A 72089-nucleotide genomic window follows, 5' to 3' on the forward strand; every position below is an offset into this window, starting at 1 on the left:
AAACTTTAATGGAAAGTACAGCTACATGAACTTTTAATGTCATTTTAAGATGCTGTTTAAGATGCATCTAATGATGTGCTACTATATACCACTCTATTTCCAAGAGAGAAGATGCCTAATCCTGAAGATAGGAACAGTAAAAACAAAAGCAAATACAACAACAACAAAAAAAATCCTTTTGATAGCGTTTCGTTCAGAGCTCTGAGGAAGTGTTCTCACTTGACTGCTTAGAAAATTTTGCTACAGTAGCTATCAATTTGTCTTCGTTGAAATATGCACACATGAATGTCATTCATTCCTTAAGCTGCGGAAAGAGTAGAGAAAAACTATTGACGGTTTAGTCTAGAAACAATTCTATTATAGCTATTGTTCACATTTTGTATATTCAACAATATTTAATGTTGATTATACTGATTAAAATTTAACATTGGCTGTGTTTATCTCTTACAATTATTTTGAAGCACTAAAACTGAGTTTTTATTTCATCTTCATATGGTAAATAATGCCTTTAAAGGTGCACTTTTGTAAAAAAAAAAAATAAAAAAAATAAAAAAATGAGGAGGAGGGACATCATGGCTGATATATTCCTATTCATAATCTCCTATTCAAAAGGATGGTACAGTTTCGGTTGAGATGGGATTCAAATTTCCACCGGTTTTTGATGATGATGATGATGATTTTTTTTTTTTTTTTTTGGGGGGGGGGAGATAATGAGAAACGTCTTATGACATGATGAAAGACCATTTTCTTAGAGGAATTCAAAGTTTATTTGATGAAAATTGGTTTTGAAATGGCTGAGATATCCAAACCAACGAAATCCTATGATAAAAGGTGGGTCTCACCTTTTATTAGGATCACTTTGTTTTACTTTGTATTTTGATATCTCAGCCATTTCAAAACTAATTTTCATCAAATAAACTTTGAATTCCTCTTAGAATATGCTCATTAACATCTCATGAAGTGGTTTCTAAAGTATCTCGCAAAAAAATTTTAAAGCCGAATCATCACCTTAACCCATACTATACTATCTCTGTAAGACATCATGTCCTTTGGAAACTTTGCTACAGCAGACAGCAATTATCAATTTGTCTCCGTTGATCATACGTAAATAAGTAACTATGATTATCACTCCATCCTGGGGAAGGAGAAGATAAAACTTACACAATAAATTTACAAAAATTTGCCAATTTGCGAGAGATAAGGCAATTTAAATCTTCTAGAAAACGTGATGCAAATGTAATGATCAGTTAAAAGTTTAGCTGAAAAAAAAAAATCTGTAACCGAAATAAGCAATATAGATAAGCAAGAAATGGCTCACATTAGAGAGAATTTTTCACTCTTCTCTTTAAAACATTAACGATAAATTAGACAAATTCTCACAACAAAACGATTCAGCGTCAAACGCAGAAATGCGGTAGCCGTGTGGTTAACAGCATGACTGGGACTTGATTGGTCAAAAGACCAAAGCCATTTTCGTATACTGTACGTCCCAGTTCGACACTGAAAAAGGTCCATGAGTAACACAGCCCACGTGTTATGCAGCCCATGAATTCGACAATAGGCAAATATTAGGTCCCATGAATCAGACACTGTAATAGGCAAATGTATAAGGCCTATGAATCCTACACGAGGCAAACAAGGCCCACGAGTTCGAAACTGTATAGGTAAACAAAGCCTAAGAGTTGAACCCATTAACCATTAATGATGTAAAGTCGAACTCGTGGGCCATTTTATCCTAGTGTCGAACTCCTGGGCCCCCCCCCCTTTTTTTTTTTTGCTTAGTGTTGAACTCGTTAGATTTTGATAGCCACCTTATTAAAAAAATATCCACAGATTTTCTACAAATACAAGATGATAATGATGATGATGATGATGATGATGATGATAATGATGATGGTGATGATGATGATGATGATGATGATGACGACGACGATAATGATAATGCATATGGCATGATCACGACGTCGGGTGAGAACACTTCCTCAGAGCCATGCACGAAGTGCTATCAAAAGCACGTTTTGTTTTTGTTTTTGTTTTACCGTTCTTTGTTTTCAGGATTAGGCATCTTTCTTCTTTTAAAGAGATTGTTAGTAGCACATCATTAGATGCATCTTAAACAGCGTCTTAAAATGACGTTAAAAGTAGCTGTACTCTCCATAAAGGTTTATACGAGCGACATACAAAGTCAATAACAATTTGATGACATGATGTTATTTCCGTCAGAGTAACAGGAATAAGAAGACGTAATGTGTCACATTTGTGAGACATAAAACAGTAAAAGAGTAATTAGTTATACTCACGCGTGCTGCTGGAGGTATAATTTCTGTCAGAGTGCTACTGTTTCCTCTTTCTTCATGTTTTACGTTCACATTGAGGAAATTATGGGAACTCTTCAATCTACTCCAACTAAATCCAGTCCAAAAGCCACGATGATTTATTGTCTTATCAATACTCGAGATATGCGTTTCGTCGGCTTCTATATTCTCAGAGATTCTTCCCAGATGCATTCCAGATGCACCTGTTACTATAAACAAGTACGCAACCCTGTCTAGATTCTTACATGGCCCCAATACGAACATCCTACACGCGTACATCACCACCTTACATCCCCCCCCCCCCCCCACACAACATACTACAGTGCACTCCCGTTATAACGAACACGGTTAACGGAATTCTGAAGTAAACATTCAGGCCGCACCATTATCCGCTCTGTGTATTTCTATCGTTTATTTGTTCGGTTGTAACGAAATTTCGATATTACGAAAGAAAACTGCCGGGCCTGAGGACTTCGTTATAACGGGAGTCCACTGTATTGCAAATATGTACTTTTACTGAGAGGAAAACCTGAGCTAAATTGCCCATGAGGCAGTCGGCCGAGTCAAGTCATACTTCTGCTGATGGTTTTCTGCTTCTTTGTTGATTCAAATGTACTGGTTCTTTTGATCTATACAACCGTAAGTTGTCAAACTGCATGTGATTATACATGTGATTATCTTTTTTTCTTGTGCTTGTTTGTAATTTCGTTAAAGCATCATAATTCTAGCTGGTTTTGATTTCAGAACCAGAATGGATGCAAACAATAAACAATAAAACAAACACTTATAATATACATCACAGTCATACTGGAGTCTTACTTTCTGTCTTTATCCCTTGCTCTATCAATCTATCTATCTATCTATCTATCTATCTATCTATCTATCTATCTATCTATCTATCATCTAAGTGTCTATCTTTTACCTGTGTAACTGCATGATTATGTATCAAGATCACGCCGATGGGGGACTACGAGGGCTGAATTTTAAAGTGAAAGTTGTTTGTTAAAACGCAACGTATTATGGGGTTGAAACGTTTCTTGTACGGTGAATAGAAATCTGGATGGAAAATGAATTTCGATTATTGTTTTCGACCAGTAGGATGAAGATTCATAATTATTTTAGACGGCTATGAGCTGTCTAGATTGACGCTCACTATAGCCCAATCCCACCTTAGTATACATAGAAATTGTGATGGCATGGCAGGGAATGAAGAAATGTAGGAATTTCGAGGATGGACCCAGAAGACCCCAGTGATATTTAACAACAAAAATATTTGTACAAAATAATGGGAATGGTATCTGTCATGTGTATGATATGGGTATTTATGATGTACACCACATCTTAAAAAGATGTCTTATTAAAAAGAAATAGATATTGCAGGAGATAGTGCATTTAATCATTGATGTTTTTCAAATGACTTGGGAAGTGACCACAGGCAGCGTGAGAATTTAGTACATTGATTATTATTCACTTACGATATACAGTTGAGGATTTTGGGGAACCTACCATTAAGTCAACGATGGTTTATGGGTATTTTGTTACAGATTTACAAGAATTGTGTACTGGAAGTGAAAGATGACACTGGGAATTTTGATTTTACTGATAAAGAAATCAGAATTATACTAGACTAAGAAACATAACGTTAACTTACAGAGGGAATATCTGTTCAAGGTCTTGGACGGGGTTAAATAAACTAGGGAACGTCTTTTAAAGTTTGGTATTGCAAATGATACCCTTTGTTCCTAATGTCAATTGGAAATGGAAACTTATTCACATTCATTTTTGTCCCCACCGAACGAGTTAGAGCAGGGGACTATGAAACGGGCTCCGTACGTGTGTGCGTCCGTGCAAAATGTTCAATTTGCTACTTCTCTGTCAATTATGAGCCAATTTTGATTCTGTTTGCCTTATATGATAGCACTACATGGGAGCTTTGAAACTTCTACACAGAATTTCAGTTGTGACCTTTGACCTTGACCTTTGACCTATATTGTACATTTGCTACAAAATGCTACTCCTTCGCCATTTCTAACCCGATTTCGATTCCGTTTGCTTTATGTGATGGCACTAGTTGAGGGCTTCAAAACTTCTACACAGAATTTTGACCTTTTACTTCTTTGACCTTTGACCTTGATTTTTTACCTGTATTGTACATTTTGCTACAAAATGCTACTCCTTCGCCATTTCTAACCCGATTTCGAATCCGTTTGCTTTATGTGATGGCACTAGGTGAGGGCTTCAAAACTTCTACACAGAATTTTGACCTTTGACTTCTTTGACCTTTGACCTTGATTTTTGACCTATATTGTACATTGGCTACAAAATGCTCCTCCTTCGCCATTTCTAACCCGATTTCGATTTCATTTGCTTTATGTGATGACACTAGGTGAGGGCTTCAAAACTTCTACACAGAATGTTGACCTTTGACTTCTTTGACCTTTGACCTTGATTTTTGACCTGTATTATACATTTTGCTACAAAATGCTACTCCTTCGCCATTTCTAACCCGATTTCGATTCCGTTTGCTTTATGTGATGGCACTAGGTGAGGGCTTCAAAACTTCTACACAGAATTTTGACCTTTGAATTCTTTGACCTTTGACCTTGATTTTTGACCTATATTGTACATTTTGCTACAAAATGCTACTTCCGGTGGGGACAAATATTACGCACCGCGTAATTTCTACTTTTCCTTGTTTACATTGTGTCATAGTTAAGGCGATGTGGCAAATTCTCATTGAGCGTTATGTTTTAGTTGACTTCGAGGATATGGACGGAAAGGACATTCGCTTTCTTTTCGTTTGTACATTTTGTACAATTAATTTTAAGCAGACAATGATGAATTTGATCAAATTGATCACGGTGGATTTTTGCATTAAGAAATCTATGTAAAATGTTGCATTGCTTTTGTATACATGGAATGACTTTGTAAAAAAAAAAAAGTTTCTCTGCATGTAAAAAGAAAAGGTGACTTAGCAACACAAGTTACAATACGATAGCTGCTTTGTTTTGTTTATATTTGTTTCATTGTGTTTATGATCCTGATATCGAATGAAATTCAAGTAAAGTGAAGAACATAATAAAAACAAGTGTTTGTATGTGTGTATGGGTGTGAGTGTGCATAAACACACACACACACACACACATGTGCGTGTATGACGAAAGCGTGAGGTCATCTACGATCCCTTCTATACGCAGCCGATTCATCATCGTTGATCGCGTCGCTCTTCTCCTGGCTCCCTGGCTCCAATCTCACTCTCTCTGAAAACAAAGCCCCGCACTCCGCCTTTTCCACGCCGCTGCTGACATGGAGGGGATGCGCATAATTACAATATGATTTGGATTTTATGGGAATTAAGTCAAAGTGCTATACCCGTGCATTAGTGTATGTTGCACGCATGAGCTCTCCACAAACAGGTAGCCGTTTTGGGCGCGATTATTGCATTGTCATTTGGTGTCTACCGCAAACTAATTCACTTAAAAGCTTTTCCGTTGGACTTTTTTTTTTCTCTCTTTCCCTCCACCGCCACCCCACTCTGCCTCTCTCCTTCCTCAAGCTCGTCTATATTTTTTTTTCGCCTCGTACACCTTCTCCTCATCTTCCTGGCTATAACATTAGAGTATTACCAACACTGGTTGAGAGAACGCTTCATGCTCAGTTGGCGGCAAACTACGTGATGCGAATCGAACAACGCTAGATGCCCCCCCCCCCCCCTCCATTTCATATGACCTCTTTTGGTATGACGATTTGTCGCATCGTATACGCAGAGCAAAATGTGACAAAATACAGCTTTTGACCATACAAAGGCTACACCTAACTGCACCGTCGTTTTCCTTCCCAATTACCCCCCCCCCCCCAAAAAAAAAATGCACTTCATTATCGAAAGAGGATTTATAAAAAAGAAATAAATGTTTTAGGACATCGCATCAAGTAATGTAAATTATCACTGAATATTATAGCGGAAGAGTATGTCATTGAATGACTTATTTCCCTGCGTGGAGATAAATAGCAAAATAAACTATGCTATGGTAGCTGTTTGAACAATGGGCTGTTTCTTTTTATCATTTGTCATCATTTTGAAGTTTCTTTTTCCCTTATTTGGAATAACCGAGTAATAATTCTAGTATGATCAGTGATTATCATTACCCACACACAACCGTTCTCGTGCATTCTTACAGTTCATCATTGTGTCTTCCGATGTAGGCCCTACTCTTAAAGGAGATCTCCGGATGATTTTCAGACTTTTACATATGAACAACTATGAATTGATTACACTGCAAGTTTCGGAATTTGCAATGATTGGGGTGATGAATCGGAGTGTTTTCAAAATATATAACAAATCACAATGAACAAAGATGATGACATGGCAGCCTCACAACAAGAATGCAGGAATTGGGGCTCAAAGAAGCAGAACAAAAAAAAAAAAAAAAAAGAAGGCATCCATAAATTCTACCCAGGTGAACTTGTTAAGGAAACTGCAAAACATAGGTGGTGTAGAAATGATACGAACCTGTTACACTAACGTTGGGACAACGGCGCACCGTTGCTGTTGTTTTTCTGTTCTTCTTTTAACGAGAGTGATTTAACGCCGGATCTTGCTAAGCACCTATTAGCTTGTTCAAATTTACCCACCTGTATACCTTTAGATGGCACCGCTCTTTAAATACTGACACCTCCTACTTTCCCCTATCCCTTTGAACGTAACGGTGTTCTAATACGAGTCCACTTCTTCTTCCTGAAAAACCCGCCCATCGAGTTACACCTACAAGAATAGGCGAAGCCTCCGTACCCACCCATTTAGGGCTTATTAGAGGGCTGTAAATACTCACGTATCGTCCTCAACAGACAGCCTATTACCATTTTAATTAGGGGACCACAGTGTTTGTTCTCCCAGCTCACTCTGTGGCCAAATGAGGACCCGTTTGGGTCTGGTCTTCCATTATCATCCCGCACGTATTCTCTTCCTCAATCGGCTTTGCCGACAATGCCTGATCCGGCTAGAGCTGGCGCACGGGAATCCAGTCCGACGGGTTGCCGGGTGGTGCACGCTGGTGAGGGCAGACTGTACGGGCTTAATAAATTTCCTCGCGAACAATATTTGCCGTAATCGGGCCGCGGGGCGCTCTATTCATCGCCCTATTGTGAAAGCTATTGTTAGTTTGCCCCTGGTTTTACGACGGTGATTCGCGAGTAATTAACAGTGTTTGTATCAGTGTCAAAGAGTCGCAATTTACCTTTTACCTGTCATAACGCCGCACTAATCGGACATCTTCTTTGATGGCACAGAAGGTCAGAGTAATACCAACCCCACCCCTTTGAACTGATTTAATTATGACACGAGTAATTGGGAATGAATAGCCTTCGACTATTACCGATTGTTACACGGCTTTCTGGGCGCTAATATCGCAACGTCGTTAATTTCATACCTATCATCACGACGGCTCGCCGTCTCGTAGTTCACACCTTGTTCAGCGGCGAGATTAAACGAGTTTGTCCGAGACCCATACCTTTGTTGGCGCCCGCTCGTTGAGTTATTCTCGCACCCTAATGCCCGTCTATCGATTCCCGAGAGATATTAATCATTCTTAAGATACAGGAGTTGAGAGGAGCAGAAAGCGGTCGCTAACTACCTTCCAAACGGTATTGTTCATCTCGAGAACACTCATTCGAGGGACAATTTATTCCCATACACTTTAAATTAGGCCTCATAATTCGCGAAGAATTAGCGTCCGCGTACAGACTGCCAGAAATCTGGTGGACGCACAAACTGTTTCGACGGGTCACTCTTATACGGATTAGAGCCAACGTTCAAAGCTCATTATTATTCCTGAAAGTAATATTTTCTACATGGTTATAGAGAAACCCATGCTTCAATCCCTTCACATTATGAAAATTAATGTATAACGAAATTGTAATTAAAACATTTTTGAGAAGCGTTCATGCATGATCTCTGTCATACCAGACACTTGATATAGTTATCACTGATTATGGTGAAATTTGCTTTGGTGCTGTTCAAATAGTTGTTTTTGCAGTTGATAAATGCCAATGATTAAGAAACAAGCTAAAAGGTACTCCTCTCTCTCTCTCTCCCTCTCTCTTATGTCTGTCTCTATCTCTGTAGCTAGCTATACACACACACACGATACATGTAGACCTACAGATGCATGCATGCATGGTAATGCGTGGCTGAAGATGTGTCTTTAAGCTATCGTGGCTATCGGGAAATATTTATTAATGTATGTATGTATATATATATATATATATATATATATAGTATGATCTGTGTGTGTGTGTGTGTGTGCGTGCGTGTGTATGTAACGATCGCGAGAGAAAGAGAAGCTGTAAACATAGTTGTGTCTCTGTGTACACATGAACTGATTGTAAAGGGACGGTAAATATAGTTCAAACATATAAACATATAAGACAGAAATATCTGACTATCGAAGAGAGAGAGAGACAGAGAGGGAGAAATACAATGTATCTATAATATATATGCTTATATCATGCTCTGTTACTTCAACGTCGAAGTGCGATTATATAGCCAAGAGACACACTATGTTGATATGGTACATACGTCACAGTGCAGGAATACGAACAAGACCGCTTAGGGTGAAACAAACAAAATATTGCATGATATAGAGGACAAATATTGGGATGGAATCATCCTCCCCCATTAGAAAGAAAAGGGTAAAAAAAAAGCATAACACGAAATAGACGCGCAACAAAGCTTTAAAGATAATGAACCACGCGGCATCAGCACACATCCACTTCCGCTCGAGTGTCGGTCGGCTGTCGTGGGCATCTGAGAAGCTCAGCTCCCGCTGATCACCTGTGAGCGCTGAACATTTCGATTTCTCGCTATAATAATCCCGGAGTATACATTTCAACATTACAAGTAGCATCCTTCAGCGTGAGGCGAGATCTTTCTAATTGTTTTCGGGTTTTTTTTTTCTCTCTCTCTCTTTCTCTGTCTCTCACTGCTTCTTGTTGTTATTTCCTCCCTAATGCTCTCGTTGTCCCATCACAATGAGTTGTCACCAGTCGCCACGCGCCGGGAGGTTGGTCCGTGCGACAGCATCGCCGCAACGGCGCGCCAATTTTCGCGGAATATTACAACGAATGAACTATACTCGTGTCGCATAGCAGATGACGTGTATAGTCTGATAGCCGTACAAAATTGGGACTCCCCTCAGATCATAATGACCGTGTAAACATTGTTCAAGCAATCACGCATGTTTCTTTTGGAATTATTGAACGTAAAGAAGGATTATGCGTGCGACGAAAATCTATCGGGCTTCATTATAATAACAATCGAGTACAGGATGACTGCAACAAATGTCCTGTTAAGATCTTACCCCGCATCGCTTAGAATCCTGCTGTGTCTACCCACACCAGCGAAATTAGATTGAAACATTAATAGACGAATTCTCGAGATGCCAACGAAACTAGACTGGCTTCATTTCTTTCAGTCATACAAAAAATACCATATAAAAGAACAAACGTAATATAGTGTTGGCACTATATTTCCATTTTTTTTAATCTATCACCTTAGGTTGAAAAAAAAAATCTTTTCACTGAACATGCTGAAGACCATTACTTTGCCAAAATTCATCGTAAAAACTTTTTGTTTCTTTTCCTGCAGTGAATATTCGCCTGTACTAGATACGCAAACACTGATAGTGTTCATCAAAATGTAAGCTGACGAATAGCCTGTTTGCCTATCTTACTCTTTAATGTCAGCTTCCTCTGTCTCTGCACCCCCCGAAAAAAAAAATCAAAATTAAAGGGCCTTGTGAATTCATCAATTTTAATTGATTAAAACTACCAAGAAGTAAATACAAGAGATGAATTCTCTATGTCTGACTGTGCAACACTTTTGTAGGAATAATGAAACTGGTCTGAAAGCCTTAACGGAATAGATGCATGTGCTTGATAGCATAAGGAGGAACATTAACTGTGGTGACTTTGTTTTGTTTGGTGTTTTTTTTTTTCAAAGATGTGGCAGACTTTGCCCTCAAAGTACTTCTGGATTTCACAAGATTGTTTCACAAGTTATGAAGTAAATTAGAACAGATTAAACTTGTCTTGTTTATTTGTGTGTGTTTAGGCGTGACTGTCGTGACCAATTAGATATATCTAGGACAAAATTTTGCAACTCGAGGTACTGACTTACTTGCTATATTACTATCACCTTTTTAATCTTTTATTTATCTGCCTATTAATTCCTTCATCAATTTAGCTATTGTACGCAGTGATCAGCTTGAGTTTGTCAGCAGAGTTGTGTTTAGATTAATCTTATGCCATTGAGAAAGTAATAAAGAGATTATAACAAGAAAGAAATCTTGTGACCAGTTCTAAGGTCTCTCCGAATGTCTAGGCGATGGACATGAACCAGAGACCTCGAGATTGAGATTATGATTTTAAACTAGACCACAACAGTTTTCGAGGACATAACCAGCTCGAAATAGACTAGATGACGGAAAGACGAAACTATTTTGAAGCAGCTGAACGAAAATGGAGTATGGGCCACAATGAATAAGAATGACTGCTAAACTGATTGATGAAAAGGTAAAAAAGGTATGATGACGTTTGGATAGGAGAAGAAAGGTAAGTAACCGTATGTAACGGATGAGTTTGGCAAGAGAGGAATTGGTATGGTATGATAGTGGCAATGTTCCAGGTAGTAGGAGAGGTCATGGTTTATTGAAAATTCATTTGCAGCCCTGCAGATGGCTAGATTGCAGAATTTTGTTCATTAGTATTGGCTAATAACATCATAATGTCATAAAATCATCATCATAACATCATCATAATAATCATAATTCAGCAGGAGGAGGAGGAGAGAAAGGAAGAAGGGAGGGTGACGGGAAGAGAAGGAACAGCAGAAGAATCTAATCATGATCAGTGAGATGACTTGATGATGCTGGTGGAAGAGGAGGAGTGGAGGAGGAGGAGGAGAAAAAGGAGACGGATCTGTGATGAAGTTGATGACGACGGAGCGATAATTTGGCGCCCCTGATGGTATCTACGTGGTGGGAGCTACAGTGTAGATCCATGGGATATGGGAGGAAAATAGAATATATCAAGGATAAGGTTAATCTCCTTGCAGGCAGGAGCGATTTCTGTCGGTGACGCTAGAGTCGATGATAACACTAGGAGAGGAAGGGATGAATGAAGAAAGGAGATGTGGTTAAGGAAGGAATTGTTCCTTCAAGAACAAAGGACTTAATGGAGATGATGGAGGGAATGATACTGATAGCAATGATGATAATAATGGTGGTGGTGAAAGGTGGTGATGATGACGGTGATGATGTAAAAGCAGGAGAAAAATGAGAAGAAACACACAGTTATTGTAATGATTGAGTGAGAATTGCAAAGTAGCTAAGAGCTGTTAGTGTTGTTGGAGTTGATATTACTGTTATAGGTAGATAGAATGATGAGAAGGAAGAAGAGAAGGAAGAAAAAGAAGAAGACAGAAGGATTAGCATGATGATAGATACGGAGGAGAGAAAGAGAAAAAAAAGAGAGATGGGTATATAGTGGTAATGATTTTGTAATATTGCTGGTTGTTTGTTGATAGTGTCGCCAGTGGTGGTGATGGTGATGTTACAGGTGATGGTAGAATGATGGTAAAGATAATCCAGGGGAACGGCGAATACGAGGAAAATCAGGAAGACAATAAGAATTAGAAGGAAATCATAGAAACATAGAAGAACATAGAACATAGAGATCATAGAAACATAGAAGAAGGATGAATGGCATGGCTTCACATTCAACATTCTTGCTGAGTAAGAATTCTGAACAGAAATTTAAGCAAACATACGCACAAATAAGCAAACAACCAAAACATTGTTCATGCACACCGTCCTATCGTGTTATTGAAGCACTTTTTAGCCTCTATCATCTGAAATATTTCCTCGTTGCCTGTTACAGCTCACGTCTATTAAATTACAATACAAATTCGTTGATATTTGTCCATCTAAAGTGTGCTTTTCTAAGAGGGAAACCTTTAATGTGCGTTTTAATCTCGCCGTGAGCTGCAATGTCATTAGCGTTCGTGTTAACACAAGGTCCACTATCGTTGACAAATGCCGTCATCGCTGCATCATCCAAGGTTAGATTCCTTACATTTAATCTTTTCGTTTTCTTTTTTTGGAATGGCTACCAATCAATGACTACAAATCTTACCACAACTATATCCAGAGACAATTCCCTCTCTAATACAAAAAGAGAAAAATGCGGCTATATTATGTCCTTTATGCTTTGGTGAATAGGGCCAAGGACTGTATCTCAGATATTTTCAAACAGTCAAGCGGCCGACTATAAAACAGCTCGACAAATTCGCCCCTCAAGCCCGCACGTACAAATGACCGTCTGTCCCTCGCACACGCATGCGCACAAAACGCAACATTCTCGCACATATCCTCCCAGCCAATTAGAAATCAGATACCTGTTAATCAGTGTGATTCAGGCCGAGCTTCCCATTCACGGCCCGTCGCTGCAGTGAGAATGAATTGAAAAAGGGCGGAGTGTCAGCGAATCTGTTCACTCCAGAATTTCTTCAGCACCTCGCTCCAGCACAATAGGTCAGCGCATATACAATTGTCGTTGGTCTTTTTCTTTCCCCTGTCTCATTGTTACAAATCGGTTCTCTGTGACAGACGTTCATCTCGATTCATAACAATTCAGCGAGGTCCCGTTTGAGGCATTGATTTCTTATTTTATCGGTACACATCCCGTCGATTTTATCCAGTGTCCGTTCAGACTGCATGCAATATTTTCTCAGAGGTTTTCTCATAGAAAATGACCTTTTGAATGTATGACTTCTGGTGACATGCATCACCGAAGTATTCGTAAACACATTTCTACATGTGAACTGCTCGGCAAGTCCTTACGTCCATTCTCTTCTACGTTGTAAAGCGACAGCATACCAGCTGAATATCTACAGATTAAAATGCAGACACAATCTTAATGCAGTCGACCCCACTATATTCTTTGTGACGACATAGCCTCCGTCTTATATTATCATTAAACACTCAATTCTGTCCCGCTTTAGACAGACTTAGAACCTTGACATTTCAGTGTCATCGTACCTATAGGGAGGGGGCACTGTAACGAAGGGAACGAGTTTCTGGACCAAGAGCAAGAGCAAAAGGTCGTATGAGGAGGAGGAACTTTTCCGAAGAATTATCATCAAGAGGTCTATCATCTAGATTACATGAACTCTTTCTACTTGTGACTGAATTTTGGCAGTAGCCGTCAAGACATGGCTGTTCTTCCTCTGCCCAGGTAAGTTTGTTTATTTTTCCTATGATATTTGCTTTTTTCTTCTTTCTTTCTTTATAGCGATCTTTCGGTTTTTCTTGTTGTTGTTGTTGTGGGTTTTTTTTTTCTAGGCAATGGTATGTCGTCGAATATTTGATCATTGCAAGAAAAATGTGTGTGTATATGTATGTGGATGGAAGCACAGTAGTTGTCAGTAATTCGAGACAGAAAATCAACTTCGTTTTATTTACTCTACTATTTTGAAATGATATAATCAAATTGCAAGAACCTGAATTGACTGTAATGAGACATTATTTTGGTAGGAATGATTTTCCAAGCTGAAGTTCTTGACTCCTTCGAACTTATTTTACTGTTTCTAGTATTTTCATTGAATACGATCAATAACTTTGAAAGTGTATTGAGAGATAATCAAAGAACTGTGGGCCATCATGATATTATGACACTCATATAAAAAGAAAACAAACAAACAAACAACATTTCTGCATCAGTTAGTGTAATAAAGATAGATTTCGTTGTGTTAACACATTCCCGAAAGAAGGTGATTTCAGAGTGACTGAGTTGACGTTTCACACTGAATGTTATTAGGATTTGCCATCGATACAGTGAACTAGGAACGCGCCTCCAAAAGTATGAAATACTTTCTGAACAATACATTCTACTCAAGAATTTTTTTATTTCCAAAATTAGTCAGGAAATGTGGGAAAATGATCCTCATTACTGTGTTGCGGCATTTGATCAAATAGCATATCGAAAATCAAAATGATAACCTAAGCAAATCTTTGTAACTGTTATCCAATTGATCTGTTTGAGCTCATACGTCTTGTAGTTTAGCTGTTTATCCTCTTCTAAACCAAACTTTGATGACTCACATAAAAGTGTTTTCGTTGAAATCCTTGAAATTCATGTCCTAAACATTATACTGAAATTGTTTATGCTATCATAATACTAAAAGTTTACTGACGGGGAATCATTTTTGACACAGGTATAGATAGATGTATCATAATCTAGGCCTATTTATAGATATCTTTTTTATGAACCCTTTATCAAAATCGATATAAAGGGAGTAGCACTCCAATAGTGGTTTATGTCTGTCACTGAAAAGGCATACGTTAGAAGATGGAGACTGGAGCGATTGAAATTGACATAAATGTCTTACAAGGCACACTGAAGGTACCATCCATTCAACAGTTTGCTATCTATACGTGAGAGAAACATTGAGGACATGCAGCTCCCTGTCGACAGTATAGTATATTCACAACCCGTATATGAAGTGATATTTATGGTGATGTTGCACAGAAACTACGGATTGGCTGAAATATTGTTATAAGCTAAGGAAACAAGGTGTGAAAGGGTGCTACATATACCTACGTATACAGTATGTGAGCTTCCACCAAGTATCTCCAATACACTAAGATCTAGCAAGAGAACACGGTACAGAGCCCATCATTGGTTCTTGTGACTGAGAGTGTACAGCCTGAAACGTATGAAGGACTGAAAGATCTACAGTGATATTACCACTTCACGTGGTAAAGACTGTGCAGCATTGCTCGCAACTATGCTCCTCCAGATAATGCTCCGCCGGACTTACCCGTTACTCGGACGCCTCTGTCCGTAGTGCCCATGCGTCCTCCACATCCGTTCGGGCAAGACCATTGTGGTGCGCCTTGGTTGCGCTTTTGTCTCATAATCTTTACAGGAATGTGGCATATAACATGAGCATTATATATATGTATATCTATATATATATTTTTTTTTTTTTGGGGGGGGGGCCTTTCCATGTTCCCTCCCATTTAAGATTGACACCTTCAACGCAATGTACTGACACCATGTTTTATAGAAAACGAATAGCTATATTTCTGTTTGAGTCGACTCTTTAAACTATATATCGTCACCATCACTGAAATTATCATAATAATGGTAATGATATCCTGTAGCATCTAATTAATTTCCTGAATAGCGAACTTTCCTTTAATGTAAGAAAATTCCGTCTGAAAAGCTGAAGCATTTGATGTTGTTGGGTTTTTTTTTCTCTCTCTCTCTCAATGATACCTAGAAAGTGTATGATTTCAACCAATGCAATGGCAGTGCATAGCTACTCAGCAGTGCATAGCTACTAGTGCATAGCTACATTCTTATACAGAATGCCGAAAGCTATATTCATATGCATCTTATGTACGGACTTCATACCGTTAAACAAAGGCGTATTGATAGCTATATACGCTACAAGGACCGTTAAGGAGATCCCGAGTAAAGTTGAATACCGTGCACGGGTAGTTATTTACTAGGTGTCTATAGGATAATGTCAATATTATGTCTTAGGGAGGGAATGTGCGCAAAATCTGGAAGAAAATACAAGAAATTGATATTATTGACAAAAACATTATCGAATCAACGGAGTTGCTACCATGAGGATCTGTTATAAATGTTGGCATTTAGAGGCTTTTCATAATTTTGCAACCAAATAAACAACACTTTATGGCTTAAATAATGGTGAAGTGTAAAAATAAGGTGTTGTTCTACCTTTTATTTTGCTGGAATTTGATGGGTTAAAGAATATTAGAATGCAAATTAATGTCCACTGACTTCACACCGTCGCGAGAACTCTGTACAAAAGATGATTGTCTTTTGAGCTGTATCTTTAGCATTGAGGGTATACCAGGGAATGATAATGTACATTCATCTGTAGTTATAATGATAACGCTGAGGTTGGTCTCTGGAATTAATTATTCTTGAGTAGAGTTGTTTTAGTTCCAACTTACTGATAAATTTCCCTTCATCGACGTAAACAACTATCCAGTGTTTTAGTAGTAACCATGGTTATGGTAGTAAAGCATGGGCATACATTCTCATGGTTGGACTCGAACCAACGAGCTCCTGATTACTAGATAGGCGTCATGGATCTTTCTGTAACAGGTGACCTGTGGTTGGTCTGGAACCAAAATGTCATACCGAGATGAAACATTTAGGAAAATAAAATTCTAAACTGATTGAACTGATCTGCATGACTTGATATGTTTACTGAGTTTTCATCTGATAACATTAAAGTTGATTGTTCAGTAATTGATTATCATTAACGATGATTCAACATTGTGAAACAGGATTTAAAATGATGATGTTTATCCCGTTTTTCGTTAACTTTGTAGTAAAAAAAAAGCATGTGGCCTTAAAAAAGTAAATAGTAAAAGTCCAGTAAGACAACTGTAAGATATCAACGAAGTCAATACATTCCAATGTCATTGAAAAAAAAAGGAGAAAAAAACTTCCATTTTGTTTTTGTACCACGAAAGAGGGAAAAAGAAAGATCAGCCAGTTCACGTTTACTTCAAGTGATGGTCTTATTCATAACCTATTCTCATCCTACAGAGGATCTCATTTACAGCATAAAATAATTATCAGATATTTTCAGTGATGAAAACGTATACAGGGAACAGAGAATAATGAACGTTCTTCATCTTGATGACATTGTGTCGAATCAAAGTTTTGCGTGGAGAGGTGATTTATCAGACGAATGAGTTCCACCATATGGCAAGCACTAGCTGTCAAAACACACACAGACAGACACACATATACACAGGTACGCGCACACACAGAATGACGCTTGTGATAGACGGATCTGAGATTTTTATATCTATACCTTTTTTGACATTTAAAAAAAAAAACTCTTTATCTACATGAATAGAATATAATAAATTCTAAATAACGGACGATAAGACATCAATCTTACCTTAATCCCAATAGCATTAAAAAGACAATTCTTAAACGTCATTATCAACTTGACTTTAGAGTTTATTATTCAAAACAGCTAGAGTGTCACAATAAAACGAATAGCCCGGAGGTTAAACAGACCGCGGCTCCGGCCAGGCATCGGTATAGAAGTGCCGCACAATGGACATAAAGGGATCCCACAATCTGTTGGGATGTTAAACATATGTCACTCGCGGTATATCGCTCTATATCTGGTCCCTCGACCATGGAAACCGGTTGATATAGACACCGCCTGCATTATGATAAATGAATTTGAAGAGCGGGATAAACCATAGAAGAACTGCAACCCAGAGTGTCGAAGCCTGTTGTCTGTGTGAAGTAAAATACTTTCACACTCCACTTGTTGCCACTCATTGGAAAGAAGCACACATTTGCGCTGAGAGCATGAGCAAATTTGATTTGATTTTGAAATGTCTCTAATGATAATTGTTTGTTTAATTGGTAATTAGCAGACCTTTTATACCTTTTCCAAGGCTAATAAACCAAGAATAAGAAAGAGAGAGAGAAAGAGAGAGAGAGAGAGCGAGAGATGGACAGAGAACTGTGGATAAATAGAGGGAGAGAGAGGGAGGAGAGAGATGAATATACCAATATAATCCGTCATAATATGGAGACCATGAATCGAAGCCATCAGGCTTTATGTATTGTGAAATTATGTCTGTCATTTTTTTTTTCTTTATCGTAGTCTCGTTTTTCTTTCCAAACTTAATGATTTGAAAGCAGGCAGAAATTTTGGGTTACGATCCCAAGGGTTCAGTCGCCATATCACTGCTGCTCAGAGTCTTCAATTTGTGATCACGTGATTCGCCATCAGCTGACGAAGACATAATTATTGTAACATTATCTTTTTTCCCAAGGAGCAATGGGCCCAACTGAGATAAGGAAATGTCCTTATCAATTGCCTTTGGAAAACCAGTGGCTGTTGTATTAAGTCTATTGGAGTTTCATAATCTTGTAAGGAAATAGGGCCCTGTTGCATAAAAGTTGAGATCATGTCAGTCAGGAAATTAAACACGAGTCTCTGAATACTTAATTCTAATTGGTTGATACCTGATTTATGTCTAATTTTCTGGCTTACGTTTGATTGCATATTTTTTTATGCAGGGCACTGGTGTATTATAGTTGAATTCAATTCAATTCAAAATGATTTTATTTCCATATAAAGTAATACAATGTAATATACATAACGCTTACATGAATACATAACATCAAAAGGAACTTTCAATCACGTAATTTTCAACAAAACATGAATACAAGTATCATAATGATATTAACGCTGGTTTGGATAGATAAATAAGTAAGCAATACAATCTTAATTTATAACTTTACATGGAAAAGAGGAATTCACAAGAAAAGTATAGCTTGTAAAATTTGTGAATTACTCTAGAAGGTGAGGGCATCTCAAGATCCGTCAAGGACTCCATGTATAAGATTTTGATATCCTGATGTCGGGCGAAATAATCAGAAAAAAAAAGACTATGGCAAGGACAAGAACAAAAGCATGGACGGAATAGACAGAAAATAAAACTAAAGATAGTTGAAATCATTTACAAGCCCATTCCCAGTGAAGAGGGCGACAAAGCATGCAATGTCTAATATAATGAAAGTGTCGTTAAAACTGTATTAGTGGCGGTGACTGGCTGTTCGTAAGGTAGCAGAATGTCTCGTAAGTTTTGGTTCTGTTTCCAATTTTGTTTCACAAATAGATCAAACTATGGATAGTCGTTTGAATAAGATGAGAGCTCTCGTAGCTGAGAGTCGATAGGTTTATAAACCAGTGAGTCGAAATAATACATGTCTTTTTATTTCGAGTAAAAGATGGGGCAGAGAGAGGGAACTAATAACTGGGATGATGAGATAAACATTGTGCGTCTCAATGTCAGTGGGACAAGCATGAAAAATGGCTCCTATTAATGCATTGGATACGCGGAGCGTGTACTGGACAATGCATGCATGAAAAGGGAACAGACTGTGCTCGAATGGATTCAGTACAAATGAAATCCCATTATTGGCAAATGACGTCCTAAAGAACAGATATATAAAACTGGTAGCGTGTATGAAAAATTCATGATAGTAGACGACGGGGGGGGGGGGGGGGCAGTGGTGATATATTTCTACTGCATGGTGTTTGTTCTCTATCCGAGTCACATTCATAGATATTCATCAAGGGGCGTTCCTCTTCTATTATGGCATACGGTTGAGAGAGAAATACATGATGTTAACATCAAATGAACGAATCACCGATACTGGACATTTGAACAAGCAAATAGAACAAGCAAATGAACAGCAAATGTGCTTCGAGGGGAAAATTCGAATTACCCGACTTGGACGCACACCTCTTTTCCCGACCGATAAACAAAGAAACATACAAAAAAGAAGCAAACGAACAGAAAATGGGACTGAAATTCTAATGTTTTTTTGTGTGTGTGTTTGTTTGATTCTATTTTTTCTTCAAAACAAATTCCTACACAAAATATTAAAAGTTGATATATAGATTACAATGTAGTGTACATTAATTACATTAACAAAAGATATATCATATTGCCAAATAAGCAAATTATTAACTAAGAAATTATGCAGAGGAAAGACTGCCAATATAAGCCGTTGTTCGAACACTTCTCAGCCCAAAAAGCCTACCTGGAGGGGAGGGGACAGGGTGGGGGTAGGTATATTTTGTTTAGCAGAATATAGAAGAAAACTGAACATGTATCATGCATTAGATTTTATATTCGGGGTATAAATACTATCTTAGCAAAGATAAGGTAGATTATGATTGTGATGATGTTAGGTTGATGATGAAAAGAAAAGATGATAATGAAGATGATAGTGATGGCTGGCAGTGATGATGAAAGTGATGGTGATAAAATGAATTGGTAGGCACAGAAACATTTTGTGGACATGTATTTCTAGGAGTTTTAAATTCAATCCACAGAATATGAAAAACTCTGATCAATGCAAAAAGAATTTTCACAGATTATAGTCTTACAATAACATAGTTTTTACTCTCGTCTTAAAAGACTGCAACGTCTTGCATGCTTTAAGATAATCTTGAAGTTTGTTCCAAAGGTCTGGTCCAGTATGTCTTATGGATTATTGTGCAATTAATAATTTGGGATTTACTAAATGTAAGTTTTGCGAATTACGAGCAGAATAAGAATGAAATGAATTATTCAGTTTGATAAAATCATGAAAAGAAACTTGGAGTAAATCGTTCAAATACTTGAACAACATAAAAAGAAAACATTGGAATTCATTTGTATAAGATATGTTTAATGTCTTTAATAGATTAAAAAATGTGGATTTGTGTGGGCTACATATTGTGAGCTAGTACAGATGTGAATACCTTTCTTTTGAGGTAAATAAATACAGTCGAGTTTGGTCTGCGCACTTGAAGCTCACACTAGATTACAATGATGATGCAACGTTACTCTAGCCTCTTTCCTACTACATCATGACTGTATAGATATCCTGGCGCCTTTGGTAAGACATTTTCAACGATTTTGATGAAAAGAAGCGAAAAATTAGTGCTCTTGCCCTCCTGCGTTTTTACATAATGGACAGTTTATATCATTTAAACAATTCTTAAGAAGTTCAAACTGAACGTATTATACGAATGTTACAAATGATATATGTGTATCATTATTAGACGTGTGCTATCATTATGAGTGTGTGTTAAAGTGCGTGATGTGCAGACCGGATAAACGCAAGAAACGGCGTATAGAAAAGGGAAAATGGATCGGGAGGGTAGAACTGTTGTAAATCTTTTATGGCTGATGATGCACGCAGTCTTATCCTATGTAAATTCATTTGTATACACGTACACGCACACACACACACACACATTCACACATACATAATTATGTATGTATATACAGTTTATATACATATAATATCATATTACATTATATCATATCATATATGATTATGATTAAACTTCATCAGATACCAGCGTTCGAACATTGACGGCCTTTTCCCAGCTTCACGGACGGCTTCATCAACGAAAAGCGAAAGATTTTTGACATACGACTTCGGGGAACACACACACACAAAAAAAAAAAAAAAAAAAAAAAAAATGATGAAGTCGAGAAGGGAAAAACAACAATTCAATTTAGCATTAGTGATCAGGAGGAAATTGAGATTGCATCGTCGTGAGGAGTGTATAGCGCCTCGATATGCACGGATGCCCCCGATTGCAGTTAGACACTGGGAATAAGTATTGCTGAATGGTCGCCGCCTTTCATTACTGCAAATGACTTCTTTATGGGATCCGCCTAAGTGGTATTTGTAATCTATCGAAAGAACGTTCGTGAAGTGACGTGTAAGAACTATGGATGTATACTAAACCATTGCAGGAGTGAATGTATGTGTGTGTGTGCTCGCGCATAATACATTGTACATAAAACAAAAATAGTCATTTCGCAGGAAATGATAATAGGTGTGTATTGCCTCTCTGCTTCACACATCTGGACATTATTCTGATAGTGTATCATCGATTTCTTTTTTTTCTCTACGCTAATCCAGGTACATCTGGTTTTTTTTTAGATCATTTTATTCGATGACTTACGAATTCAGACCACAATTTTAAATGCGTATCTTATAACTACCTGCCTATGAAATGGAAAATTGAATCTTAAATCGAATAGAAAACTTAACAACAAAAGCATCAATTTCTCGATTACCTAAAGAGGTACTAAATTAATTTTCCCGGTGCAATGCGCCATAAAAGAATAATAAACCGGCTGAAATAAAGCAACAAAGATAGAAACAAACAAAAGCAAGCATAAAGAGGTTCCGTGATCATTTCGACAAGGCAGGTCTTTCCCGGGAAAGGAGATCGACTTGGTTGTTTTCCCACCGCACTGATTCATTGTAGGGATGGCCGGTTGGACCATCAGCCGAAGTCTTCCCGACAGAGATGTCAGCAGAACCAGCAGTCGGTGATCAGATGTATCTTTTACACGATATTGACTCGGCTGATGCATGCTAGTGTGGCTGATTTAATTTTCTTTGTCAAGTGGATGGTGATAAAATACTTTTCAGCGTCAATTACATACCTTGCATATCGTCTTCTCCATCCCTCTCTCTCTCTCTCTCTCTCTCTCTCTTTCCAAGAATTACACACACTCATACACACGCACATTGACAAACACGCACCAGTGATATATATATATATATATATATATATATATATATATATATATGCACGGCAAATGCTTCAGTTCATTATATTCATTACATCATGTTATGAGATGATGATAAATAAAGACGTGGGTGACTTGTGTAAGCTAAACGCGTCAATGTATCAAGAAAAAAAAAGTTTTGATTATCATGAATTGCGTGTAGGGGTTTGCCATGATCCCACAAGTTCGTGCGATTTTGATGTTCGTCTCAGTAAGGCCCCAACACCAGTTAACCCCCCCCCCTCTTGATCTCTCTCTCCCTCTTCCAATTCTCTGTCACCCTCCTTAAAAAACGACCCCCAGCAACCTCCACTTGTTGTCAAGGGTCTGCTTGCGACCTGACCCCGCATTCTATGGCAATGAAGGAAAACTTACACACAGGCAAAGAAAAAAAAATCTATGCTCGGACTCGCATTTCACCTAAACCCCTCCTCGAACGGCTCTTAATGTGATTATCAGGCCCTCAAACCGGTCCCAGGCGAGCGGATAAACGTCAAGCCTTCGCCCAGTCTCATCATTTACACGCATTTAAGTGGCATTAAACATCTAATTAATACCGCCTTAGCGCTTCGGTGATCACGTGCATGGTTAGCGGCATGACACGGCGACGCGCTGGGCCTGGCGAGCTCACACATTGTGCCCTCGTAAGTTCATACACCATCTTGCTACCTGCTCTCAGCTGATGCGCGCCGCAGGTTCTCTTCCCCCTCTCCCCCTCCCCCGCCCCCATTCCCCCTTATTTTTCTGTCTTTATCCTTGCGTTATCCAAAGTCGTGTTTCCCTAACATTCCCTGATCTAATTTTTCTCGATGAGATATCAAAATGTCCTCCGGGCCTATTCTAATTTCACTAACAGCCTTCAATGAATATCGAAGATTTTTTTTTTTTTTTTTTTTTAATACACATGTACATGTATATGTCAAAATAACGGGGAGGAAATGGGTGGCCAAGTCTTAGGCAAAGCGCAAAGCATCATGGAGGTGGCGCGTAGCTATCATGCACATGTGGTTTCATTGGGTGGATTAGATTACCGTCTTCTGGTTGTGATACGACAGCAACACGTGTCTGCCACAACAGATACGTTCACGTCGAACACGAAAAAAAAATATAAAAAACAGCAACAACAATACACTTCCTCGATTTCAAAAAGGTTGTCAGAGTTTTCTATGGGCGGCTGCTTCTGTTTCAAAACAATGATTAGAATAGTTCTATTATGTTATTGCTTTTATCATTTTATCATATTTTTTTTTTGATTGTATCAAAAGAGATCCAAAGTGTAAGAACACATTTTTTTTTTTTGTCTTAAATGCTATCGCATGGAATCTCCACTTAGAAGTTTTGAGGCTCACTTGCAAATCAAAACTGATTAATCCCAAAATGTTATCAATCTTTGGTTGTTATCCATAGATTTCTCTTTTGTATTTGATTTCCACCTAAGCAGATAATTTACAAAAAAGCAATCCGGGCTCATTATTAAAAAAAAAAAATTAAAAAAAAATCGTGATTTAAAAGGATGGGATGGTTATAATTGGTTGAGATGGGACTTCTGTTTTCTTTTTCTTTTCTTTTTTTAACTTTTTGTAAGATAATGAGAAACCACTCTTGAAATATGAAAGATCATATAATTCTGAGAGAAATTCAAAAATTATTTGGTGAAAATGAAATTTGAAATAGCTGAGATAGCCAAATACAATGTGGTCCTGTGGGATCCACCTTCAGGACCACTTGTCCGATTTTCATCAAATAATCTTTTAATTCATCTTAGAATTGCATGCTCTTTCATATTTCATATGTAGTTTCTCATTATCTGACAAAGAACAAGAATCTGAAGCCCCATCTCAACCAAAACTAAACCATCCTTTAAAAAAAAATGTACACACACACACACACACACACACACACACACACTCACGCCTTTTCATTTATCTTTTCAAAAACAAAATTTGTCAATTAGCAATTGTTTTTATCTGTAATTTCATAACATGAACAAAGTAACCTTATAGGCCTACAATATGCGACCATCACTATTAAAAAAATCGTAATATAACTTCTTTTGATGTATACATCTATATTATGTCTCTAGGATTTGAAAATGCTTATCTATCAAAAAATGAGGGACTAAAGGAAGGAAGCCTTGATAAGCTTCTATTATGGGAAGAATTTCTTTGAAACAAAAACTTGCCGAATGAAGTTACCAGTTTTGAGATGCACAACCAAACATACAGATACCTTGACACATTGACTTTGGAGCACATGTACAAACACGTACACACTGACAAATCATACAACTTGAAAGAAGCAGACAATAAGGAAGACAGGAGGGGAGAAGAAATGAGAAATGAGAAAAGAAGAAAACTTTCTCACTTCTTGTCAGCATCTTTGGATCATCAAGATTCATCTAAAGTGTATCAGAGGGCGGTTTGGCGGATTAAAGCGTCGTAGAAAGGATTAATAACGCCTAATGCAATATTAGCCCAGGGAAGGAGCTAATAACTTGTGCAAGAAAAATAATAAACAGACCGAGAGATGTTCCGATTGTATCATCATAGTGTAATTCGATCTCTATCATTGGGTTTTATTTGCTTCTTTTATCCAATTTTCTGGTGAGGTCGTGATATGTCGGCTCACCAAAGGCGTGGCAAATCTTGTCGAACTTTATACAGGCAAAATACATAATCATTTTAGTAGATGAATTTTAAAAGAAACAAAAACAAAGGTGCAAACCTAATATAAAAAAAGAACCTCTATCCGGGCGAATTTTCCGCGTTGTCACTTCTGATAAATGGGAGATTTGAAATTGATATAATCTCGCTAATAATAACACGCTGGGCGGAAGAAGGGAAAGCAGTTAATATGATTGCATTTTTGTCTCGGGGGACTCGGGATACTAGCCCAGTCCGCCGGCCGAACTCAAGCCGTTTGCGCATCACCCAAGTGACACCAGCCATGCCAGCCACATCTTGATCGTCGCCGCAGAAAACACACTTAATTTCACATGTTCTGTTCATTCTTAGCGGCATGTGTCGGTCGAGAGACTTTTCGGCCAGAAATCAATCGCTTTAATACGATAAAATGGTATTAGCCTAACTACCTGTTTGGAGGCGTCAATACAGGATCATTCTATCACCAGCGGTCTTGAATTCCGTACAAGGGATTGAAGAAGCATTGAAGAATAAATATGTGATGAATGTAAAACGTAATCAGAGTGTTTTGAGATATTGAACGAAGAATAAAAAACAAATAAAAACACGTTCAGAGTGTCAAACAAAGAGGAACACAGGTTGAGAGGAACGGGGTCAAGTCTCATTTTTGCTTGTATCTCTTTAGTGTCTTCTATGTATTATTGTGATTTCATCTCTTGTCATGCTTGTTGTGTACATTTATATTGCAACTGTCTGCGGCATTTCTTCTTTCTTTTATTCTCCAAAGGGGAAGATGTGATAAATTTCTCATGGTAATTCTATAAAGTACTTTAGAATTAGATCAATTACGCTTGTAAGTTTGAATGATTATTCCTCTTCAGCTATTTTTACATCAATGTTTGTTATTTCATTGTCATATATCTGTGCTGTTGCTGTTTCGAGAAACGGCAAAAATATATAGAAATGAAACAAACGAACGAATTAATTGTTGAGGAATTTTTTCCCCTCCGGTATAGAAAAATAAAGCTACGTTATCGTGCATGTTATCACGAGATTATTTTCATTGAAAAAAGCAACTCGCCTTTCATAATAGATTTCATTTCTCTAGGGAAAGTGAATGCACTGTCTTTTAAAATCATTCCTTCGCGTTGACGTTCCTCTCTCTCTCTCAAAAAGAAAAAAAAAAGAAAAATCGAATTTACACTGACAACTGTGTATCACGCAATATGGTCATACCAAACAGAGATAACGTATTCATACCATATTTCACGCATACACTTCAGAAATTGCATGAATTCTTTAAAGCGAAGTGAATTTGGACAACAGCGATCAAATGAACATGAAGACAATAAAAAGGCTGACTAACCTCGCAATAAACATTTGCATTTTGTAGATACATCGTATCTCTTGCAATATGTAAAAATGTGGACTATAGCGGAGAACAGTCATTATGTTAAAGGGCCGAAGATCCTATTTTCTCATTTTCATGCTTCGCCAAGCAAAATGTATTATGAAAAACGACGCGAAAATTATAATGCTAATCGTCGTCGAACTACCAGGGCTTCTGTTTTTGGCGCATGTTGGATTTGCAAAGTTGTCGAGGACATTGAGAGAAAAAAAAAAGAAGAGGCAAAATGAAAATCCCTCCTATCCAGCCCCACGTTGTGATTCATCAATTTTAACTGGTGTTCTTGGTAATAATTCACCTGCAGTCATTGCCGAGTTACGAGGCATCCTGCCGGCAGTAGAACTCATATTCTTTGCCCAAGGAACGATCATCGCCTTCCCAAGGCCTTTAAACACATTTGAGCTGCGCCATGATGGCATGATTGGCCATTCTGATGGTTTGCAATGTCTTTGAATGATTATAATAGCTCAATTGCGTCGCGTGATTAAAATGAAAAGTGTCGACATAAAACCTAATCGACCGCCATGAAAAATCAGTTTGTAGATGAGACAGTTTTAATCAGGATTAAAGGTTTGGCCCATTACTGGTTCCTCATGAATCCATTAATCAAAAGAAATGACACCTATTGATTCGGATTTCCTCTCCTGCTTTTGGCTAAGGTCTGTTAAGAGACCGCAGTAAAGAGATAGCCAATCACGAAGGTAAATAGACGGACATTGACAACTTGACAACTTTGAATCGACCGATCGACATCTACTTGATGTGATAGCACAGAAGTACAACTCAACTACCTGTGTCAGACGGGGGGGGGGGGGGATGAGAATGAAATGATTGATAACTTGAAAAGTGAAATTATTCAGGCGCCATGCATTCCCCATGAACTATTATATCCACCATTAATCTTCGACTTTCCTCCTCATACTATAAAAGTCTCTCGCACTCTCTTTGTCTCTCTCTCTCTCTTTCACACACACACAATGCATACCCACAAGCACACACACTAAAATAAGGACACACATACACAGTTCCATTCTTTTCTCGTAATCAGCATTTTTTATGTCTCCTCGCGTAGAAGGCCTTACAAGCACTCAAATGCACACAAACACCTTGGCATACAATTCACATCTGAACTTTATTATGCCATTTTATATCGTCAAAAATAGATAGCTGTTTCAAAATTATTGATAATTCTCTGCGTTGTAGTTGTTTTATTCGGGCATGGATTCCTTCTCAATAGGTGATTTTTTTCTTTTTTCTTCTTCTTTGTTTGTGTTTCTCTCGACTTCCTTCAGTGCTCTGATATTAAACCAATAGCCCCCCCCCCCCCTTCCTACACTCATCTCCCAGAGTTCGAAAGAAACCGGATGCAAACATTTCATCTAACCTAAAGTTCTCCAGCTCTCTTTGACAAATTCCTGTTGCACTGGAACATTTTTTTTTTTCGAATGCTTTGTCCTTCAAACACCTCAGCAATTTTACAAGGTATTCGCTGTTTGGGCAGCAGTTGATTATCCGATATACCAAATTTTTGAAGTGGATTATAAGTTTGAAGTAATGCGTCACTTAAGTGAAGCTTAAAAGAGTGTAGGTCTAAATGGTTTCAGATTTATAAGCATTAATGAATTTTCCATCAAGTATACTCACAGGGTGCAAACAAGACGATAAATATACAAACAAGTCAAGAACACTAAATGCTGACAAAAACTGTTGGTTCACCTGTTGTTGTTTTATTCTTGTTTAAATGTTAAAAGTGTCATTGATATACATTCGTTTTTTCTGTTAGTCTTTTAAGATGATACTGAATTGCTTTGAATTAAATACCACGATAGGAATATGAGATTGCATTTCAGATATCCCTGACAACATATCCCCGTCAACTTTATCCCTGCATACAACAAAGTCTATTGATCCGTGAATAATTTTCGACGGGATAATTTGACAACGCTGTTGATAATGGACATTGATGAAACAAATACATAAAATGCCTATGGTCGTTTAGATTGCTTTCGTCTTTTTGTTTCATAATGGAGAGAGATATATATAGAGAGAGAAAAAAAAAGAGGGCACACACATTTGATGAGTCTGCTGACTATTTCAGTTTGCGGATAATGATTCTCTACCAAAGATATTTCCTTTAACAAAAAACATTAAAGTTTACAAACGTTTTCTTGGTCGTCCCAGGTTTAGACAATAATAAACACAATCAATTGAATTGCAAGCTATTTACTAAAATTATTGCAAACAATAACGTCAGAGATCCCCATTCTAGGCGAAGTCTTGACTTCGCGGCCTCTGAATAGAATGTATTTAGGCAACTTGGCATCTCAAAAATCAATTCATGGTAATACTTACCGGAAAAAAAAAACAAGTCGGTATAAGAACCATCAGAGCAAACGTGAGTTAGGATGGGTGCATATACATGTCCAGTCGTTTCTGAAGAGCATGTTTTTGGTATTGTGTGCTCGTATGAATTCGTGTGTTTGTGTGTATGTTTGTGTTGTATTTGTGGGGTGTGTGTGTGTGTGTGTCAGTGATTTAGATGTAGTTTCGACTAATAAAATGAGCTATAGATGAATTTTGTTTTTATTATGTTAAAAATGTTCATTATGTGGATGTAAAGAAGAATTGTGATTTTTTTTTGCCTCAGTTGATGGAATATATATATATATATATATTGCGCATTTGACAAAATATACAGAAAGACATTGCATAAGGGTTTCAATTATATTTCAATGATCTTTTAGTACAAGGTGTAATCAATCACGTGTACATGACACTGGTTCCAGGTTGTATAAACACCGAAAGGTAGATCAAGGGACTTAGAGTTACTGTATTCTCTCCCTGTAGCAGGATAACGACATGAAGAGGACCGTATTTTTCATTTTGATACACAGACATTATTGATTACGAACAACGCTTCGTTCAGGGAAGAATTGATCTTTATGTCAGGATTGCTCTAAATTGAGAAGCGAAATGATATGTGCGAGATTAAATGGGTCGCAATACCCTATTTCGGTTTTGTTTGACCAAATACACATGCGGCTTTCTCAGCACGTCAGAGGTATTTGCATTCGCAAATCGTTACAGACATAGTTTAGCAACTGTGCACATTAGCCAAAGTCAGAATTGACTTTTCAATTGTTTAAATTCTGATTCCAATCATGGAGCGCGCCGGTAGCATGTTAGTAAACAATATAAATTGAAAGTTCCTCGTTATGTTGGTCGTTATATTGGTGATTTCTATTGAAGTGCATCAGTCAGGTAGGACAGCTTGCTAAAAGACGCAGATGCCGAGCAATTATTTTGTTTGACAAAACGATTTTCCTTTTGAAATCACGTGTAACGAGTTGCTACTTCTTTAGTTATTCATAGTCTGCCCTGGGGCACTGAATTTATCACTGAAACTGCTCCACACATCGAATGTTGCCTGGCAAAGAGTACTGAATGTTAATATTGATTAGCAATAACGAGCTGTGGTAGGATACATTCAATTCAGCTCAATTCAATTTAATTTCTATTTTCATTTTTTAACATAATATACAACAGAGTACAGAGTAATGTGTGAAATTGAAGATGCATTTTTGTCGATTGATACACAGGAAGCAAAGATTAACAGTATGTTCAGGGGGTGTTTCATCAACGTTTGTCAGCGCTGACAATTTCAGCAAAATCCTTGGTTTTGATTGGCTGAGATGCTCTGGTCACTGACTGTTACTATGGTGATTGTCAGCGATGACAACTTTTTGCGCTGACAAACGTTGATGAAACACCCCCCTGATCTATGTTCAGTGCAAGAATATGCATAAAATATATACATAATACTTATATTCTGCGAAAAAAAAAAACGCAGCAGCGAGAAAAATGTTTTATGATATGACAAAAAAAAAAAACGAAATGGTCATAGCAATGACAATGAAGTGAAAAAGGTTCATACAAAATAAGACATAACGGAAATGGACAGGACAAAGCGGACACTGTACAAGCAAGCAGGCAAGTACAGTATTACATGGACAACACAGTGATGAAATAACAACAGCAGTGAGCACAAGAGACTAATAGGGAGAAAAGGAGTAGGGGAGGGGCTATAGGATGGCTGTCGGCAACTTACATTTACATGCATATGAGACTAGCTCTGCCAGAATAACGATGATCAAAATATGTTTGATTGGCAGCTGTGAATACACTAATTCAATCTCAAGCTTATAACTACAAGTCCACTTCATATTCGTCATTGGCGAAAGAAGTTTCTCAAAAATCGAACTAGAATCGATTGAAAGCCTTGAAAATTTGAAGTTCATATCTTCCCCAGATGTTTGATGTCGTTTACAGTCACAAAGCTTACACCACAAGACTAAACCTTTCGCTTGCACACGAATTTCTACTCAAGTTTCTTTTCTGACATGAAATTCAAAATTAAGTACTTTTTTCCACCTCAAATCGTTGAACGAATGGGTAAGGATTGTTTTGTTTTCTTGTTGGTGAATTCTTGATAGATATATCAACTTATATCTATTTTACATACTGACAAGTGGGAGAGATGTGAGCTATGAATCATAACCATGTCTAATGTTTTGTTTTTAAAACATGAAGTGAAAATATGTATAAAAATACTACTTTGCACAACACTTCAAATAATACTTCGTTATTCATACACTATACTTATAGCATGCTGTTGCGCAGACTTAAATATTTCCTTTAAAAAATAAGAATTGTAGTACTCGTCTTTACTTTACTACAGAATCCAAAGGGAGAACACAAAATAGGGGGGGGGGGACAATTTTCAGCTATACTTTATAAGCGTCAGCAAGGTAGACAACATATACCATGAGCACTTTGCATGTGCCAAAATTGAATTAGAAACACAGTTTACCACATACACACATACGCACTTACACGTATTGATGCTTGGGGAACTATATTGTTTGTTGTTGTTTTTTTTTTTCTACTTCTTTCTATGCTCTACAAGCATGACGAAATAAAGACGATCATTGTGATCTTTGTTTACGGGACCCAACAATTAATAAATCTATGCAAGTGCACGCATATACACACACACTAAACGCACACACTCATACACACAGACAGTGTTATATTCACGAGCAGTAGAGATAAAAGAAATATCCACACTCGATGTCTTTCGTCCTGGCAGATAAACGTGACGGTTACCAGGAATCCAGATACAATGCAATGATGGTATCATGAGGTAATCAACTGGTCGGGTTCTCCCCTCGTATCTTGACAGGCGTGAGGACATTGAACGAGACTCACGGCGCATAGCCTTCGAGATTTTCTCCTCGTCCGCGGCGCCTAAAACCATGTTTGTATTTTCGGCTTTCCATGTCTTTATCCATCTTTTTTTTTTTTGGTAATCTTGGGGCTAATATCAGTGGAAAAGTTCGCACGTCATCAAACCCTCGTACCAAACTAATCACGATAAGTGGCTGTGATCTCGTTGATTAGCTGTTAATATTACAACACGGTGAGGACCCCGCCGCGCCGCCGCAATCCAACGAGACGACCAAGATTGCGCTTCGCTTTCCTTTTTCCTCCTCCTCCTCCTCCTCCTCCTCCTCCTTCTCCTCCTCCTCCTCCTCCTCCTCCTCTCTTCTCCTCATTCTCTCTCCTCCATCCGTGTGTGTGTGTGTGTGTATGTGTCTCTCTCTCTCTCTCTCTCTCTCTCTGTTTCCTGTCTCCTTCCTTGTCTGTGTGTGTCTGTTTCTCTGTCTGTCTCTTTTTCTTTCATTTGTTCTGTCTCTGTCTCAGTTTTTAATCTCACACGATTTTGTTTCTTTCTTTTTTTTTTTGCCTCTTTTACTATATCTCTCTTTGTTTTGTGCTGATCTTTCCAATTTCGGTACCTTTCTCTTTCAATATCTTTGTTATCATATATTTGTCTCTTCCGGATCGCTAAGACTAAGCGATTGATCTTTGGTCCTCGAATGATTTTCCATGATATTTACACCAGATGGTATTCGCTTTCACATTTTCTGTGATTTCCTCTCTTCTTTTTCCCTCTGCCAATCTCATTTCATCCCTTGCTACTTCTCTCTTGTTCCATTTAGAATATACAATTGTTTCTTCCAGCTTCAAAGTCCGTTTTGAAAGCAACGTCTTACCTTCTATTTCTATTTCTCCATCAAGAGGATAGTTTTTATATGGCTATTTCTCCTTCTCGTCTTGTTCTCCTTTTTGCTCCTTCTGCCCCTCCTTTTGATTCGTCAGCTAAAATGTAGTCTGCCCCCTTTTCCTCTTTTTTCTATCTTTTTCTTTGTCTCTATCACACACACACACAAACACACACACACACACACACACACACGCACACCCATCCTCACACTCACACTTACACTGAAAGATGGATAATCTTCCGAGCCAAAGGTGTCATAATCCATGAACCTCATCAGCTGAAGTAAAGTCCATCCTCTGACTAAAGTAAGGCACGGTCTTTTACAGAAGATAATAACTTCGCGGGAGTCTAAACGGGAGGGTTAAAAGGCGTAACGCCCCCAACTAATCATGGCGCTTACACTGTTGAGCTGAGGGAGGGAAGGAACAACACGAGGCTTTTCCCCCTACCTGTAATCATGGTAATTGAGTTGAGTGGAGAGATTAGAGAGTGATGCCTGAATGTACCACCTGCACGGCGCTGCTCCATCACATCACAGCTCGCATAACTGCGACGATAGTATTTCCTCTTAACGATCTGAAAAGATAAAGATTTGTGGCCTCTGGAGGTTTCTCACCATTGCAATCATTTTCAACACTCTTTCCATTGGTCATATTATTATCTCAATCTATTCGATTACCTTATCTCCTACTGCTGCGCAATATTTGCACACGTGCCTAAATCAACCACTGGCCGCATCCTATTCATTTCTTTGCCAAAAATGAATTGAATCTCCTCTGGCGCATAGATACTCCCCTCCCCCCCCCCCCCCCACCCCATCCCTCAACTTCTGGTATATCGCCTCTTCTTGATTTCTACCCGGTACATGATATGATTCCGATAACATCACTGGATAGCATCAGTCATTACGGGGGAAACATGAGCTGATATCTCGTCTCTTTGACTTCCCCTATACTCCATCTGAATCGGTAGAAGTAAGGGAGGAAAACACGACTATCGGCATCACATCTAACCTTACGATCACGATCAGTCGGAGAAGAGGAGAAAAGCATTATCCGTAATATAATCAGACGAAATTAACATGCTTCGACCACATTCACGTTTATAAACCTTCGCTGATTTTAATCGGCAGCAAGAATATGTGTAGATTATATACATTAAAAAAAGCATTGACATTGATAAAAATAGAACTCTCTTGGTATCATAGACCTTTGCAGTTGAATTTTTTATTTCATTTTATTTACAAATGAGTTCTAAACACCTCCCCTCTCATCACAGAAATGACACATGGGAATAATTATGAGGATAACTGTTAAAAAAAGACATGATGTATGAACTATCTTGAGTGTTGTTGAATGAGACGCACAATATCACAAAATAAATTCTGAAATTCTGAATGACAATGAAAGACAGGGGGTATAAGCCATGAGAGTGTTAATTATCAAAATCACAGAGTGACGATTTTGAGCATGATTATCGCAACAGACATCTCTTATTTGATTTCAGATCGCCGATGTTAAACATTTGTATAGTGTAAGTTCAATGGCAGGAAATTTGGTTGTCTGATTATTGGGAGATTCTTTACCGATCACCGTTCGGCGCTGATTTCTCATACGTGCGCGCGAATATGGCGAATCAAGTTGATTGTTTGATCTGTGATAAAAATCTCTAAGTGGTACCCTGTATTGTTACGTGATCATCAGGGTGATGCCTGGAAGACCGTACGGCATGGTACGGAGAGACCGTGAGCGATGCCACTGGATTCGGGATGTTTGTGCATGACAAACCGAAGACGCGGACACCCGACTTTGGCTTACTCGAGGAGTATCATTTCTGATTTGAGGTGATGCGACTCGTCAGCAAACGGCTGCACCAGTCATTATTTTTTTCCTTCTCAACTGGCTACCTTAGCACAAAAAAGTCAGTGTTTGATACTCTCCCTTCTTCTTCATCCCACTCTTCTATTCAACTTATCGGTGTCTTTAGATCCCCGTCAGTTTTGCTCGTTTTATCTCTTCCACATTTCGCCTTCATTATCCGTTCTTCATCTATCTTCTTTCTCTGCTCGCAGTTTAAACCACAATAGTCAAAGTCAATTTAATGGTTTGCATATCAAAAGATTGCCCCCAGGTTTTGAGTCATGTTGCGAAACTTTAACCAAAACTTTATCCAAGAAGTGACATTGGATATCAAAAGACACAGATTTGTATTCGTTGTGATGGAGGTTTGATTTTTCTGTTTATGTTACCATGGACATCGTAAAAAGTTGTGAAGAGAAAGCGTAAAAGGTCAAACTCACTATGCTGTCTTCTTCCCGCGATTGTGCGGTTATTGTGGCGCGCGAACCAAACTTAATTGTTCATCCGTAAAGGGGATTAAATGTGTTTGTCCTATCGAGAATGTTTCAGCACCTCACACGCAAAGTATGCAGGGACAAAGTGAGAAAAGGATACGTCCTTCTTCACGAGCAAGAAACGTTCCAACCTTTAATCACCTGTTTCAAGGGCCGCTCGATCTTATATCTCATTAATTGTGGCAAAAAGGAGGTGTGATTTTCATTTGTTGCCCCCAACAATTTCATGAGAGATGCTTGTCAGCCGACACAGGGGCCATCTTTGTTAGCGTTGTCAGGGTTCTATCATCTCGCATTCCTTTCGACAATTTTCTTCTCGAGACTCATGTTGAATGGTTACAACTTAATGAAACCAGTGGCTTAGATATCATGACTCACTCACCGCTAAGGTGTGACTGGTCCCATTGGTGTTAGAATTAGTTGCGGCTATTGACCGGGATAAACCGTAGCTTTCTCATCGGTGATCATTTGCTATACATTTCCGGATGAAATGTAAGTTGGTTATGATGAATTATTTATGTCTACTTGAACATACAATAATCAAATTAGTAATTGTGGTTCCTGTCGAAGTAAATTCATGAAAGATGATATGACTATAGTTCTGAAATGATCACTGCCGTAAGTTGTTTTACATCGTTTTAAATATCATTTCAAAATATCTTCAGATTATTTTCATTATCTAATTATTCAGATATAGTAGTACAGAGAGAAAGACAATACAGCAAGCATCAAAACTCGAGCAGTGACGGATATTGGTGTTTGTTTTTTTCCTGTTGCTAATAATATTTGTCGCTGTCATAGATATTTCGTTATAGAACAAAATCAGTTAGTTCATATTCAATAAAAGAAATTAGAAAATCAATTGTTCTGGTTAGGAGGATCAAAACAATACAAGTGTGCCCTATTTTTTTTTTTTTTTTTTGGAAGGGGGGGGGAGGTAAAAGAGTGTTTATGATGAACACGTGGTTTCAATAACCTAACTGGGAGGCCCTTGTTCACAATAGCAGAATTTCATACTTAAATCATACTTAGATAGTATATGACTACTATATTATAAGTGACCCACTCAACAATAATGCTGGAACGAGGTACACTGTGTGTATGCTGCGATCTATCATTAAAAATGTATCTTCATCATCGTTAGAAAAGTGTCTGCTTCACAGAAATTTCTCACACATTATTTCTCATGGATTATTAAGATGACATTGTCAGTGGATCTGATAATAATCTAATGCAGACTTGCAATCACCATAGAGACACATCCAATGTTTTTTAACATCTTCGTTCTCTCAGAGTGTATATGTGAGTATGGGTGTATATGTGTCCATGTAAGAATAGACAATGATGCATGATTATAAAACGTTATTTATTATCTACCTTAAGTAAGAAAAATTATCTACCTTATTACATCATTATGTTTACACCATACTTTACTAATACATTTAGTTTGCGTTTTCGATGATTTGTTTTGTTTGTTTGTTTGTTTGTTTGTTTGTTTTTGTTTTTGTTTTTTAAGACATCAAGATGTGAAATGATTTGAATTCATCATCATTTCTTTACTCTCTTTTCCCTCTGCTGTTTCCCTTATCTGATGGTAGGTTACCGCTACCGCTATGGCCACATCCACCCCCGATGATCGCCGGTTCTTCGTCCACTTCTCCCGACGGCTTGATGTCCTTCCGCAGCCCGGTCGGCTTCCCGCCAACTGGGTTTCCCCTGACCCCGTCGAGTCTCAGCGCCCATTTCCCGGGCGCTATACCAGGGGTCTTTTCCACTCAACCACACTCTCAGTACAAGAACATGCAACATCATTTTCCCTCCGAAATGATGAAATCGCCGTTCCCCTTGGTTGCCCGGCGCAACTTCAGCGGGCCTACGTACTCAGCCGCGGCCTCGCCGTCGAGAGTAGCCGCATCTCCCGTGCGTCCACTACAAACCTTTCACAGACCGCTGGCCGTGAAATCGCCTTCTGCACCGGGGGCTGGTATTGGTGGTGATACGACGGAGAAGCGAGAAACGTTCAACTTCACTCCAGCAGACCTCGAGTGCGCGCTGTACGGGTATCTACGAGGGAGTAGCGGCGCGGAGAGATATCCCGGCTGCGCTATGTCAGGCATTCCACTAGACATTATAGGTATGTAGATTTGCAGCACTATGTAAACAAGTTCAACAGGCTTCAAAAACCGTATCTTTCTTCACATTCTACTTCCGTATTGCTCAATCCACTATATACGCAGCGCATTATTTTTACGTGGAGTGCCAGAAAATGTAAACAGATGTGTATTTCATTTTCATAAACATTTGGTGAAAACACTGAGGGGAAAATCGAATAAATACAACTGGCTAAGATGTCGGTATTGTATAGGCCTAAACGTTGGTGACATGTGATGCACTGAGATAAGATTTCAACATAAAACATTCATCACCTGGGATTGTGTTCTAACGCACAACCAGGAGAACGAAATTCAAAACATATCGTCATCTTCAGTGGATATTTCCAAGGAGGTCTAAGAGATGGAGTAACAAGTCTTAATTCCCTCTGATCCCATGTTTAATGCCGCCACTCAGAAATTTTTGAAGTAAAATGGAGCTGCCCCGCAAATAGGAAGACAATTGATTCATAGTGTCATTGCATCACGACTATCAGTTACTCTAAGGAAGATATGTCTCTATGATAGTTATTATTTTTCGCAGTCCCTTTTTATGTAACATGAGCGGTACGTGCAGGTACAGACACAGGGATGTGCGAATAAAAAATAAATTGTGAAATTTAATAAAAATCAATATCACTCGAAAGAACGTGTCTGTACACTAATCGGACATATCAATTAATGATACCATTGGTTTAGGTTCATTTGACGGAAATAATGATGAAAAATAATGAGAAAATCTGCTTTTTAAGAGGGTAAAATTTTAAACACTTTCACGGCATGCAGCTCAGATTTACACTTTGCACATATTTCTGGACGGAATTGACTTTTGTTTCATATTCTTTGTCATAAAGTGAAATTTCATTTCATTCAAAAACTAAGCAAGCAAAATATAGCCGACATTATGTTAGAGCTCAAAATAAATCTTCAGATTGCTCAGAAAGATCGCAGCAGCAAAGTTGACACAGAACTAAATTGTGTCAGGGTTACCGGAATCCACGACAAACCTCATTCATTGAGTTTTAGATGCAAAATGATATACATTTAAATTATTCTTCTTCTTTTTTTGAAAATCAAACTTCCCCTGTTTTCCCTGGAACGATTCACATTCTAGTCAGTCTGGAGAAGTGAGTGTGCCACATGTGCCTTTTACATTATGATATTGATAGCAAATTTCCCATGACATAACTGAAATCATTATCGTATATGATAAATATCGCTACTCCAACGTCACACAGTATCACAGTGAAATGCGAGTTGCGACGTCATTAATTGGGTTAGCCTGCGTGTTTCTCTAGTTAATGAAGAACTTCATTTCTGCATTTTCTACATGTAATACCTGATATGTTACGACAAAATATTGACATTTAAAAACGAACTGAAGAGAAAAAATAGATAAATAAGATGTGGGGAAAATAAGTCAGATTTTTTTTTCAAATACATGTATATAGATTTTATTTGTGCTTACGTTTTTTTAAGAATAATTATTATAACGGTGTATAAAAGCAGCTATAAAACATGATGACGGCCGAAATTTTTAACCACAAAGCCTGAGGGAATGGCCGGGTTTCCATTCGATTGAGACTTACAAGAGGACTGCATGTATTAGGAATGAATTAGTTATTAATTAGCCGTAAAAGTGGACTAAAATTTATACCTTGCGAAGGATCTATATGTTTTACAAAGGGCTTCAGACTTATCGGTGTTTTTATGGGAAAAAAAGAGAGAAGAATATTGCTTTGATCTCTACTCCAATAACACCGGCGATAAAACGCTTTCTCCACTCGCTCTAAACAAGACTTTTAATGTATTAATCCTCTGACCGATGGCAATCCTACTTGATTATGTCAAAATGTATTGAGGAAATCATATTTCGACGTAGCATTTCAATCTCAACTCCCTCTATGATAGAGACGTGTTATTTGTCGGTACACTTTACAACAATTGCAATGCGAGCAGCATACGCATAAAGACGATGATCTAAAACCACATGGTTACATTCGGCATCTGCTCGATTATTATACATCATTCCCTGTTATATTTCATGTTTTATACTTGAATGACCTGTATTAGAAATCAACTCTGTTGAGGATAAATCTACGATGTGATTCTCATACCATTCAACACGTTCAATCCATAAACTATAGCCTAATGTCCAGCCTGTTTGATGCTGTTGTTGTTGTTGTCATTACCGTTGTTGTTTTTATTATTGTTTTTTTATTGGTGTTTGTTTGTTTGTTTGTTCTTGTTGTATCAAGCTGAAGCAAACCACTGTCATTCTTTTTTTTTTTCTAATTTTCCACACAGCATCATGTTTCGGAAACTTCTGGAGACATAAACAATCTCCATGAATCTATCATTGTGAAAGAAAAGAATTATTATCAAACTTTTCACTTCCCCACTGACAGGTAACTGACATTAAGACTTTCTAACGTGACCGGAATATGTCAGGTACTAAATAGAAATATTCAATCAAATGGGTGATTCATCACGTGTATTGTTTTGCCTAATTTTCCTGTTTCCCCTTTGTGGGTGTGTGTACCTGCATTGGATAACAAAATATTGTAAATTTATGCCTGTCGATCTGCTCCGTTGCACAGTTAAGTTTACACTGCAGGTCATTTTCTTTACAGAGGTAAGAAAGTGAAATCGCAGTTGAAAATGTGCTCCTTTCAGAACTCTACGACATCTGTAACAATTAAAGCGTGGGTGTAGGTAATGCAACCACTTGGAATGCAGGTACCCCGATGTCTTGGGTGTGTTTTTCACAGTACAGTGAGAGGAGGGGGAGAATGAGATAATTGAATGTTTCACTCTATTTCATTTCTTTTCTGGAATAGCCCTAGAAGTGTTAACTTTCTTACACTATGAGAGCACATTTCTATGTACAGCCCTAAGTGTGTTTGTGTAGTTGTGTGACTGTGTGGTAGTATGATTGTGTTAGTCTTCTTGGCTTCAGCATGTTATCGTGGATTCGCACAAACCTTAGTGGTGGACAGACCATAAAAAAGAAAGTCACTTCATTTTAGAGACCAAAGCTTGGGGCGATGAGCGTCCTCGCTTTGTTTTTGTTGGACGGACAACAAGCGTGCTATTTTCGACAGAAAGCAGCGGAAAACACTGCGTTGTTATGCGGTCAAGTCAAGCAAGTGTGGGCGCGAAACACATGCTCCCCGGTCGGGCTCCCTTCGAGCTTTGGCGCTTTAATGAGACGTTGGAACATTGTCTGACACCGCCAAAGCGGGCCCATTGATCGTGGCAATTCCTTTCAGTAGAAAAGCAATAAAAACCGCCAAAGTTGAGAAAAGGTTTATACCCAAACATCAATTATTCTAGGCTTTAGCTCCTCAAGAGAAGAAGGACAATGCCAGTATGAAAGCAAAAAATGTCAGCATGATAATTGAGAACAAGGAAGCTCATTTACCGTGGCTATTCTGACATCAACGTGCGATGAAAGTGTGTGGCTTCACATAAATAGCAACCGAAAAAACAGCCATGAACTATTTACGATTAATTTGTATTTCAGAAAGGCTAAACGAACATTATTTCCTGACAACAAAGATATTTTCCTTGTTCATTTCTCCTCTTTTCCTCATAACAAGTGCACAATAACGTGGCTTCGAAAGTCTAGAAGATTAAAGGTGTGTGCATTTTTAAAGCATGTATGCATAAATGCATCTTTTTGTGGTTGTTTTGAAACAAGAGTGTCTGGTCTGCGTGTCTCATTGGAGAGCGACAGCAATGATCAATCGCTTTTTTCTCATTTCTAAATCAGAGCTTGTTTGCTAATTAATAAATCATATCACACTTAATATATTATTTCTTACTTTGATTTCGTCTTCTCAAAAATTGTCTTAAAGAGTTTCTTTGAATATCTTTCATTTGGCAGGCAAATTATACATTTTTCTAATTATGCAGACTGAATACACATGGATTCCCCTAAACAAACTTAGAAAACTTCGACGTCTTGTACGTGACAACCAATAAATTAGTTTTCCCCGACTTGTTTATTTGTTTTCACTCGGGCGGTCTTTCTTTCATTTCTCCGCAAGAACCACTGTCCTCCGACATCCCCGTGGACCAATTCACTTTTAATCTATTCCTTAATTTCCATCTCATTGACGGAAATGTTTTGGAGAGCAGACATAACAGGGACTGTTTCCCTCAAGTAATAGAGGCGCTATTTCGTCGTATTCTTCTTCGATTCCGCTAACACATGAAACAATTATTGTACAACCGCTGTGATTCTTTTTTTTTCTAAAGTCTCTTCTCTTTTCTCACTCTTGTCATTCCCTTCCTCTCTCCCCCTCCCTTTTTACTTTTTCTTTCTTTCTTTCTTTCTTTCTCTCTATCTCTCTTTCTGTTTCCCTTTTACCCACTTTCCAACCTTCTTCATGTTTTACACCCAGGTGCACAGAAGCCCCTATTGTCTGGCCAGGTATTTCTGGCCGGTCTTAAACCAACGTCTTTAACATCGCTTTCAATTTTCGCCGTGTATTCTGCTAAGTCGCAATCCCAAAACTCTCTCATGTGGACAGGGGCATTCTTCGCCCCTGTCGGCCGACAATTCGGGAGGCTAAAACATCGGCTCTCCATAACAATTGCGACAGGAACACCTAATTTCAAAGTGACAATAGGCGCTATTATACCAGGAGATGATACCTGCAAAAAGACATGGTGTTTACTTGGTTCACGCCAGGCCGCGGGGCAAAGGGGACTGTAGAAGTGGACAAAACACTGCCCGGTATAGAAAAGAGTGGATTATGGTCTTTTCTCCCGTCTAAGGACCCGTTAAGAGCATGACTTTGGATCAAAAGAGGCGATTTGCGGCAATTATAAAAGAGGTGGTAGTCTCGCCGTTAGAATAGTGACAGGTACCCACTTCCAAAGGAGGAAAAGTGGACAAAAAGACCTCAACAGGCTTGCAGTGAGACAATGTATCAACTCTGTCCACTCGACCGTCAAAGTTGTGGTAAAGGGTAAGGTGTCTATCCCTGAAATGTAGCAAAAATCAATCATCAGGGTTTTTTTTTTTCTCTTTTCCCCCGAATATCACAGTTATTTACTGCACGAAAGTTATCGTGCTGGCACATCGGTTGGTACATTATCGACGACTACGACACTTTGTGGGATTCCAGTACAGCAATACTATGTTTGTCAGAAACCCCGGCAATGTGCGCCTTTGTATATTCATCTCCCCAAGAAAAAGGGAAGAAAAAAAAAAGAAAGAAATAAAAACAACATACTTGCTATTCTCTCCCTTTACTCCCGTTATAAGTTTTCATCACGTAGTCATGTGCTTAATCATTCATCTCAGCCAGTTTGATACGAAGTCTTTCGCAGTCTAAGAGGCGATATACTCTCCATATACCCTGCTGTTTCATCCATCCTGTCTCCATACCCATTACCATAATCTTTCTGTGTGCTTAATTTGCACGTACTTCTTCATATTTAGACCATCAGCCAGAGTATTATGAACGTCTAATTTGTCCAACAAGAGCTCCGTTATCTTTTCCTTTTGATAATGAATCAATTCTCACTATTCTGCTAATATGGGATTAAAATAAAATAAAAAGACGGATGTCGGAGAATCGCTTGGGATTTGATTTGTTCAACTCGTTTCTCTCTCTTCAAAATCACAAGACGTAGGGGGAAAAGGGGGTGAGCAGTTTAATGAAACTCCCTTTATACTTGTAAGGAGCGTAAAGTTGCGGTTTTGTCGGTCATCTTTCAAGCGACGAAATGAGTATTGATTGACTATTCTTTCGCGAATGCATGATATACCTGTACGAGCATAGCTCTTACTAGGCAAAGCGCGTTATGCTATTAGGTCAGAGACTGTACAGACCCGGCAAACCACCGTATCCTAAGAGGTGTTCTCAGAAAGAGGGATGAACGACGACCCCCCGAAAATAATGAAAACAGCCACTAAAAATCGTTTCGCCCTTTGCAAACAGTGATTCAGGGAAAGAGTCTCGGCCACTCTCCAGCTACAGATTGACGTTTATCATGTCTGTAAAAGAACATCTGTTGTTAAATAAAAAGGACAAAAAATATATTTGTAATGACCACGAGCAGCTCAATCCACCCGCTGAAAAATAAAATGAAAATAAATGGTGATAAAGGAAGTTCTAGTACCCAGAAAAAATGTCAATAATCAAAATAACCAATCCATTAACTTTATAAGAAACAGGAAATTAACTAATATCGCTCAACCCATTTTTACCAAGTTTGTGGTGTAATACTTTACAGTACTTTCATTTCTACATTTTCACATTATGTATGTACCACTTAAGTCTTTTTTACAACATTATAACATTCTCCCCATACGATGGTCCTTATAAATGTCCTTCCTTGCTGCACAATTGATTACGCGAGACGGAAATTTTTCAGCATAAAGGTCGCAAAGTTTAAATCTACTGTGTAGGCACTGTTAAGCCCGTCTTAGAGAGGCTTTAATGATAAGACCAGTTCATAATAAACTTGATTGAAAGGGGTTAATATGGAATAAAAGGAGATAGGATACTGCTTTCCTCTGTAATCCCCTTTCGATTAAATTGCCTCGTCCTTCTAGCGGAGCGTCTTATCTCCGTGGCCTGTGTGAATTTGCGTTGTAATGCCCAACGATGAAGAAAGGCAACCATCCGAAGCCTTACTGCGCCAGAAATCTCATCTTAAAAGAGTGAGACGGGTTACTTTAATGACCCCCGTGCCATTACAACGAGCCTCTTCCACAGAAGAGCAAAATTGCACTTTTTCCCTGACATTATTTCAGTCGATTTTTTTTTTTTTTTTCCTATGAGCCGCTACAGATTACGTTTATTCAAGGTATAATACTGGGAATAAATGGTCGAGAACCGAATGGCTGTCTTGAGCATACCTTTTGAAGTTTCACGGAGAGAGAAAAATAGGATAAGAGGAAAATCTGGCAATGCACAACAAACCATGACTAAATTGATGATGAGCTCCACTTCTGACTGTTGAAGGATAAAAAGGCACTTGATGGTTTTAATGATGATACACATTGTCGTTACATAGTTGACTATCTCAGCTCCCATTGCAAAAAAAAAAAAAGCCTCAAGGAAAAGAAATGAGGTAGTACAAGTGCGATGATAACTCGTATCCTTTTCGAATAAAAAAGGGGATCATAAACACGAAACACTTAATGGGCTTGTGATAGATAAACTATTCTCTGTAGGTTTCCATGGTAACAGAGAATCTCCACAGCTCCGTGAAGTGCACCGTGTTGATTTGTTTCTTTGCTGAGGAATGTCCCTTGAAAGGATTTACTTTTCGACCTGTAGACGCCGGCTACAGCACCGATCAGACAGATTTTATATTTTTGAGCAAAAAAAAAAAAAAAAAATCTACATCAAATTAATTTTCCCTTAAATGTACTTCCGTCACATTTTTACTGTTTCTAACAGACAAAATCTATCATTGTCATGCAATACAATGCAATACTGGTCCACCACCCACAAACACACAAACACTCACAAACCACCACATTGCACATACACACACATCTTGGGGCAAAATGGAAGCGTTGTTGAACTTATAATTGTAGAAGTCATACAATTTATTATGTGTTATACTGAGCACATCAAGACTATTCGAATAAACAGTGGAAAGCAACACGTCGGGTTTTTGTTTTTGTTTGTTTGTTTGTTGTCTGTTTTGTTGTTGTTGTTGTTTTTGTATTCATCACATCCATTACTAGAATGCATAGCGAAAGCGTGTTTCTAATGACTTCTACTACTTCTCACTTCATTTGCATATTTCTCGCAGGAGACAAGCGCTCACCGGTTGACAATCCAAGCTGCGAGTTGACAGAATCGACGGACGAGGACAGCAAGGCAAAGATCGTCCGCCAGAGCCTCGCGGACGTGAACGCATCAGAACTACCAGAAGGTAGAACCAACACATTATGACTTAACTGCACTTTACTTTGCTAGAAATGATTGTCCAATCACGAGAATGTTTGAATAACATGAATTTACAAAAGAAAGAAAGTAAGTAAAATGTCCCGAAACCATCTGTCCTTGAGGATGCATGGCTCTGTCATATCTTTTACCATAACTCAAAAAGAGTGTGCACTATTATTTTTTTTTTTTACTGTGTATTGCACACAGACACACACTTACACACACAAGAACATTACTCATTGCTAATGATATCCCCTTGACTCCTGAGTTAATTCGTTCAAACTGAATGATAAATTTCTGCATTATCAAACTCCTCTTCACAACAGGTCTTGCCGTTCTGCGGACGAGTCTTAGTCCAGCACACTCACACTACAGCGTCTATTGCCAGCAAACCGTCATCTTAAAGGGCGCCCGCTTTGGTCCGTTCACCGGCAGAGTAGTCCATCCGAGCGAGATAAAATCACATGACGACACGAGTTTAATGTGGGAGGTAAGAATCAGCTAGCTCAATCATGTTTTATCGCGTTTCGTGTTTCTTATAACTCCTGTGACTTTATTTCTTCGTTTTTTTTATTCTGTTGTTTTCCCCTATTTTGTATGCGGTTGGGCCGGGAACGTTCGGGTACGTGAAAAAATAAAAAGGTTTATGCAAAAAAAAAAAAAAAAAAGAAAAGAAAACCAAAACAGCATGTCTAGTCTGCTGTGTACTCGTAGTATGTATACCTCATAATCTTTTACATAAAGACTCAACAGTAGAGGATAGAAATATGACAATGAAATATCACCATCTTCCACTTCTCCTACCTAATGATGAAAACATTTTTCTTGGCTGCAGTATATGTAGATGTAGTGTATCCTTCTCTTCATAGAACGCATAGAAAAATTAATCAAGAACTGAACGTTCTTGAACCATCACACACCACAAAAGTTAAATAACTCTCTCGGTACACGGCTGATTATAAGGCAATAGTTGTCAGGTATATATGGTCTAGTCATTGTCATCCACACTTCAGTTAGCAAGGCTCTGCCGTGCCTGGCTTCTCTCGGGCGATCAAATATTTACACTTTTTCTCTCAGCCCGATGCCCTCAAAATGCAATACTATAGCCTGCTATTAATCTTGCGCGTGTTTTTGTTGACGATCGAGTCAACCTTTCATCAAGCACGAGTTGATGACCACGAGCACCACCCCATTACTTGCTGTTATAGCCTGAACTTGACACTTGTTTGTTCACGTTCCCCTCGTCCTAATTGCCCAAAGATGATTTTAGCGGGGTTCAAATCATCGTTCTTTACCCCCGAATTCCAAATACACACTTTTTCTCTCCCAATAGAGCCAGCGCAGTCACGTTCCGGAAATTCATCTTCGCGCGTTCACCTAAGATGTCCTTACTTAAATGTCACAATAGCTTTATTCTCTCTTCTTGCAGATCTTTTTTTTTTTTTTTTTTGGGGGGGGGGGTCTGTTTCATCTTTTTCCATCACTATCAGGCAAAAGTGTTGTTGATTGTGCATTGGTTCTGTGTGCGAAGATCCTTGTGATCGAATCATTTGAGATTATGGATGATTTTAATTGAGATGAGTTTTAATTCTGTCACATCAGCTCATCCTAAGCCGTTTCGTTCTCTTGACCGATATTTCGCTTCCTATTTGAGACGTCAAATGAGAAATAACGTAAACTTCTCTGACGTTGTTCCCTATTTTTTTTTTTTTTTTAACCTTGGTAAGATATGAAATGTTATATAGTTGTGGTTAATACCCTTATATAAATGTATAACTGCTGCTTAAGTTTTTCCTTGAAAAAAAAAACACTAATTATTGACATTTCCCTGTTTTCACTTAGATTTTCAAGGACGGCAAGTTGAGTCACTTCGTTGATGGTAAGCAGGGTGCGTACAACTGGATGAGCTTGGTGAAGTGCGCCCGCTACGCCCAGGAGCAGAATCTCATCGCGGTGCAAGTCGATGACAGCATATACTACGAGGCATGCAAGGACATTCCACGCGTGAGACATTAACTCCTTCAGTCCCGTCAATAATGTGTTTATGTACCATGCCGATGCAATGTAGACATTGTGGTTTCTAGAGGGTTAATCTCATGCCCTAGGATAAGATGTCTCGGAGATGATGTAAGAAACACGTATACAGGGGAGTGAGGAGTGAAGGCAGGAGATGGAAGGCGACGCGGAGTAACGCAAAGAATTCACTTGGAAGAGATACTCTGGACAGAACAGGACAGGACACTTCTTATTATCAAACTGATTATATTGTATAATATAGTTAAAGTATTATCACGCCGGAGGCCACAAAACTGGTAAAAAGCGTTTCAACAACATATATTGGCAAATCTCGTCGCACTTAAAACAAAATGGTCATATTGTCAAAAGAATCTTGATTTGATTTTTTTTTTTTTTGTCCAGCGATATGTAATGTATTATTTTTTTTTTTCATAAAGTATGGGAGATAAATTCCATTCAGTTAAATTCAATTCAAGATGATGTAACAAAATGTAACCTTATAATTTTGGCAATATGATAACAATAAATAAAGAACGGTTAAAATTCTGTTATGAATTATGGTACAAAACGAAATTCTTTGCGTTAAAGCATTGGTGACTCATTATCCTCTGCCATTAAGATAAGGACCGTGGGAAAGGTTTTTTTTTAATATTGATCTCATCTCTATTTTATCTTGCTTTCTATTCTTCACAGGGAACGGAGCTCCTGGTCTGGTACGGGGATTCCTATTTGCAATTCATGGGGATCCCCATAGCCCTAAAGGACGCAGCCCGCGGTGACAGCAGAATAGGCAACAATGAAAACATTGATGGTAAGGTTAGGTTGTTGTTATTTTTTTCTTTGTGTATAAAATTATCTCTTTTATTTTCTGTCAATTTGACACCACTTTCCATTTACGAAGAATTCACTTTCAAGAAAAGATCGAACAAACGAATGAAGGAAGGAAGGAAAGAATAAACGACTAAATGAATGAATGAATGAATGAATGAGTAAATGAATGAATAAATAAATGAATGAGTAAATGAATGAATGAATGAATGAATGAATGAATGAATGAGTAAATGAATGAATGAATGAATGAATAAATGAATAAATAAATGAAAGAATGAATGAATGAATGAACGAATTTATGAATGAATGAATGAATGAATGTATGAATGAGTAAATGATTGATTGATTGAATGAATGAATGAATGAATGAATGAGTGAGTAAATGATTGAATGAATGAGTGAGTAAAAGAATGAATGAATAAATCAGTGAATGAACGAATGAATGAATACTTATAAGAGAGCATGAGTTTGATGGTCCAATGTGAATTATAGAAATCAGCGTTTTTAGGTGCGGACTGTTAGAACCAAGAGGTAATCGTTGAAGACCATACTGGTAAACCTTGTAGATGTGTCCGTGTCCTGGCTCCCACCCTTAGTCTGAGATGACCACGAACTTTGGTCATCTTCTCCGCATGTGACCCATATTATGGGTGGTGTTTGGGGCAAGAGAGACATGTAAATGACACGAATGTTTATGAAGTGAACTGGAAATGACAATAAGTCATAAAGATAACGCGTATAGGCGGTACCATGAAAGAGTTTGGTGGGATGTTACCAAACCCACCCACCAGTGCTGAGTCATGTATTATCTCGTATACCCTGTGCACTCCTTTTCGAATCCTTGACAATGTGAGCACGTGTTTCCGTGATACAATTGGGAATAGGCAGGCGTTATTTTCATATTGTGGTATTTGTAATTTTGATGTTCTGGACCTCATTGAAGACCAGCGATGTCACATTGTCATCGTTAAATATGGGCTATTCAGCCGTTGGCTTTTATACGAAAAAAAAAAATCAATCAAAACAACAACAACAACAACAACTGGGCTGATGAAGATGTACTTTTCGTTTCATTTCCTTTCTCTTCCTTACCTTTAATGATTTTAACTGAAAACCGAGAGTCGCGTTATAGTAATTTTATTGAATCATTTAGGCATGATCAGAACTAAATTTGTACTGACGTAACTTATAACAAAAACAACAATAACAAATGAGTGAGGGGGATAAGTGTGGTAGAAAGGAAGACTGAATAGCAAAAGAAAGGAATGAATGAGGGAGAGAGAGGGAGAGAGGGAGGGAGGAGTTTTATGCACACACAGGCAATGTGCGTGTGTCTGTGTGATCATTTTTCTTGTTAAAGCGGGGGCATAAAAAGAGTGGGCAAAAAGAAGCTAGAACAGAATGCTTATTATAGTTTCGTCATCATGAGTATAAACACATCGTAGGGTGAGGCTTGTAATAAGAATGCATAACAGTTGAATTATACCCATGAATCTCATATTCCCTACTCTTTATTCATAACATAGCTAATATCCTGTTGCGATTTTGTTATTTTTCAAAGACCATTTGGGAAGTTGTTATTATAGCTGGTACAATGTACAGGGTGTCTCAAAAACAAACAAACAACTAAACACTTTTGAAATGGCTGCCGAATAAGAAATACATGATTCTGGGGGAAAAGATTTACAATGTATATGTATAAATAGCTGATGGACTCAACTTTCATATGACACCAAAAAGTCCACAAATAATTCATGCTTGAATGAGCACTGCTCGCTTTTGTAAAGGGTATGAAAATTAGGCTGCGCAGGAATTAGCCTTTTAAATTTGCGACATGTGAGTCCGTTGGAGCTTACAAAAATGAAGTTGATATGGTAAATTTATGATCAATTTATGATCAATTGCAATCAGTTTGGATTTGCTGAGTGGATTTTATTGTTTATTAAACCAAACTTTTATGCATGAGTAAACCGCAGTTGCATTTATTCTATTGTAACATTTGAAATTTCCCTGGTAGACTCAGTGGTGTGTTCATGTCAATAAAGATGAGGTGGTGGTACATGTTGCAATTTCCATGTTGCACACTCTTATTTTTTTACATCTGTGACTTGAATGAAAACCTTCTCCCCACATTGCAGTTACTATCAGATTAGTAGAATAGCTCATTGATTTACTTAATAACCAGATGGGGATTGTGTAAATTCATTATTCAAATACATTTTGTTGAAAAAAGGAATGTAACAGCTACTGGCTACTTATTATTCAGATTACCCATTGACTTGAAGAATAAATAGCTGATATCTTTGACATTCTTTTCTTTTTGACAATCCATAATTGAATAATATTCAATGTTACATAATCCCTACCCGGGTATTAAATCAATGAGATGTCCAATGTGGGGTAGATGTTTTGTACCATCACCTCATCCTGACTCACATGAACACACCATAAAAATAAATGCAACTGCGGTTTACTCATGCATAAAAGTTTGGTTTAATAAACCATTTACTCAGCAAACCCAAAGTGAACGCAGTTGATCATAAATTTATCATATCAACTTCAGTTTCGTAAGCTCCAACGGACTCACCTGTCGCAAATTTAAACGGCTAATTCCTGCGCAGCCTAAATTTTATACCCTTTACAAAAGTGAGCAGTGCTCATTCAAGCATGAATTATTTGTAGAATTTTTGGTGTCATATGAAAGTTGAGTTTATAAGCTATCTATAGATATAAACTTTTCCCCCCAGAATCATATATTTCTTATTCGGCAGCCATTTCAAAAGTGTATAGTTTTATTTGAGACACCCTGTATAGGGCTTACGATGGAAGTATATAGCGCATGGTCAGGCCGGCCATCAATCCAACCAGCATATAGCCAACGAAGATCTTTTCCCCTGCAATTCACAGCCTCGGGGTTTGTTTGTTTGTTTTGTTTTGTTTTTTTCTCAACAGTCGAGTAGTCTATAGCAATAGATAAGCAGTATGCGTCAGCGTATAAACAACGCCATATCCGATCTTATTTCCTGCTATGCGAACTCCTTTCACCATCATTGACCATGTTCGCATTATCACTTCATGGGCCATCACTTTTAATTTTGTCCTGACTGGAATTTCCCTTTACTACTTACTCTCCAAGTCACGCTGCTCTTCATGATGACAAGGTCATTTAGTTTATGCTTTTGTTCATCTATCATGCATCTATCCCACTTCAGTAATAAAAGCACTTGCCTTGAATACAGTCTTACAACAAAACAAGTTAAAGCGACATATAGAATCAGATATATGAAATGGGAAAGTTATGACACTTTTGACTTTCAAATGTGTACGGATGACGGTGATATTGATTAAAGCCATGTGTGCAAATTATAAAATGAGACGATGATATGATGGCCTCACACTGTTCCTCCTCCTGATTTGAGCTAAAAAATATCACTAAACACCTTGGTTTTTTTAGTCATGACGTCACAACCCCACTTCTTCCCTTTAAAAAGTCACCATGAGGAGTTGTTACAACAGTGCAATAATGAATATTATGTTTATCATTCAAATTTCTCCTTTTTTTCTATTTGACTTGACTTAAATCAGATGAAGATTTTGGGGCATGTTAATAACAGATTGATTAGTGAGGTTATGACGTCATCATCTTCTCTAATTTGCATAATAATTAATCATAATAATGAAAAATTAATCTCACTGTTTTGTGAAAAGGTAAGACACTGTAGATCCACATAATTTAGCATTCAACATGTTTAGTATCCGAAAAAACATAGAAACGTTAACAACTATTATCGTCTAATGTTGATTTTTTTTTTTTTTTTTGGCTTTATCAATTAAGAGTATCCTGGAGATGAAATACAATTTCCCTCCTAGCCAAAAATGAGATGTAATGTTCTATAAAATGCAGCATTTTGAGTTAGCGGACAAGACTAGTATAATGCAATATCAACGCCACAGATAACAGCGTTCGCTTCCGCTTGAGACTCCCTCGATTACTGCTGCAATTGTGATAACAATTTCCGCTTACTTTATCGTGCTTCGAGATATCTCTTTAACATATTGGTCACTGGAAACTGGTAGACACCGTACAAGGGCTATGGCGATTTCAGAATTTCGCAGGAACCTGCATGGTAACGCTTCCTCCTTTAAATGTTTATTTCAGTTTACTCGGCATTAATACATCCCATCAGTTCTCTGGCTTTTCGTAATTCAATATTTACGGGGACACGCAGTTACACAAGCTAGCTTTTATGAGGTCGCCCTTAATTGGTTCTTGTCTCCTTCCTGTACGTGATTACTACCTTAAATTCCTCATCTGTTTTACTTTCTGTTCTGTTTGTTCGTTCGGACATATTGTTATTACTATCATCATTCAATAATTGACCAACGTAAAAGAAAAAAGACGATCACAGCACAACAGTACAAAATGTTACACATAAGAATGCCACAGCAGGACATAAATAAGAAAAGAACATTTTCCATGTTGTTCTGGGCTGATGGCAAAAGTAATTACGGCTTACTGTTGTTCAGAAAGCCCAATAATGTATAGCACCAAAAATTAACATGTAATAATAACAATCCACTCTGTGAGAGTGCACAAGGTATATAATAAAGAAATACAGTTATGAAAATAACAAATATCATTGTTAGTAGTGACTAATATCTTATAACATGACATCAATATGTAATGACTCAAGTACAAGATGATCAGGATTTTGTTTTATTGAAATTCCATTTGTTTCGTTACCATTTATCACTTCTTTAAATAGCATAGAGAAATTGAACTATGCAAGAAGCAACATTTGTACACTTGAACGTTTCATATTCAGTAGCATAAATTGATATCTGCCAGAACTTAAACTCGTGTTGCCGGCCATGAGAAAGGATGGAACAACTGATAAAGCTACTATCACATAATTATATCAAATAATTTTATTTAAAGAAAGGCTTAGCCAAATATCAATATTTTCATTTGTGACGTCACAGAATCTGAGGGTTACCACTGTGATCGGTGCGGCAAGGTGTTCGCCTACAAGGACTACCGGGACAAGCACTTGAAATACACGAGGTGCGTGGACCAGGGCGACCGCAAGTTTCCCTGCCACCTCTGCAAGCGCTCCTTCGAGAAGAGGGACCGCCTCCGCATCCACATTCTCCATGTGCACCAGAAGCATCGACCGCACAAATGTACCGTGTGCGGTAAGAGTTTCTCGCAGGTGAGTTCACATGAGTACAGTTGATTTTCCTCTCCGCTCCTACCCCGAGCCTCAATCCCGTCCGTGCCAAATTCTTTATGATTTGCATGGGGGATAAACCATTACAACACTTATCGAGTATAAGAAAGTTTACAAAAAATACGGTGTTGTTGCTATGTCGGGAATATGCAGGTCTATCATGCTTAGATGTGGATCTACTTGTAAAAGAAGGTGTATGATCGTATTTCAGCATGGGCACTCTTCACTCTCCAACTCTGCTCTATGTAAAAATAATTTTGTTAATCAAACTAAATAAAATTAATTTGTTTATCATGTAAAATCAAGAGAAATCATTAACTATTTCTTTTGCAAACAAAGGAAATCATTTGGTGCATTGTTAAGATTATGCTGCCAGTTGTAAAATCTGAGCTCCCTGATTTTACACTCAACCAGCGTTTTTTATGTGACATAAAAACTGAAACGGAGTGAATAAGAAAGCAAATTAAGCTTCTGCTAATGATCTCCAGCATATCCAAGATTATCTTGCAACATTATCATGCTGATTATAATTCAATAAATTTGAGGGATCAGGTTTCTCCCAAACTCAATTTTCTCATTGACAGAATAACATGTAAATCATTTTGGCATTTTCAGACTATTTTTTGTTTATGGATACAATTTATCTCGATACTGACCAGATGTCTTTTTTAAAATACTTGTACGTTTTGATATTGCATGTATTTTCATCAATTTTTGTAATTAATACTTTGCAGCTGCAGCTGCTTTTTTTTTTTTTTTTTTGCTGCTGCATTCAGTCTTGTGTGATTTGCTTGCACAATGACAGATAGTGCCTTTACAACACTATAGCAAAGGCAACCATTAAAAATACAGGACCTTTTTGTTGGATAAGATTAAATCATAATCGACTTGAATAAATTCAGTAATAATTCTGCTCTTCCTCGATATCACTGATGTAGGTTCGCAAGCATGTTTGTTAGTCGTTACTATGCCTCTGTGAACACTATCTCATCATAACTATGACTGACTATTAGAGCATGGTAACTATCTAAGACCATACCAAATCCTCAGCTTTTTGCATGTCCGTTTGTATCTGTATAACTGACAAGGTGTTTTTCATTGTCGTTTCAAGGTTTTGTAAAGGCTGATCGAATTATACAGGGCACGAGCGAGTGAGGTTTATTAGAAAGGAAATCGCGGTTTTATGTGTTGTTATTCCGGTCGACTGTCATTTTGCGACAGACGGTATAACAACAATTGGATGAAGTTCAGGTTGAAGTTATCATTTTTACAAGAAGATGAAATAGGCTGACATCAAGTACAATGTTGTAACTGTTGACCTTTATGTTTCTTTGTTTTATTCACGTTACCCACATTACTAGCCAACAATTGCTAAATTTAAACAATAATTCTTATCATTCATTAGGACGACCAGACATTACATGAATTTTACGAAAGCTCTCTATATGACAGAACAGAATCTACTACGACCAACACTAGCTTAGACGAGTGCCAGACAGTAGGCCTACTAATTAAAACGAGACTTTCCCGCATTCACCAAAAAAACTTCACGCGTTGTGAAAAACTTGCAAATGTACAAATGCGTATGACTAGCATGATGATTTGCAGAACTCGTGATAAAGGATCTGGCGGAGGTTAATTTCATCTTTTTCCCATCTACCCCTCCTTTTTTCTCACTCAGTCATCGAGTCTGAACAAGCACCTCCGCGTTCATTCCGGCGAGCGTCCGTACAAGTGTGTTTACTGCGGAAAGGCGTTCACGGCGTCGAGCATTCTGCGGACGCATCTTCGTCAGCACAGTGGGGAGAAGCCGTTCAAGTGCCGCCACTGCGGCAAGGCGTTCGCCTCGCACGCGGCGCACGACAGCCACGTCCGGCGTACGCACACGAAGGACAAGCCGGCCGTGTGCCAGTTCTGCGGGAAAACGTTCGCCCAGTCCTACGAGCTCAAGTTTCACATGAGCATCCATGCAGGTGTGTATAAATTATACAGAAACAGAAATTTCAATCTCGACGTTAATGCGATGATACCAATCAAACCCTGATCGACGTGTGTCTCTAAACGCAATATTCGTCCTCAATCCAATCGTTTCTCCTATCAACTGCTTCTCTATCTCCCAGATTATATTTTCTCCAGGTATTTTTGTTAACCCGTTTTCATCGAGATTCTGAAATCTCTATGAACTTTTCACTCCGTTGGAGTTGTTTTTCGGGATCCTTTTGTTCTTTTTAACCTGCCTATTTCTGTCTGTAGTAAGATAGTATCATAGATTATAATCAAGACTGAATAAATTGACCTTCCTGTCTCCCCTGGAAGTATAGTAATTATGGATATATAGTGAATATGATATATATATATATTCGGATATATACTATTCATTTATGAATATGGATGTGTTGTGTGTGTTATGTTATTTAATATCTATGACTCTAATAATATATTATATTCTTATTTTCTATCACAAAATATCTCAACTATCTTTTGTTTGTTTCCCTTTCACCATCAGAATAGACACCAAATATTGGATTTTTGTTTCTTGATGTATCATTGTATTTTAGGTGACAAGCCATACATGTGTGACCTCTGCAACCAGACGTTCGCCACAGCCGCTGCCCGGGAGCACCATCGAACAAGCCTGGAGTGCCCGCATTCCAACGGGGGCCAGCCGATGCACCCGGGATTCTTGGGCATTGACGCCTCGCCCACCGCCCCTTCCACGCCGGGCGCCGCCTCCGTGAACTCCATCTCCAGCTTGGGGAGTGCGTGCAGCAGCGGGTCGCGGGGCTCCAACCTCGACCTCATGGGCGGGGAGTCTCTGGGAGCGACACCGTTCACGGACGAGAACGATAACTTGCAAGCAGGCATGTCGCTCATGTCCACTCCTCCCCTGACGATGGGGCGGGTTCTGGCTTCGAAATGACATTTTCAGAGATTTGAAACTGCGGAACTTCAATGCAATCGAAGAGTGGACTCAAAATGAGGAATCTTAATGGACGAAAAATATTCATAGATATTGAATGATAAAATCAAATAACACCTTGACATTCTTTAGAATAGTGAGGGGCCTCTTCCAGACAGCACTAGGCTTGACTGAATTAAATTCGATTAAAAAAAGTCAATCATGAATTGATGAATAATAATGAAGCATGTGGTTGCCTTTCAAGATTTCCTCTTGAACACAACTCCTTACGATTCAGAGGTTTTGAGTAGTATGAAACCAGCAGCCTCTAGCTTGAAGTGGTTTCATCTCCCACGACATTTTCATTCAAGGTGATTTTTCTTTTCTGAAAATGAAAGTAGCGTGCAATGAGAGGACGATCCTCCACAACGAAACCTTTATACGTAAGGCGTACGTAAAGGGAAACACCAGTGACAATAGAGCACCACAACGTCATCAATGTCGGCAGGCAGTGACGAAGTTCTCCACAACAAAACCTTTATACACGTTATACGTTAAACCTTATAAGTGTTAACCCCTGTCTCTAAACAATGATACAATGTCCAATTCAATCTATAATTTCCTTTAACAACTTCTATTGCCACTGAATCGTGACATTCAATGCGAAGGCGGTAACACTTTTTTTTAAATCTTTCTCCTATGAGTTCAGCAATCTACCTAATTAACACAACGACATGTTTATATACAATTGTGGTCACTTTGCAATAAGGAATGTTCAGTATGTAGGCTTTCAGATCCACCCGTAGGGGAGCTAGCACATAAATAGTTGCCACGTGTAGAGGGATAACATTACCCAAGTTTTAATTCGAGTAAACCCTCCTAGCTCTTGGCTCTGTCAATGGAGACAAATAGCAATATCCGCTAATGCTAATCAAGAACTCAACACTGCATGCGTCTGTAATATCTCGTCTGTCCCATTCCTTTGCAATGATTCTAAATTTGTAAACTGGCTAAGGGACACGGGTTAACACTGGGAAAACACCAGTTACAGCAGAGTCCCGCAACGTGAGAATTCATGTGAGCAAAGAGTGACGAAGATACAAGGAAACGAAGAATACCAACCTCAAGTCTAGGTATTGCAAGACTGAGGTCGATAAAGAAACAGAATGATTATATTACCCTTTTTTTTTTTGCATTGTAAAGTGCATGACTGCGTTTCTCACAATTAGACTTGCAAGCTTATTGACAAGTTGAAAAAGAATCCTTTACACTTAGCTGTACTCGAGAAACCCAACTTGAATTAAGGAAAGCAACACGAATAAATAGATGAAACTGAAACACAATTTACAATCATTTTACGCAGTTCCTTTAGTTTGATTTATTACTTTTTACATGCTATAGATAGAAAAAGTTAGCCTAAGCTAGCCATTATTTATAGTACTTCCGTGATTGACTGGTTTCATCATTGAGAACCTCAGATCTCTCTCTCTCTCTCTCTCTCTCTCTCCTTCTCTCCACCTATCCATCACTCTTCATCCAGATAGACGTGAAAGATGGTGAGAAAGAGATGACTTATTCTGTCGTTATATTTGTTCTTTGTCCTGGCACTGTTATTTTTGTCTCAGATATGTCAGATATCTGGATCCACTGCACGCGTCACGAACATGGAGTTGGTCCGATAGATAAACACGAAATCTCGAGTATAGAAAACTTCATCCAGATTTGTTCTTTTTTAACAGAATGAAGATGTAAATATTTTCCCAATAGAGCATTAATGTAATACCTTGCTGTAAATGCAGTTTGCTGATTACTTGTTTTTGTGTTCATGTGAATAAAAAGAAAAGAACACATAAATATTACTAAAGTGTTTGTTGCTTCACTGTTTAAGACTGTTTTAAAATATATCCGCTGGATCTATGTGTTTTGCTAACACAACCATGACAACGAAGAAAAGAGCTGAAAGGTTGAATTGCGATCTTTATAGGACAACTTACTCTGACATCACGTGACCAGTTAGAGACCGATGGATGATAAAGGATTTTCCTTTTGAGCCTGATCTGGAGATAGATTTCTCTTTCTAATATAGAATCCAGGCAGTGCACGATGATTATGTTGCCCAAGTAAGATTCATGATTTTATTGATCATTTTATTTATCATATCGCGTGACATAAGACAACAAAACTTTTGTAGATTCTCATTATTTTTTATTCATTTTTTAGAACAAGTTTCATCCCAAATCCTCCATATAACAAACAAAATAATATTTACATACGCACGCACACAAATCACACAAGAATATTGAACAGATTTGTAGAACAAAAAGGAAGACAACTGTAAGAAAATGACAATTACATTCAGAATTTTTTAAGGGAAAATTTCCCGAAACACATAAATACAATATGGATTCAGTGAATTTTGAAAACATTCTGAAAGATAACAGTTGAAGTTTGAAGAAACAATAAATGTGCTGTTACAAGGATATCAGGAAACTACAAAAAGAATAACACAATTTTTCAGATTTCCAGGCCAGCAACAAAATTCACTCGAGTCTGTTACTTCTGAAGGCATGAAGAATAATGTCTTAACTTTTTTTAATATATTTCTAGGCAACAACGTGAGAGAGTGTGTATTTTTTCTGCAAAGAAATTGAAATATGATCAATTACCTTTGTGCTTTTTGCTCTTGATTTGTTGCGGTTGTTGCATGAAATATGTTATAGAATACCTATAAAAAAAGATATAGACTTAACAAGATATAGGTATACATAATTCACATAACAATTAACTGAAGAAAAAAAAAGTCATATTGGAATTTCCATAAACTTTCGCTGACGTGCTTCACTATAGTCATTTGCATTCATGCATTCATATAGATCAGATTGGGAATAAACATTTCATGATGCTTCGTGTATGATTGAACCATCAAGGGTCTTTTATTTTCTAAATTGCATTCACGTACAAGAAACAGATTCTAGAAAAAATAATGACAGAATGTCATCAGAGCAGTAGTTTAAAGGTAGAAGAGTTGGACTCCTTTAAATTTTGACGTCTCTAGCTACTTTACAAACGTATTATTCGATGCCAACTGGTTCTAAGAGATCCACAGATTCTAGAAGATCTTCCAGGGAAGAAGAAACTGTTATTTCTCACCGAAAATTTGACTGCATATGGGGTAATACGGGTTGTATTCTGAAATACTGACAATAAGAATGCTTGTGTATAGATTGACAGCATGTACATCATATTTGTGTGTGTGTGTGTGTGTGTGTGCATGTGTGTGTGTAAGACCATCTGATACAATGCACTTTACCTGTTAAAGAATTTCTGAGAAATTGTCTCCCCCCCCCCCCCCCCCGGCTAAATACTGGTTTGTGGATGTTTATAGGTTCAAGATTAGGATTTGGGTTAGGGTTAGGGTTACAATTTAGGTTAGGGTCAGGGGATGGCGGGTCTGGGGTAACGAAGGCAATTGTCCAGGAACCGCTAGATGAGATTATGCTCTTTGTATCGAGCATTCAATGATGTGTGTAAATGTCATCAGAAAAAGCCCAGTGAAATACCAGCTACTCTCATGGTTTTTGTTTTTGTTTTTAATTATCATTATTTACCAGCATCTCTGTTGATTTTTTTTTCTGATACAAGATATGCACTTGTTTACCACTAAACACATCGCTCTGTCAGTGAGATAGCGCACGAGAATTTTGCTACAATCCTAGTCTATTAACTGAGCCTGCCGTCCATAAATCAACACATTATTAAGTGAAACAAATTATGACGTGCGATACCACCTTTTATATGGTATCAATACGTCGGATGTACCCTCTTAACGGAGCGTTACTTTCGAAATCTTGAGCTGAATAAAAAGTGAACACTATGAAAGTCACCTTTGCTTCTATTTGTGGCTTCTCACTAACACGCAGTTGCATAACTTATGAGATACAGTGTACAATCTTTGATCAATAGAAATGTTTAATTCTTCAACATTTGGACAAGGTGAACTGATAAAGCCTATAGTAATATAATAATGTTTTCTTGATGTTCTTGAATCGTACATGAAGGTACTTCCATACTATATTTCTACCCTGTTCAAGGTGTTCACTACACTATTCGTATTTCATTTGAGTCTAAACAGCATGCTTCCACACTTATATTCATGATAATCTATACACCATAATATCACGTTCTATCAAGTTCTAGCAAGTTCTGAAAGGTAAACACATCCTGTATGGTACTTAATCAAAACGCTGTCATAAAAATTCGACACACAAACACATGACTGGTGTACAATATTATATCATTCACCTTATGACACGTAAACGCGTTCTAAAACAAGACACATTACTCTCAAACAGAATGGTTTCTACAGGAAGTGACACCATTCTGGTTCAGATCTAACCCGATGGGACTATATATCCGCCTGCCATTTCCGGATACTCACTGTTTGAAGGAGATTATAGTGGGGAACGAAAAACACGCTATAATGTTGTCATGATTGTGGTTACCCTGTGATAGACAACGTCCCAATGAACTCGTCGGTCTTCCTCCGAAAGTGATTTTTTTTTTTTTTTTTGTTCACTGCATAGAATTCCCAATACTAGAATGAAAGATGGAAACATTTTTGAGTACGCCGACAGTTTCATCAATACCAGCAAAATTGAAGTTAACAATGCTGTATAAATTAAGCTATACTATTTGCAGATTCGTAATAAACATTTGGAAAAACATAATTAATACCTAATCTAGGGAAGAAAATGTTCAGTCCTATTTGACAGGTGGTTGGTGGTAACGAAGTTTAGTGACAAAATGGCGAAGGCATGGTTTCTGTTTGTTTGTTTTACGGAGTCATCAACTCTTTTATTTGGTTCTATAGCTAAGTAATGAGCTGCTTTCCTCCAAGGTTTAGAGAAGTACAAGTAATGGGCAAACTCTTCTCCACAAATCATAGATTGCAAAATACACAGTGGTGTCGCCATGGTTCGGAATTAATGGGTTAACTATACAAGTAGCAGATACGCTATCCCAGAATAACTGCCTTTGCACAATATTCCGGATCTTCGTCTTACACGCTTCAGTCCTAACTTGCTCTTGTTCACAACACTAAAATACATTCAAAATTCAGACAAAATCAGCGTGAATGTCCGTATTTGCCAATATTGTAACCATTTCATCTTGGTAAATGTTTCGAGTTCCGTCGAGCAGAAAATTACATCTCATTGCAGTCAGCTATCAACTCAAAACACTCGTCGAATCTCTGACATCATTGTTCTTAAAACGTGCATGCTTCAAACATACTGTGACACAGAAGAACTTTTAGCACCACCAGACTGTCTCCTTTCACTAGCTGATATGTATTTCCGATCTCCGCTCTGTTTCCGGTCACCATTTGAGTATCTCCGTTCATACGAAGCTGATGTCCGATCCCCGCTCGAAAGTCGCTGTTCCCCATTCTTCGCGCCACGCTCTGCCGAGTGACGCCGATCTCCCGTCACCTTCTGACTCACGCCCATGTACCTTCGGCTTCCTGGGGCTCTGTCTCCGGAATATCTTCGGCTCCCGCTCGGCGACTGCTCGTCGTTCCTCGGCAGGGACGTGACCGAAGTGAAACGAGACGTTCTGAGGGGCACGGATGAGGTTCCGCGAGACATTCGTGTAAGACCCGAGTTGTTGCAGTGGCAAAGTAGCTCCATCCACATGGCACCCACGCGACGATTTGCAATGAAGGCCAGAAATATGTAAAAACCTTGGAGAGCATTTAAGATGATGAAGATGTACCAAAGTGCGTTTATCCCAGCGAAGCCAGCAATAAACCCGAACAGCCACGTGAAGCCAAGGAGAGTCGATATCTGCATTTAAATGCAACAAAAGAAACACATACAAGTAATTTGCATAGATAACATCATCGAATAACTTATACAGATATGAAAACACATCTGTTCAGGAAGAAATCAATGTCTTTGGTGTACTTTTTTTAAACCCATCGACATGCTGTCGTGGAATTTTGTTTGTATTTCTAATGATTCCATATTTGGTACATTTCAACATTACCTCTTCAGGTGAAAATTTACAAAATGATGATAATATAGCGCATATTGTACGTTATGCAATGAATTTTGAGGTCACGATTACATACAGTAATGTTAATGAATTCGAACCATAATCTATACTGAGAAAACGTGAATATTCTATGCAAGTAAAATGTTTGGATGAAACATTGAAACGAAAACTAAAGCTTGTTACTTTTTAGTTCCTTGTATCTATTGCACTGACCCATACAATCACACACGATATAATAGTTTGAAATTCTGTTAAATCACGAATTGTCAAATGGAATTTCGTTCAGTTCAGTGCAACGCCAATCAGTAGGACATACAGTGACGATTGAGAAATAAATGCTATCTTAATAAAATCTAGCTAACCTTGACATAGACGCGGAGTTCCTTCGACTGCTCCTTCAGGGTTTCCTTCTCACCGATCATACTCTTTCTCACTTTCGTTGTGCTCCTTATTCCGGTCACTGTGTGACAGAAAAGGAGGATATTCACCAGGATAAAGCTCGCAAGTGGACACCCGAAAGCAATGAAATTAGCCATCTGGTCACTTATCCAACAGATCCCATCTCTGCCATACCAGAAGCTCAGCTGATCACCAACAGTCAAGTAGAGGGCCAGACAAGTTGCCACAAGGCCGGAAGATGTGGCTAAGGTGAACAGAATGTAGTAAACAAGGGCTTTTGAGCTGTCAGTTGGCAATATAACACTGTCTCGAGACCCCAGGGTACGGTTCAACTCGAAGGCCAGGCATGTGGTGAGTGCAAAGACGCTGGTCCACATAAAATGTGCTACAACAGAAAGTGATACACAGAGAACTGGGACGGTGGATCCAAGTGGACTCAGCATTTGAAGAAGTTGGGCAAGGAGGAGCACAAGGCAGAGAGTCATGATCAATTTGTTACTCACACAGCGCCTCATATTTTGGAAGATACAATAGCTGGCGAAGGTAATGAGAAGAGACAGTACCGAAATACTAGAGGCAACGTAGCTCAGGATCGCCTGACCTCTGTTATAACTAAAAAATATAAACGTCTCGGTCTGATTGAATGTGGCATTACGCTCCAGCCTAGTACAGAATTGAACGTTTCCCTCGGAGGTGACTCTGTATTCGTATGGCCCGAGAATTTCACCTGATTCGGTATTATTTAGGAATCCAGTCATGTTCGCTAGAGGAATAAAATAATCTGCAGGCCTGGTTATCGTGGGACAGGTTAGAATTGTTTGCGCTTTACACACTTGAAACTGGATCTCCTTCCTGAAATCAAAATGAGCAAAGCTAGATTGCTGATAGTATCGGACAGTCAGGACGGTCTCATAAGGGTGGTAGAGTTCGTCACTCTCTCTGTCATGAGCAAACATAGTACCGTTAATGGTTTCTGTCGATACGTTTGAAAGAACAGTGAGCTCATCAGGACACGCGTTAAGCCCAGACGATACCATACACTGTTGGGTAATGTTCACTCCAAGAATGGTGAGACCCGTGAGCTTAGGATCGGAGTTTTCCAAGAGGAGAGCTCTGTCTATCAGATTGTCCAGTTCGCTATAGGCCAAGTTGTTTGCATCGATATTATAAACGAGGAGAATACTGTTGTGTTCAGGCAAAGTGACACAATTTGAGACACTGATAGGATAACTTTGAGTATCACGGTCCTTAACAATCACATTTTCTGTGGTTGACTTCAGAATTTGTCTCGGTAATTCCAGAATGCTTTCAACAAAATGTGTTACATTAATGATGTCTGCTACCAGACATATGGGAATATCCCCCTCGTCCGATGATATCTCCACAGAGAGCCGCAGGTTCAGGTCAGAGTTATTGATGCCACAAGAGAGATTAAGAGGAGGATCTGATCGATGACAGGTGTTTTCACGAAGCTGGTACCCATCGGCACACGACACGGTGAGGCAGTCCTCCAAGGTTGGGTCGTAGACCTTGCCGGGTGGACAGGATATCTCCACTTGCTTGATGATGTCCTCCCTGTGCACGAGCTGAATGCTGTTGTCTCTGGAGAAGTCCATGGTGATCGATAATGGCTGGAGACGATCTATTACATCGGGTCTGGGTCTTCCGGGCCTTCCTCCGGTTGATGTTCCTCTGTCCGCTGTACCTTTGTCATCCGAAGGTGGCGTTAGGCTACGGCACACGTCTTCTAGTGCCGCGAAGGAATCGTTCAAAGTAGCATTTCGCATGCTGTTGCACACTTGGCAGTACGCGTTTTTGTAACGCACGCCTGCTTTGTCAGAAACAATTTGGGTGAACGATGAGCAGATGTCACCTAGTTCTTTAGATGTCCCAGGCGGACAGCGATCAATGTAATTTGTTGCAAAGCATTGCCTCGCGCTAGTCTGATTGACATTCCCATCAGGAGGCCCCAGAGTCGAGTTACACTGGTTGCTCGTCAACAAGTCCTTCACCGTAAAATTCCCTGACTCCAGTGTTGACATATAGGTCGACGGACAGAGAAAAGCCAGTTTCCAGAAAACCAACTCGTCCAAAACCCTTCCGTTGCACAAGGCACAGTAGATGTTTCGGTACGTCAGTATACCCTCATAAACTACAGGGATGACCGCCATGGTCAGGTGCATGTGACTGGGATACGGGTCCTCGCATCTCGACCTTGACTGCTTGTCCTGCCAGTCTTTAGGACACTTAGCAACCATCCAGAACTCGTCCTGCTCCTGCGGCAGTTTACTACACGATACAAGTTCTCTAGCCAACGATTGTATAGTCTCCTGAAACAGTCGCTCTGCGCCAGTCGTATTTTGTCCACTATACGTTTTTGATAACCCACAAGAGTCGGCGTGATCTGGACAACAGTCTTCAAAGTATGCACACGCGAAATCGCACCGACAAGAAATCGACTCCGGGGTAGCATTTCCACAGCTAGATTGCTGACATGTAAATTCATCGCATATGGGAACCGTTTTGTTTTGCACGTCGATCATGGTCAGACCTGATGGAAGAACAAACAAACAAATACATGTAAATGAATTGAATAGTCAAAACAAGCGATTAAAGGGTGAAAGTGGTAATACTACAAAGGCCTCAAAGCAAATGATAGCATAAATAATGTTCTTTAGATATAAACTAATGACTCTTGATATTAAGCGAACGCATGCACCCAATCTGTCCAACAACAAAAAAACAACAACACCAAAACAACCAAATATATATATATATATATATATATATATATATATGTTGGTATGTGATGGTTATGTGTATCATTTAGTAAAGATTGATTACGTTTCGGTTTTTCTTTATTTATAATTCATTATTAGAATTCAATTGAAAGTATCACATTTAGACTTGTTTCAGGGTATGTGCTAGATTGCCTGTCTTCTTCCTACTTTCTTGTGCGATTAAGACTTTGATGATGACTTGTTTTTATTTGGTGGGGTCAAAACAGACATAGACGAAGAAAATACCATTGTTATTTCATAATGGTTGGATTTCAGTGTAATTAGCTAAGGTCACGATAGACCTATGACCATTTCGCTCGTGTATGTGTGTATGTATTGCCAAGTAGCTGTAGACTGCCAACCACAATGGCTTTATGCGAGTTGGCAGTGTTATGCGTTGTACGAGTCAAGAGGAAATACATTTTATTTTTGACAGAAACATGCAGTAGCAGCTCTAAACCAGTACTTTTATTTGTCATTGTCTTGTGAGTCACACTATAAGGAGATAAAACTTGTAACCGGGAAGAGAGCAGATCACAGGACATTTATTATCTGCGGTATTTTGATTGTGTGGAAAATGCCATTGGGTGATATGTTATGCTAATATGATTTAATAATAGATTCAATATATCAATTAATTCATTTATTCATGAAAGCTCCTACACATCATATTTCTGTGTACATAATAGTTATATTTATTTCTGTAGCAGAATGTGTCGAACTTTTCATAATCAAACGTCAAACATCAAGCGCCTAATGTACAGGAAATTAGAACCAATTTCTCCCCTGCGAAAAGTGTTGACAGAGATTTCTTATGTCAGAGAAACAACAACAAAACATCCGTTTTTAACTTGCAAAATCATACAAAAAGTCGATATCTATGTCAAACTTCAACACAACAGAATATGAGTACTACAATGTATGTTTGCGTGTATGATAGAACTGGAAAGACTAAAAAAAAATATAAAAAAATATAAAAAAATCTGGTGTCATAAGCTTTTGGGGTCCTGTTTGTGTGTCAGGTTGAAGGTCGCAATGCTCGAGAGGTTTCTTCCGCCAAAATCAACACATAACACAAACATAACTATTTTTACAAATAACTTTGGTTAGACGTCGTGTCATGTCTGTATTTCCTGACAACATTTCAGTAAAGGAACGCTTTGCTGAGTGTAAAAATGGGAAATTACATCCAAACAATTGAGACATAATTTAATGACACAGGCATAGAAGTATACTTGCAATGACTTATACAATGACAGGCTGTAAAATGCTTCGGGAATTTCGGCAGTTTCACGCGATTCGACCAAAAACAAGCAAATGAACACCACATCTAGAAATAATACGAGATAAAGTGCTCACCGTTGGCAGGAACAAACGTGAAATATTCCATTAATATCAAAGAAAATATGAAGACATTTCGCCCGAAATTCTGGAACGCCATCGCATGAGTTGTTTCCTTCTTTCACGGTGAGCGGAGAGAATGTGACAAATACTGAAACAAAAGGAGTACTGATATAGACAAAATTGGTCAGCGTATTTTATCTGTTTACGTAGACGTCTAACCGCTGGTGAAAGGAAGTGCGTGGGGAGAGCTCTGAAAACAATATGAGCTACTTTGCCGTGCGCAGCTGGTAATATGCATTATATCAGAGCATTTTAGTAAGTGCTGAGCACTCCTGATGGTTTCGAAAGCCTAACGCAAGAATAGAATGTCCCTCCTTGTCCCTCGTTAAATAATAGACGTAGGCCTTCATAATTATCATAAAATGAAAAGACGCAGTATCTCACGTTTGAGTCATCGATTACATTATCATTTCTTGCGCGATCTTTCGATGTGTTCATAGAATTTGTATGAGCAAAGAGTAATAACCTTGAATTTATCTTGAGTAGAAACCATCAACTAAGTCATTGTCATCAACCAAACCATAGGCGCCGGAAGTGGGGGGGCAGGGGGGGCGGCCGCCCCCCCCCCCCCCAATCCAAAAAGTGGGGGGGCAAAACGCATTTTTGCCCCCCCAAAAAGCCCCCCCCCCAAAAAAGAAAAATAAATAAACAAATAAATAAAAATAGATAAAATAAGATAGATATGTATATAAATGAATAAACGCGAAAAAACATAGCTACAAACGGCAGTTTTTGGACTGTAAAATGTCAAAATTTCCAAGCTCGCTCGCTCCGCTCGCTCGCATTCAATCGCTATGCCATTCTCCTAATGTTGTTGCCAGTAATTGCCAACAGTTGCGCCTGGGCCGCCCCCCCCCCCCCCCCTTCATTTCCAAAGCTAAAAATATATATTTATATAGCTACAAGCGGCAGTTTGGGGACTGTAAAATGTCAAAATTAATCGTCAAATTTATTCGTTATGCCATTTTCCTAACGTTGCAGCAAGTAATTGCCAGCAGTTGAGCCCGGTGCGCCTCCCCCTTAATTTCCAAAGCGAAAAACATAGCTACAATGGCAGTTTTTGGACCGTAGAATATCAAAATTTTCAAGCTCGCTCGCTTCGCTTGCTCGCATTGAATCATTATGCCATTCTCCTAATGTTGCAGCCAGTAATTGCCAGCAGTTGCGCCCGATGCGCCCCATTAATTTCCAAAGCGAAAGATATAGCTACAAACGCCAGTTTCGGGACTGTAGAATGTCAAAATTTTCAAGCTCGCTCGCTTCGCTCGCTCGCATTGAATGGTTATGCCATTCTCCTAATGTTGCTGCCAGTAATTGCCATCAGTTGCACCCGATGCGCCCCCATTAATTTTCAAAGCGAAAGATATAGCTACAAACGCCAGTTTCGGGACTGTAGAATGTCAAAATTTTCAAGCTCGCTCGCTTCGCTCGCTCGCATTGAATGGTTATGCCATTCTCCTAATGTTGCTGCCAGCAATTGCCATCAGTTGCACCCGATGCGACCCCATTAATTTTCAAAGCGAAAGATATGGCTACAAACGCCAGTTTTGGGACTGTAGAATGTCAAAATTTTCAAGCTCGCTCGCTTCGCTCGCTCGCATTGAATGGTTATGCCATTCTCCTAATGTTGCCGCCAGTCATGCCAGTAATTGCCAGCAGTTGCGCCCGATGCCTCCCCCCCCCCCCTTAATTTCCAAAGCGAAAGATATAGCTACAAACGGCAGTTTGGGGACTGTAAAATGTCAAAATTTTCAAGCTCTCTCGCTCCGCTCGCTCGCATTTCATTGTTATGCAATTCTCCTGATGTTGCTGACAGTATATAATTTGTCGTTTCACACCGTCATTCCATAATCCATGTAAGGAAAACTTACAATGTTGCTCAATGACTGCGTTGTTGAATGTATCACATTCCGTAATGTATTGTAGTCCCATTATTGCGCACGCACACACGCACATGCATACACACCGTCAAAATTACTTTTCCACAAGGTGCCCACCCCCAATGTTTCGACCCACCGTACGCCACTTTACATTATATATATATATATATATATATATATATATATATATATATATGTATATATGTATATATATATGTACACACACAGACACACAGACACACATATATATATACATATATATATATATATATATATATATATATATATATATATATAGATGTATATATATATATATATAGGTGTGTGTGTGTGTGTGTGTATTGTGTAACATATGGTCTATCGTGAGCCCCCTCCAATATTTGCCCCCCCCAATCCAAAACTGCTTCCGGCGCGCCTGAACCAAACATACATCTTTATCTTGGGATAAACTATATCCGGTCACTCAAGAGATTGCGATTTTGATAATGGTCAAATTATGAGAAATCCGATAGCTGTCATTATAAAGAAGGCAACATCAAGAGTGACGGAGGCGATCGTTATCCCCTGTATGCAATCAACTGAGGAAGACCCTTCCTTCTCAATGTCAAAACCACACCAATACAAAAGAGGAAAAAGCGCATCTCGAGTTATATTTCTTTAAACTCATGTTGGGTTGGTCTCTTTATTCGAATAGTCAGACACTCATCCGAGAAAGAAAGAAATACGATTGACCAAACTTTATCACTATAGTTATGTTTCCATGACACTTTTTATTAAAAACTGTCATTAGCTGTGTCCTCCTTTCTATTTTCCTCCTCTTTCTGTTTCATAGTTTAACTTCATGACGAATATACGTCCAGACATGTCAGAGGTTGGGGGGAGGGGGGTAACGGAATCATTATCAGGTTACACGTTGATATGTTTTGCAAGCAGCCCAAAGTACCATTGGACCGCAGATTGCATATATTGCAGGTATTTTCCTGCACTCCTTCCTAGAAGTTTAACATTGCTGAGGCCCTGTCACACCTTTCCGGGTATCAAAAGCTACGCGGGCTTGTTGAGAGTAGGGATTTTCCAGGACGCAGAAAAATTTTCTGCGGGCGGACAAGGATGTTGGCGAATTCCGTACTTGCGTCTTACCTGTTAGACGCGCGCTACTTACCTGCTACTTGTGTATTCCGTGTGACCTGCGTGAGAGCTTCGAAACCGATCCGTTTTCAGTTACGGGCGACATACGGGGGCTGCGAAGTACCTGCGTTACAGCTGCGAAGTACCCTCGCATGAGATGCATGCGAGACGCTGCCGCTAAGGGTCTCCCTCTTGTCGTTCTACGTGTACCTCTGCAAGCAAACCCCCGCGACTCACCCGGAACGATTTTTGAGCATGCCCAAGGCCTTGTCACAACGTGTCTGGGAAAGCACTGCAGGTTGATTTGCGGGGAAACATTTTTGCTACCCGGATCTCCCAGCAGTTGGCCCGCACCTGACAGTACATAGCGCATATCTCGCCCGCAGTTGCCCGGAAGTGCGCACGCAAGTCCGATTTTGCCCGCAGCCAAGGTTTGAGCATGACCAAAACTTTTCCGGGTGAGTCGCGAGGATTGCCGGCAGAGGTCCACGCAAAACACCAGTAGAAGGCCCGTAGCTGCCGCAAGTCACAGGCAGTTGACCCGCTTGAAGTACGTAAGCTGCCCGTGGATCTATACTTATGCGCCGGAAGAGCGTGTCATTTGCATGACATTCTGTGGGACATCTGCCATATCAAATTCCTTTAAAGAAAGTCCTTCACCGAGTTTACAGCCCTCACTCGCCACCCATGCCAAACGGAATGGACGTAAGTAGAACGTAAGTAGCACGGGTCCAGCAGGTAAGGCGCACGCGAAACTCGTTGACTGACACAACCACCGGACATGAGGAAGAGAATGGCACGCCAAGGAAGTGAACTAATACGCATGGATGTTAGTAGTATATGTTTTGCTTTTTTTATGTCTTCTGGAAGGGAGTATTTGTGCATTCATAATTCCATATCCTTAACGCTCCTTCCGCTACCAGGATTTGTCAAGAGTCACGTGTAACATAATCTCCCAGTGTCTTGGATTTGCGGTGGGAAATAACCAAGCTATATGCTACGCGCATCCGTTCAGGCAAAAACAAAAACAAATCCCTGCAAAGCATCAGCTTTTTTGAGGCTTACAAGTATTGAGTAAAAAGTAGAAATTAAAGTTGAAAAATTATTTTCCTTATTTTAATTATCATTATTATTTACTTGATTTTTTTTTTGACAACGTTGAAGAAATAAATTGAAATTTAATTGGAGTGGTACAAGGATAAAGTAGGCGCAAATTAAAAAGACGAACAAAACCTCATTTTAACGATTTCTGTCTAAACTCCGTGGTTTTCCTCGTCGTAACCGTACTTGCTATTTAAAGCTCGTTTCTGGATGCAGTGTGTCTCTGCAATGTTCCTCTAAATTTGGGGCCTGAGAGTGAAATTATAATTTGTCGATGTCTTCGGTTGCTTTCAGGGAAGCTTATAAACATTTTGTTGTGGAATAGATTACCATTAGACATTCGGAAATGTCAGACATTAAAGTCTGACATTTCCGAATGTCTAATGGACAGCTTTAAATCAAAAGTGAAAACTTTTTTGTTTTAGCATAGGCCTATTTCTTTTTTTACTTCCCATGCAGCATTATGCAACATAGGAATTGAAGAGCTCTTGAAGTGCAGTAGAATATACATAGTTTCTGCGCTTGATAAATGACTTATTATTATTATTATTATTATTATTATTATTATTATTATTATTATTATTATTATTATTATTATTATTATTATTATTATCATCATCATCATCATTATTATTATTATTATTATTATTATTATTATTGTTGTTATTACATACAATCTGTTTCATCATAATTATCATGTCAGTGTATCATACAGGAGAAATATTATGGGATGAGGAGAAATGAATAACTTATTGGGTAAGAGACTAGGTAATGACCTAGTGGCGACTCGAGTCGCAGAGGTGGCGAAATGTATCCAAGACATCTCCGCGACATCCTCTGAAAACTAGCCTTTTCTTCGGCATTGCCCGGGGAGTGGCGAGAGAATTGAAGATGTTCATTTTTTTTTTCTTTCTTGAGAGGCAGACTTTTTTTCTAAATTCTCCAGCTGGTCTCAAAACGCCACGCGACGTCTCCATACTTGTGGCTACGTCGCTGTGATAAACTTTGGGAGACGCTGCCGCGGAGACGTTTCGGAGACGTCGTGGCGTAACTTCCGGGGAAATAAGATGTCCCCTTGTTTGGTAGAGACCTCTTGGACGTCGCCCTTGAGTCGCCTTCTTTGTGAGAGCGCGTCTCCTGTACTGAACTCTGTCTATGCAGGGCCTGGCGTACAGTCGCAGGAAGCTGGAGTGTGTGACGTGAAATGACCTGAAC

At 38.7% G+C, this 72089-nt stretch overlaps 2 protein-coding genes across 2 annotated transcripts; one reads left to right on the plus strand and one right to left on the minus strand.

Annotated features, from left to right (window-relative positions):
* Window positions 1–13581: 13581 nt before the first annotated feature.
* On the plus strand, window positions 13582–56149 carry LOC140239608 (uncharacterized). The gene is made up of 9 exons (XM_072319440.1): window positions 13582–13604; window positions 36675–37210; window positions 45015–45137; window positions 45478–45641; window positions 46994–47155; window positions 47861–47978; window positions 52982–53211; window positions 54911–55202; window positions 55788–56149. Exons 1-9 carry the CDS (start codon window positions 13582–13584, stop codon window positions 56147–56149), a joined length of 2010 nt encoding a protein of 669 aa, XP_072175541.1.
* Window positions 56150–60892: 4743 nt separating this feature from the next.
* On the minus strand, window positions 60893–66862 carry LOC140240004 (uncharacterized). The gene is made up of 3 exons (XM_072319811.1): window positions 66721–66862; window positions 62545–65132; window positions 60893–61971 (listed from the first exon to the last, which is right to left on the minus strand). Exons 1-3 carry the CDS (start codon window positions 66800–66802, stop codon window positions 61411–61413), a joined length of 3231 nt encoding a protein of 1076 aa, XP_072175912.1. The 5' UTR covers window positions 66803–66862; the 3' UTR covers window positions 60893–61410.
* Window positions 66863–72089: the final 5227 nt, after the last annotated feature.

This window comes from Diadema setosum, chromosome 16 (assembly GCF_964275005.1).
Source record: "Diadema setosum chromosome 16, eeDiaSeto1, whole genome shotgun sequence".
In the NCBI taxonomy this organism is placed as follows: Eukaryota; Metazoa; Echinodermata; class Echinoidea; order Diadematoida; family Diadematidae; genus Diadema; species Diadema setosum.

Bases quoted from the DNA above. Each gene is read 5' to 3' on its own strand.
- LOC140239608 (XM_072319440.1), top strand. From the start codon at position 13,582: ATGGCTGTTCTTCCTCTGCCCAG. The intron at 45,642-46,993 runs GTAAGAATCAGC...GTTTTCACTTAG, and splicing joins ACACGAGTTTAATGTGGGAG to ATTTTCAAGGACGGCAAGTT. The intron at 47,156-47,860 runs GTGAGACATTAA...TATTCTTCACAG, and splicing joins CATGCAAGGACATTCCACGC to GGAACGGAGCTCCTGGTCTG.
- LOC140240004 (XM_072319811.1), bottom strand. From the start codon at position 66,802: ATGGCGTTCCAGAATTTCGGGCGAAATGTCTTCATATTTTCTTTGATA. The intron at 65,133-66,720 runs GTGAGCACTTTA...TTCTTCCATCAG, and splicing joins CACGTTTGTTCCTGCCAACG to GTCTGACCATGATCGACGTG. The intron at 61,972-62,544 runs GTTAGCTAGATT...ATTTAAATGCAG, and splicing joins AACTCCGCGTCTATGTCAAG to ATATCGACTCTCCTTGGCTT.